General features: G+C 39.3%; 5 protein-coding genes across 13 annotated transcripts; 4 read left to right on the forward strand and 1 right to left on the reverse strand.

The window, feature by feature from the left end:
- Positions 1 to 3,072: 3,072 nt before the first annotated feature.
- On the forward strand, positions 3,073 to 5,005 carry LOC135618165 (NAC domain-containing protein 21/22-like). 2 transcript variants are annotated; one of them, XM_065119021.1, is made up of 4 exons: positions 3,073 to 3,430; positions 3,516 to 3,918; positions 4,097 to 4,362; positions 4,453 to 5,005. In XM_065119021.1, the coding sequence occupies exons 2-4, from the start codon at positions 3,741 to 3,743 to the stop codon at positions 4,840 to 4,842; spliced, it is 834 nt and encodes a 277-aa protein (XP_064975093.1). In that variant the 5' UTR covers positions 3,073 to 3,430; positions 3,516 to 3,740; the 3' UTR covers positions 4,843 to 5,005. The 2 variants fall into 2 exon arrangements, with proteins under 2 accessions (XP_064975093.1, XP_064975094.1); XM_065119022.1 differs by having other exon boundaries at positions 3,588 to 3,918.
- Positions 5,006 to 12,052: 7,047 nt separating this feature from the next.
- On the forward strand, positions 12,053 to 14,483 carry LOC103994975 (uncharacterized). Its single transcript, XM_009415451.3, has 2 exons — positions 12,053 to 12,325; positions 13,926 to 14,483. The coding sequence occupies exons 1-2, from the start codon at positions 12,165 to 12,167 to the stop codon at positions 14,251 to 14,253; spliced, it is 489 nt and encodes a 162-aa protein (XP_009413726.2). The 5' UTR covers positions 12,053 to 12,164; the 3' UTR covers positions 14,254 to 14,483.
- A 17,728-nt stretch (positions 14,484 to 32,211) lies between these two features.
- On the reverse strand, positions 32,212 to 34,661 carry LOC135619233 (phenylalanine ammonia-lyase-like). Its single transcript, XM_065121046.1, has 2 exons — positions 34,282 to 34,661; positions 32,212 to 33,961 (listed from the first exon to the last, which is right to left on the reverse strand). The coding sequence occupies exons 1-2, from the start codon at positions 34,659 to 34,661 to the stop codon at positions 32,212 to 32,214; spliced, it is 2,130 nt and encodes a 709-aa protein (XP_064977118.1).
- Positions 34,662 to 36,500: 1,839 nt separating this feature from the next.
- LOC135584294 (uncharacterized) lies at positions 36,501 to 45,376 on the forward strand. Of its 2 annotated transcripts, none has more exons than XM_065121047.1 (15): positions 36,501 to 36,658; positions 36,798 to 37,237; positions 37,422 to 37,499; positions 37,598 to 37,653; positions 39,457 to 39,576; positions 39,684 to 39,754; positions 39,993 to 40,086; positions 40,297 to 40,509; positions 41,562 to 41,816; positions 43,725 to 43,833; positions 44,235 to 44,302; positions 44,586 to 44,655; positions 44,750 to 44,824; positions 44,928 to 45,019; positions 45,102 to 45,376. In XM_065121047.1, the coding sequence occupies exons 2-15, from the start codon at positions 36,938 to 36,940 to the stop codon at positions 45,181 to 45,183; spliced, it is 1,683 nt and encodes a 560-aa protein (XP_064977119.1). In that variant the 5' UTR covers positions 36,501 to 36,658; positions 36,798 to 36,937; the 3' UTR covers positions 45,184 to 45,376. The 2 variants fall into 2 exon arrangements, with proteins under 2 accessions (XP_064977119.1, XP_009413723.2); XM_009415448.3 differs by having other exon boundaries at positions 36,510 to 36,658; positions 36,739 to 37,237.
- A 4,161-nt stretch (positions 45,377 to 49,537) lies between these two features.
- LOC103994970 (auxin response factor 18) lies at positions 49,538 to 58,458 on the forward strand. Of its 7 annotated transcripts, none has more exons than XM_065121053.1 (6): positions 49,538 to 49,859; positions 49,970 to 50,388; positions 50,470 to 51,630; positions 52,550 to 52,706; positions 52,794 to 53,445; positions 53,877 to 54,490. In XM_065121053.1, the coding sequence occupies exons 3-6, from the start codon at positions 50,524 to 50,526 to the stop codon at positions 53,932 to 53,934; spliced, it is 1,974 nt and encodes a 657-aa protein (XP_064977125.1). In that variant the 5' UTR covers positions 49,538 to 49,859; positions 49,970 to 50,388; positions 50,470 to 50,523; the 3' UTR covers positions 53,935 to 54,490. The 7 variants fall into 7 exon arrangements, 5 of the variants coding, with proteins under 5 accessions (XP_064977125.1, XP_064977124.1, XP_064977120.1 ...); XR_010489348.1 differs by adding an exon at positions 54,549 to 58,054 and having other exon boundaries at positions 49,541 to 49,859; positions 52,550 to 53,445; positions 53,877 to 54,039; XR_010489347.1 differs by having other exon boundaries at positions 49,541 to 49,859; positions 52,550 to 53,445; positions 53,877 to 54,133; positions 54,294 to 54,490.
- The last annotated feature ends 7,565 nt before the right edge of the window (positions 58,459 to 66,023 follow it).

The raw sequence follows: 66,023 nt of genomic DNA on the forward strand, positions 1-66,023 counted from the left end.
GTTCTTGATAAAATAAACCCTAATCCAAATCAAAGTAATTCGGATTACTCTCAGCCGAAAGACGAACTAAATCTTTCTTATGTTGGGTACCTCTTCAAATTAGTTTCTATTCCAAATATCTGCCAAAATGCTGACACCTGGAAATTGCTACCACCGCGTTCATTACTAACAATATGAACGATCGTCCACTCTGTACCCAGAAATTTCAGCTGGGAACAACACTAGGCATCAACATCATGCTCCTTCGTTATTAATCTCAAAACAAGAAACTCTTCTTGCGTACAAAGGAAAGAGAACAAACAAAGAAGGAAAGATTCAAAAGATCCTTTAAATTTAATGGAAAGAGGGCGAGCCTTGATATCTCTTAGGCTTATAAACCATGAATGATAAACGAAACTATACGAAATTTCTTTAGATTCACGCATCCTAGCAAACAACATCAAACCATCCAGCAACAACGAAATGCATCTCGGATTCCATCGGGAGATCAATATTTTATCAAATAAAACCAACAAGGAACGGGTCTTTCAAGAAGAAGATATCATTATACTCGCGGCTACCCAACGAGAAACGGAAACAAAGAGAGGATCGGGCGAGACAACCTGCTGATACTAGGGGAGGGAGTAGGCGGCGGGGTACACAGGACCGATGTCGTCGTCACCTGAGGTCTTCTTGAGGGCGTAGGAGAACCGACAGAGACAGGGGAAAGGTCGTCAGAGCGTCGCGGACGAGACGAGGGATTACTACTACCTCCTTTATTTACTGTTGGGGGAAGGGGCATTCCAGAGCCATCGGGAGTTCTCAATCGCCGAGGTCTTCTTGAGGCGGAGAAGAACCAACTGAGACGTAACGAACGAGACGGGGGATTACCGTTACCTCCTTTATTTACTGTTGGAGGAGGGGGGCATTCCAGAACCATCGGGAGTGGCCTGGAGACCTCGACGCGTGGCAGCCTTCTTGTGGCTATTCCTTTTGGGACCCAACGAAGTGGCGCTTTTACATATACATCCTTTACAGCGACGTTAAAAAAGCGTATTCTACCCCCGTCAACATCTTCATATAACACGGACGTCCCTCATTTTTTGCGTATGTCTCGTAATCTACCCCGAACAATTCTGATATATCATTAAAGGCCCTCTCAGTGCCCCCTCTCAGCTACTATTCTTCTTTAAAACAATCAGGTCAACTACCATGTCAAAATTAAATAGTTTGAGTTTACACACAAAATACAATAATACATAAAAATATATATCCTTAATATTAACATCATATAACGATATATATATATATATATATATATATATATATATATATATATATATATATATATATATATATATATATATATATATATATATATATATCCTTGTCAGGCCCTTGAGGTTAACTAACTAAATGGGCCTGCTCAATGTAGAACTGTGATCTCCCTTCATGTTCTTGTTCTGTTTATGATTTTTCTAATGATCGACTCCGAAATTGGAGTGTGCCAACCAGGGAGTAAGCACAAACAGTTCGATGTCGAGTCAGAGAAACAATTCAGTAGCGCCGGCAGTCTCTTAGTCTCTTCACCGTTTGGCTTTCGTGCAGCATTCGACGGAATAAATCCTGTGAGCACCAGAAAATCCACTCGCTTGTCATTCTATTAACATCTTAATCACTAGTTTTAATTCTCGTCTTTGTAGTTTGTGTGATCTTTGGATTCTTAAATGTGCTTCAAATCTAGTCCGTGATCTCTCGGTAAGCACATATGCGTTCGGCTTTCGGCCCGGTCAGCATCAACGATGCTTGCGGACAACCCCTTGCCGCCCTCCCCAAGCCATCAAGGCAATCTTTTGCCGAACCCAAATCCTCACTAGCTGTCTCGAGCATGTAGTTTAGTCCTGCGGCGGTATCCAACAACATGCAACCATCCAAGAAACGATCGATGACAACATCGAATTCTGAGGATTTGCCGAACCCAAATCCTCTCTCTCTCTCTCTCTCTCTCTCTCTCTCTCTCTCTCTCTCATCAATTTCAGAGTTGTCATTTTCCTATTCCTTTTGTAGCCCAATAGCTGACAGCGTTTCTCCGCTGGAAGGAACAGTAGAGCCGACGACGACTGAGCAAGCTCACTCATTATATGCTTTGTTCCTTCCAAGGAAAAGAAAAAATAGGAAAAACTAATCGGACGATGGTAACATACAGTTCCTTGGGAACGGTGGTGTATAAATAAAAGCAGCCATCTCGCATGACTCGATCCATTGATGAATCGATCACACTAACACACCGCACGAAAGAACCTCTGACAAAAAAAAGGCTGCATCAACTCGTCCATCGGATGGATAAAAGAGCAGTCGAGCTTCCCACGCACACAAAACCTTTCGAGATATTGACATCCATCTAACGAATGATCTCAGAGAGAGAATTGTTTGTGGAACACAAGAGTCTCATCTCCTACTCGTGAATTCATGCATACGGATGTGGCCAGCGATGAGTCCGTGAGCTCGTCGCCAGCTTTAACTGTGAACAGAGATCTTCTCCCTGCCAACACAATGCTTAGACCTGTGCTTAGTAAACTAATCAAAAAAAAGAAATTCTGATAAGAATATTTTTGTTCTTATCTACGTGATCAAATCAGACTCTCGAGCCTGATGGGATTGTTTCGCTCACATTAATCGATGCGAATTGTTTGCTCTACCGACGGAGACAAAAAAGGACAAGGATAAGTCCGTCGTTTTGTGACGATGAGGAGCGAAGAGCACAAGGGAATTGGTTCATCGGGAATCCGTCGTCATCACCGCCGATCGTACGATACCGATGGAACGGCGATGGGGCGATATCCTGCCTTGTCGAATCGGTTGCTCGTGGTGCTATCACAGAATGATTGAGCTGATCATGATTGGGAAGCAGGGTGACAGCAGGAACAAGGTTGGCCGGTGAGCTACTCATGCCCGATGCATTCGATCCATGGAGCCGTCACTCCTTGTACGAAGCCAAGTCCTGTTAGCTATCCGAATGCAGAAAAAACCATCAAGTTGCCAATCATAGAGCTTAATAATTGCATCTCGATTCCTTGCCCTGAGCTCTGCGCTCCTCCATCCACACACCCACCCAAGCTTGTGGAGATCCATGCCACAACTCATCATCGATGGTGCCTAACAAGGACAAGATCTCCTTGTGATCAGTGATGCGATTGCTTAGTCTAATTAATGGCTGGCGTCAACCATTGGCAAAACCTACAAGATCTTATTTATGGATTCCATGGAGATATGAACATCAATTAGCGGACTTTTTCTCCTGTCGTTCTTCTACATTTGTGACGATGGTGTTTCTCATGCAAGTTGAGAACAGCTCGTGACTTGTATGGATCAGACAGAACAAGAAACGAGGCCCGCTTGGCAAATTAACACCCACATACCATCTTGTCATGATCAGAATTGTTTCTCGTAGGTAACAACCATAAATGCCTTCACTCTGTATTCATTCAAGCATCATTTCCTCCTTGGGGATTTCTTGTTACTGTGTTCTTCTCTAGTTCTTTTGCACAAGCATCAGTCCCTTGACATCTTATCGGAGATTGCGACGGCGGCACACGCTTCTACTGCAGATATGATTGGAGGGGGCAACTTCCATCGCTGGTTCATCCACACTCTAGTGCACCATCTTCTTCTCTATATAACTCACCCAAATCGCCTACTCCCTACAATTCCAGCTCCGGTGGATTGCCCGCACCCACAAAGCTCCTGTAGCACTCAGGTATATGGATAAGATGGGACTAAGAGACATAGAGTCCACACTGCCGCCAGGGTTCAGATTCTACCCGAGTGATGAGGAGCTGGTCTGCCACTATCTCCACAAGAAGGTGAGCAACGAGAGAACCTGCGAGGGGACGATGGTGGAGGTGGATTTGCACACTCGAGAGCCATGGGAGCTTCCAGGTAACTCGATCTTCTTGTTGTTCCTTGTAGATCCAATACCATAACCTACTTCGAGACACATTTGAAGTTTTGTTGGAAGCGATCCATTGCTTCACATATGCAGATTTGGACAAATGATTAGATCATAGACTATTGCGCCTCTCTCTTACACTAAACTGTGTTCTTGAATGTGTCGTAGATGTGGCTAAATTGAGTGCCAACGAGTGGTACTTCTTCAGCTTCCGCGACCGCAAGTACGCCACCGGATCTCGCGCGAACCGAGCAACCAGATCTGGTTACTGGAAAGCAACGGGGAAGGATAGAACGATCAGTGATCCGACGACACATGCGACGGTGGGGATGAGGAAGACATTGGTGTTCTACAGAGGTAGAGCTCCCAGTGGAGCGAAGACCGACTGGGTCATGCACGAGTTCAGACTGGAGACCCCTCATTCACCCCCCAAGGTATCATAGCCTCCGTTTGGATCCGAGCATCGTGCATGATGTCCTTCACAAGCAAACATTATCTCATTTTGTTGGTCTCTTTTGTGACAGGAGGACTGGGTTCTGTGTCGGGTTTTCCACAAGAAGAAAGGGGAGACGGAGAATGAGAACACTGCTTCTTCTTCTCCCGCTCTGAGGTCATCTCCTTCTTCTCTAGTGGACCAGCCCATGCCAGATTTCCGGCATGAACGGTTGAGTTCATCATCTTTCTCCATTCTCCCACAGCAAGAACCGGAGAGCAGCTCAGACCCCTTCCTGAACATGGCGCTGATGCAGGGCAGCTTTCTTGGGTTCTCACCGGAGATGGGAAGCACGGCAATGATGGGGACGAGCTTAATGTGTGAGGATGAGCTTGGATGTCCGCTGGATTTGGGATTTGAGAATGGCTTTGGTGGGGAGGGCGAGATGGCAAGATATGAGCTGCCAAAGTGGCAAGCTTAGATGCTATAAGAGCAGCATGCTTCCAACAGGACAACATATATAAATGTAGACTTGGATTCGAAGAGGGTGAACGAACATGTATAGATGCTACAAGATTGGATGATGACTATAGTACAATGTATTTATTACCTAGTAATTATAAATATGCATTATATATATATATATATATACCATTTTTTTTACTCTGTAAAAGCTTGAAGAAAATTGGGAGTTTCATTTTTTATCCTCATGTCGATGATTATAAGGATTGGATTTTTGTTCTCTCTCTTATTGAAATGTTAAGTTCTCTCGATGAACATGGATTCAATTATGAGATCTTTGTGGTCATAACAGCATTTTTAGTTTAGTGAAGAAAGAGATATATGTAATCATCTACCTTTGTTGGGAAAAATATGTTAAAGCGGAATAATTATTTTTCCTTTTTGTATATCAAAATGAGTTTCTCATCAATTCGAGAAAAACCACGAGACCGTAGTCCACCTTAAACTTCCACTATCAATAGTAATGATAATAGGTTTACAGTAAATCTTCTCTAGAATAACCAGATGATCATAATAACATCAAGAACATAGATCTTGGCTCAAGAATAGCATATCATCATCACATATGATGGATCACATTAAAAAGAAATTCTATGTCTCACAAAATGAGTATAGCAGGAAAGTACCTTAGAGAGGATAAACTATAGTTCAACATCATTAGGATTGTAGAGCTTGCTGCAAAGATTCTTCATATAGAATTTGGGCTAACCACATATCGTCAGAAAACTCAATATGCTAATTGTTTTCTCTTCTTTTCTCTATCTATCTTTTCTCTCACTATGCGCCACTACAATTCACTGCTGCACACATGCTAACTCTTCGTTGCCCTCATCTCTTTCTCTTTCTCCTTTTTTCTCTCTCTTTGTTATTTCTTCTCGTTGTGCGTTGTTGTTCTCTCACTACACACACGTCGCTACATGCGCTCGCTGCCCTCACGCTACTGCACAAACACTCGCACGTTGTTCTCTTGTTTTTCTACCCTATCTCACATCTTTCTCTTTTAATTAGTGATTTGGGCTTCAAAGGCCCAATTGTCCAAGCCCACATATGGGCTGGACCCAACAATTCTCCCCCTCTAGCTCATATAATAGGTTGTACCAAGCCCGCTCTTCGCCTACATATTTCAAGCTTCTTGTTAGGCAAAGACTTTGTCAACATATTTGAGTCATTCTCATTGGTATATACTTTTTCTAACTGTAATTCTTTTATCTCAAGCACATCACGAATCCAGTAATATCTCACATCAATATGTTTGGATCTAGAATGGTATGTTGAATTCTTGAAGAGGAAAATAACGCTCTGACTATCACAGTAAATAGTATATCCTTCCTGTTTCAATCCCAATTCATGTAGAAACTTTTTCATCCATAAAGCTTCCTTGCATGCTTTAGTAATTACGATGTATTATGTTTCTGTGATTGATAAAGCAACACAATTATCTAACTTTAATTGCCAAGAGGTTGCTCCCCTTGCAAATGTTATCAAGAATTGCAAAGTGGACTTCTTGGAATCAGTATCACCTACCATGTCTGCATTTGTATAGCCTTCTAACACAGGTTTATCATTGCTAAAATATAAACATAACCTAGAAGTATCTCTTAGATATCTTAATATCAATTTCACTACTGTCCAATGTTTCTTTCCAGGATTAGAGAGAAATCGGTTGACAACTCCAACTGCATTAGCTATATCTGGCTTAGTACAAATCATAGCATATATCAAACTACCTACTGTAGACGAGTAAGGTACTCTGGACATTTCTTCTTTTTCTTTCTCACTTGTAGGATATTGTTTCGAACTAAGCTTGAAATGACCTACAAGTGGAGAACAAACTGCTTTGGCTTTACTCATGTTGAATCTTTCAAGAACTTTTTCAATATAGGTCTCCTGAGATAGCCAAATCTTTTTTTTCTTCCTATCACGAAAAATCTTCATACCAAGTATTTGTTTCACCGATCTCAAGTCTTTCATGGCAAAAGACTTACTTAGCTCTCTTTTAAGCTTTTCAATTTTACCAGCATCATGGCCAACAATCAGCATATCATCAATATATGGCAGGAGAATAATGAAATCATCATCTGAAATTTTCTTCATAAACACACAATGATCAAATATAGTTCTATCATAACTTTGGCTCATCATAAAGGAATCAAACTTCTTGTACCACTGTCTAGGTACCTATTTGAGTCTATATCTAGGTGCCTATTTAAGTCTATATAAGATTTTTCTAAGCTTACATACCATATTTTCTTTTCCCTTGACTTTGAAACCTTTTGGTTGCTCCATGTAAATTTTTTTCTTTTAAGTCATCATAAAGAAATATTGTTTTCACATCAAGTTGCTCAACTTCTAAATTCAAGTAGGCAACCAAACCAAGAATAACTCAAATAGAGGACATTTTTACCGTAGGAGAAAATATTTCTTCTAACTGAATCCTTTCACAACTAGACGTGTCTTATATCTTTGTTGTGAGTTATTATTTTCAGACTTAAATTTGTAAACCTATTTATTCTTGAGAGCTTTCTTCTCTTTAGGCAACTTTACCAAGTCATAGGTGTGGTTCTTAAGCAAGGATCTCATCTCTTCTTGCATGGCTTTAACTCACTCATTCTTATGCTCATGTAGAATAGCTTTTTAGTAAGTTTCTAGTTCTCCCCCATCGGTAAGCATAATATACTCATGTGGAGGATATAGGTAGATGGTTATTGCTCTCTAGCATCAGTAAACATAACATACTCATGTGGAGGATATCTAGTAGATGGTTGTCGCTCTCTAGTGGATCTTCTTAATGGAATCTCAACTGGTGGTGGAGGTGTTTGTTCGGTTGGTTCAGCATCATCAACTGTAGGAGTATCATCACTTGCATTCTCACCATAATCTTCTTGTTCATCTCCTCCAAGATCATCATGAACTACAGGTGAAGGAACTGGACCCAAACTCCAAGGAATATAAACAGAGGTTTTTGGCTTCTCAACATTATCACTATCATCAAACAATTGGTCTTCCATAAATACAACATCTCTGCTTCTAATAATCTTCTTATTCATTGGATCTCATAGTTTGTACCCAAACTCTTCATGACCATATCCCAAGAAGATACATATTTTTGCCTTATTATCAAGCTTGGACCTCTCATCTTTGGGAATATGAACAAATGTTTTACACCCAAAGACTCTCAAATGATTATGAGATATATCTTTTCCTTTCCATACTTTATCTGGAACATCACCTTTCAGAGGAACCGATAGAGAAAGATTTATGAGGTCAACTGTAGTTCTCATAACCTCCCCTCAAAATGACTTCGGTAACTTGGCGTGAGAAAGCATACACATAATCCTTTCTTCAATGGTTCTATTCATCCTTTCTGCCACACCGTTCTGCTGAGGAGTTTTTGGAACTATTTTCTCAAGCAAGCATACCATGGAACCTGTAATAATTCTCAAAAGGACCCTTGTACTCGCCATCATTATATGATTGAACACACTTTAGTTTTCTGTCAATTTCTCTTTCAACAGTGACATGAAACCCCTTGAAAACATCGAGTACCTGGTCTTTAGATTTCAAAGCAAAAACCCATACTTTTCTAGAATGGTTATCAATAAAAGTAACAAAATAAATAGCACCTCCAAGAGTTCAAGTTTGCATAGTACAAATATCAGTATGAACTAAATCAATAACATCTGATCTTCTAGATGATGGATATGTATGAAATGCAACTCTATGTGTTTTTTCAGCTAAGCAATGATCATAAGATTTAAGAGATGTACCTTGCAACTCTAATAAGAACTGCTTTCTAGCAAGAGTTTGAAGTCCCTTCTCGGTGATATGACTAAGCCTCTTGTGCCAAAAATCTATACTTTCACCTTTTTGAATTGAATTAATCTCTCATTTGTGTAGCTTAGCTTTTATGACATAAAAAAAAGTTAAGCTTCTTTCCTCTTGCCATAATTAGAGAACCTTTAGTGAGTTACCATTTGCTTTCACCAAAATAATATGCAAAGCCCTCATCATCAAGTCTACCTATAAATATCAAGTTAAGACGAATATATGGAACATGCCTTACATCTTTGAGTATCAATTTGCTCCCAATACTGATCTCTAAGTAAATATCTCCAATACCCACAATCTTAGATGTACCACTGTTTTCCATTCTGATATTACCAAAATCACTAACAGTATAAGACCTGAAGAAATCACCATGAGAAGTAACATGAAATGAAGCACCAGAGTTAATTATCTAATTACTGTCTTGAGCTACAAGACTGACACAACCGTCATCACAAACAATAGTTATATCACCTTCAGCAGCAACTATATTGGTCTCTTTCCCATTTTTCTTCCTTTCATTCTGTTCTCGCTTCCAAAACATACACTCTTTCTTCATGTGACCTGATCTATTACAGTGGAAATATTTGATATCTCTTCTAGACTTGAATCTTCCTCTATAACCAAGTGGATTTCTACTATGACTTCTTCCATGTCTTTCTTGTTTTTCAATAACAAATACACTAGAAGAAGATTCACCCTATTCTTTCCTTCTAGCATCTTCATTTATCAAACTGTCTTTAATCATATCTATAGTTAGAGTCCCCTTTGGTGTGGAGTTATAAATTGTCACCACATATGTTTCCCAATTTTCTAGTAAAGAGCTGAGAAGTAATAATCCTTGCATCTCATCATCTATATTCATTTTCATAGCAACCAACTTGTTTGTAAGATTCTGAAATAGGTGTATGTGCTCAACAATATTACCATCATCTTTATACTTCAAATTTACAAGCCTTCTAAGGAGAGAAATTCTATTTTTCACTATCTTTTTCGCAAAGAGGTTTTCTAACCTTTGTCAAATAATATCAACTCTAGTTTCATCAGAAATATGCTCATGCAAATTTATATCCATCCATCTTCTAATATAAGCAATATATTTTCTATGTTGAACTTCTCATTCTTAATCGTCCATAGTAGAAGGTTTATATTTAACCTTAATAGGCTTATACAAATCTTTGCAATAATGTAAATCTTCCATCATACGCCTCCAAGTGGAATAATTTGATGAGTTCAATTTAATCATACCATCTGACTGTTCTATTTCAATCATACAAGAAAAAACTAGCACCAAAAAACCTATTGCTCTAATACCACTTGTCGAGAAAAATATGTTAAAGCGAAATAATTCTTTTCGCTCTTTATGTATCAAAATGAGTTCCTCATCAAAATATCAACTTGATATCAAAATACAAATATTAACCATAACAGCATAAACAGTAGAGCAATAAATTAATCACACAGTGAGACCAAATTTTTAACGTGAAAAACTTAATGCAGGAAAAACCACAAGACTATAGTCTATCTTAAATTTCCACTATCAATAGTAATGATAACATGTTTATAGTAAATCTTCTTTAGAATAACCAAATGATCATAATAACATGAAGAACATAGATCTTATCTCAAGAATAACATATCATCATCACATAGGATGGATCACATCAAAAAGAAATTCTAGGTCTTACAAAGTGGGTATAATGGAAAAGTACCTCAGAGAGGATAAACTGTACATCAACACCATTAAGATCGTAAAGCTTACTGTAAAGATTCTTCGTATAGAATTTGTGATGATGTTTGGTCACTGATTGTAATTATTTTCTCTTCTTTTCTCTCTCTGCTTTTCGATCAAGATCTTAATTATTTTCTCTTCTTTTCTCTCTCTCCTTTTTCGCTCACCGTGCGCCGCTACAGTTCCTGCACGCATGCTAACTCTTTCGCTGCCCTCACCTCTTTCTATTCTCGTTTTTCTCTCTCTTTGCCTGCACACACATCTCCATTCAATAAATTTGATACATTAGAGGAAAAAATATTATTAGTAGCAAAATAATTATTTTTATCCAATAATGATTATTTTTTAAAAAATATATTAGCATCATAACTACAAAAATATAAAAGTTAAACTTCCATATATATATCGACTACATCAAAGATAAAGATGCTGCTGTAGCTGTGCTTCAAATCATGTTTATGTTTGTGTCTTTATCTTATGACTAATATTGTATCATACTGATGTTTCAAGGTTGATTCGGTATAGTACGGTACCGACGTACCGAGCGGTACATTAGGATGTACCGAACGATACACCAAGATTTATCGAACGATTTTCTCTTACTATAGCATTGTAGCACTACTACAATGTAACACTGTAATAGTATAGCACTACTACAGTATATTATTGTAGTATTGTAGCACGATCCATCCAATAATAGGTGATTCACGTACTGATATATCGAATGATAGCATTCAAAATTATATATCATACTTTCTAGCATGGGATTCCCATTTGAAGACAAGTGAGTTGGCACCGGACAGAAGTGGGGTGTTGGCAGATGAATTGTGTCCTTTATTATTATCATTTTTTTTCCCTTACTTCAAGGGATGGGTGTATGTGTAGAATAATGACTCGGTAACAGTAAGCCAGAAAGCATTTGACAAACTGGGAGTTAACATGAATTGGTCTTCAAAATGTAACAAGTTTTGGAGATGAATGCTTAGGAAATAAGCTTTACATACCCAAGTTTGTGCTAAAGATTTTATCATGGTAATTATTATCATCATCACTTAATTTATTCATGCAAGCATTATTCATTATATATAATTAATCCATGTTGACCTTTAATTTTTTTGCCATTCAAGTCAGCTTGCATGAGGTACTCACATCTCGAGCATGAGCTCATCGAATGCGTCACTGAAGTGGTCGCGTTCAGGTCCACCATGGTGTGTCCTTGCCCTGACAAAAATGTCAGGAATATTTACTACCATCACAAGATATCTAAAAGTATCATAAGAGCCTCTGTTGATCTGTCAATCTGTTCTGTGACTCGTAATCAATTCATATACATTAATCACTAATCCTTTTGAAGACCAATGATCATGTGGATTGGCTTCACACACTGACACTGAAAAGAGAGAGTCACAGATCTGCTGTTGGAATGGTTAGCGATAATATTTTTCTTGCCATCTTCTCATAGATCCAATCATGTCCATCATCCGCCCAACATCAGATCCAGCAGGAGATTTGAAATGGGCAGATGAAGCCAATCGGGCTTCTGCATGGGGGCATTCTCGTCAATCTAACTACAAGATATATTTACGTTGAAAGAATAGAGCATATTTCAAACGAGGAGAGAGAGAGAGAGAGAGAGAGAGAGCGTGTGTGTGTGTGTATGTGTGCTGCTGCACTTGAGGTTTGGAAGCAGTGAGGGAGAGAGCGAGTGAGAGAGAGAGCAGGAGATGGGGATGCTGGTTCTGTGTTTGGTGGCCTGCTCTCTTCTCGTGGATGGAGGCTCGGGCGCTGCGGCCGCCTCTGGTGGAAAAGAAGTTCACGGTCGGACACCCGACATGAGAATGCCTGGTTATCTGTACATCAGAACCACCGGAAGATGTACTCCCCAGTAAGACCAAATATTTACTTCTCTAGCTATTTGATTATTTCCAGAAACAAAAAAGAGTACTCTGTGATTAGCTTTGTTCTTGAGGTCATTGACATGTACTATTTTATTTGTTCGTTGCCCCTCTTTTCTTTCTTTCGAAGCTTGATGTTGTGGTTGTACCGGAATAATCAAAGATTGTGAAGTGGACTAAGGGGCAAGTTGCTTGGGGATCAAAAGTTTCTCCCGGGGACTTGCCACAGAGGTAGAATGAGAAGAATGGCATGAATGTGAGGGAAAAATCACCAAAGCCAAAGATGGAGATGAAGGGTTGTATTTGTCACTATGTTTGGCGATTGACATTATGGAAGAAAAGAAGTGTGATAAGAGAAGAGAAAATTTGAGGAGAAAGAATATAAGGCCATTCTCAATTCACTTTTTGTACAAAAGGGGATGGGTTAAAGGACCAGCTAAAAGAGTGGTTCATTAGGTCACTTTGGCTTCTGCTTCTCTAGTTTCTCTTATCCTCTCAAAACTGTTATATTTAAACTTGAGGAAACCCAGTTGATAGTCTTTGTACTTCTCATTTCATCTGCATGTTTTATGTTCTGCTTCGTCAAAGAAAAGATCATGGATTCAATCTATATTTTGTGGGGACTTGCTGTCTGTATAGTGATAATCGACACATTTACCGGCGGTAATCCATCTGTTTTTCCTCAAAGATGCTGACCCACATCGAAAGCTGCAAACTCATGTTGGCAACATTCCATTAAATTGCTACACCAGACACTAGATTTCTTCCAGGAATGTATTCGGCCAACACCCATGGTATACTGTGTGCCATCTTTTAGTTTCTCGATACATTCTAGAATGTATACTGGCTGTGAACTTGATCTCTGTTATAGACCGGTGAAGGATTAACATAAAATTGCAGCTCTTTGTCCATCAGTTTCTGCTAAATGACCCAAGGGTAAGGGTAACCAGCTTTAGTTCCACAATATATACTATTGCCATTTATTTCGCAGTCAGACATGTCGAGTATGGTTGAGCTGGAGAACTTGCTGTTTTGTGGGAAATGAATGTGCACATTTACTTAGTAAAACAACAGCAGTATGAAACATGAATCCTAAGAAGGGCATCTTTACTGCTGAGTGGAAATTTCATACGTAATCATATAGGGTATGACACTATATCTTATTCCCGTTCAAATTAGAAATTGGTTTAAGGCTTTACAAATCTCTATAAAGTACATAGGTCATCAAATATCTGTGTAGTATTTCTGTCCGTGGAGGAAACAAGTGTTGCAGCTCGGACATCAAAGGTTATACTATTCATGATCAAGTTTCCGATTTTTCTGATTTTGTCTCTTGTAAGAGATTTGGTTGACGATGCTGTGAAAGCTACGATATATCGAGGATCGATCACAAGCTGATACCAGCCTTGGAAAATACTCCAACAAAATAATAGGGAACCGTATAACCATAGGTCGTATTTCTTGTTTTCAGATTTTATTTTTGAGAAAATGACTGGAGAAATCTTTGATAATCTATCGTTGACACAATCATTCTTGGCATTCACACTGGTTCATGCTGTCAAGATCAACTACTTTTGTGGCTATTTGTAGGTTCTGGAGCAGTGGAAGGGAGCCATGGCCTAACACGGTTCCTCATGATTCATCTGTTTCAAAGGTATTTGGATCGAGGTTGCTGGAGCGGTATGAGCCAGGCTTAACTCTGTTGGAGGCTACACAGAAGAATGATGACATTGGTGGCAGCGCCTTCTCCAACTTAGTAAAGCAGTCAAGCGCTGCACTCCTCAATGCCTACTCTAGACCTGGTTTCCCTTACAGTGCTTGGGAGATCAAGAGTTTGGTCTTAGAGGCGCTTGTATCGGAGTCTTCTGCTGCTTCGCAGGCAGAGCAGTTCAAGCAAGCTAATGAAGCATGCAATTAGCTACTAGATACTTCCTAACTCATGTTAGCTGTTGTGGAGGAGCATTCATCAATATGTTTATTGCTCCAATTTCTCTTTTATGTATGTAGTGCAAAATTTAGGGTTCCAGGTCTTATCCAATGTTGTTGTCGCGGTTAAGTGTGCCAAGTCAAGACTCCTAAAGAAAGCATGTTCCTCTCTGGATCTTTTTTGCAATGTAAGCTTTTCTGCTCTATGTATCTGCTCCATCATATCGGTGTTCTATGTCAATAATCTTACTTGGTCCTTCTGCCATTCAACTTCTATTGATCTTAAGAAGATTGTTATTCATTTGGTCTTGGTGTTGCTAATCAAGGAGATATGCTGATCTTTTGGATTCTTGATGACAATCAAACCAGCATATGCTGGAGGATGAAGATTATAGGGATAAGGAACAGCAGGCTGCTGTAAAGTGTGTTGGCACCAACCAATAGTTCCAGACTGGAGAGAGAGAGAATGAATCAAAGCATGTATGTCTTGAATGGTTAGTCCAAGGAAGAACCAATGCTTATTCTCTTACTGGTTTAACTTTCAAGCCACATTTGAATCTTTGCTTCTGCAAGTTGGGAGATTGGTTGGTTTGCCTTGCTGCCCACGTAGAGGGGAGGAAGAGGAATAGACATGATTTGCCTGCAACAAATCTGTGGAAGATACCTTCTCTTGTTTGAAGATACAAATGCCCATCAGAATTGCCAAATCTTAACCCAACTGAAGTGTTAATGATTCAAACAAAAACTGCACATTACAACACATGATTTCAGTAGCCAGTTTGCTCCATGCCAACAACTACAATTGTTAGTTTTCAGATAGTATTGCTTGATCAGTAATAAAAAAATCCCCCCCACACCAACACAACCACCACCACCACCACCACCATTACCACCACCTCCTCCTCCTCCTCCTCCTCCAACCTCATCTTCACAAACAACACACCATCCTAAAGGCCACACCAATTTCCATCCTCCCACACAAACAAAAGCAGCAGCATCGATTGTACTGACCAGACATTTTCTCCCAGTTCCATAAATAAAATTATATTAATTGATGTGTTACTTTTATTTGATTTTTTTTGTGCAATATGGTTTAAAAAATAATTAAAATTGATTTCATTAGTGATGCAAACAAGTTAAAAATTTAGTCAATCAATTAAATAATTTAATAATTCAAAAATAATTAATTAATTTTATAATGATTAATGTGACTTTTAGGAAGTAAATATTTTGATTTTATTTTTGTTTGTAAAAATAAAATAAAAATAAATTAAAAATGATAATTAGATTATTCTTACTGATCAGCTTATCTTCTACTATACAAATGGGCTCGTTCTCCCTTAAATTGGTAGAGAGAGGATTGAGGAAAGGATACCAATAATAATTGTATTTAGAGGAGAGATAGAATCTTCTATATTTTCTTCTAGAATTTTTATTTATATTTTGAAATATTTGATGTTAAAAATTTATGATGCATAATAATGTTTTAATTTTAAAAATTTATGACTAATAAATAATGATCGTTGAATTTTGATGCTAAAATAACTATTTATTTAAGTTAGATGAATTTTACAAAAACTCTACTAAAATAATAATTCTAATTTATTTGATTAGGTATATTATTATTTCAAATAATTATATATGAATTTCTACAATTTGATTAGCTATCAATTTGGGATCATGAATTTATTGGATTATTAATTCATAAAAAAATAGTTTTTAAATTTAATTATTTAAAAGTATATTTTAATGAATTAATATTATAATTTTGAAAGTTTTAACAAATTTTTATTTTGATAATTCATTCAAGTTTAATTCTTATTCTATAAATATTTTAAAGTATTTCTAAAAGAATGGATATCTAATTTCATATGAGTGGTCAAGTCTAACATGAGTTTAGTTGATATGCGCGATCGGTCCATCTTGTCTTGTAAGATATGGGTTAATCTATATGATTAGACATAATATAACTCATATAATCAAGCATGAGTTAACTCATATAGTCAACCATGGCTTAGCTCAGGAACCAAGTGTGACCTATCTCAACGGCTAAACCCAACTAATCCTTAAGGTAAAATTTAATCCAACTCACAACTCAAACACAAGCTCAAATTATCGTCTCTCTGCCAATTCAGCTTAGCCTGTTCCTTAGGAAAGACATGTGCGACATATATGATAAGTTCAGGGCTCACGTGAGTTAGTCTAGTCTTGACTAGCACTGTACAACTTAGTCTAGTTCCCTCTCCCTTCATTGATTTGAGCTTACTAGTTGATTGAGGATATTCTAAATTGTTTTGATCGATTTAAACCTTTTGACTTAATTTAAAGTGATTAAATTCAAATTAATTACTATAAGAAGTTTGGTTTGGTTAGTTTAAGTCCTATCTAAATTAAGTCAATTAGATTGGGGCCCAATGCACATTTTAAATATAAATTGATGTTTGTTAATTTTTATTCAAACCATTGGAAATGCTCAAATGCTTATGCTGCCTTGGAGTAACATTACTAATTCAACATTCGTAGGATGTTAATATAATTTTTTAAATTTTAAAAGTACTCTTTATAAGATTTTTAAAATATTTAGTGATAAACCAATATAATTATTTAGTGATAAAGATTAATTTATATTTATTTATATGATTATATTTTTATTTATTATATATTTATGTCATATGAATTTTTTTATAAGATTACATGCATTTGTTTATTTTATTTACATATTAATTTAAATAAAAAATATTTTTGGAATAAATATTAAAATATTAGAAAGGTAAATTTATCATAAATAATTTAATATATTTTTAAAATATAATTTTACTAAATAATTCTTATGTTAATACATATTTAAAATATAGTTTTCATCTAATGCTTATCAAACACTCTAAGCATTCTATAAATACACATTCACTCAAATTATTTTTTTAACTGTATATTAAAATTATAAATATGTTCTTAAATACAGTCATAGTCGTGCAAGTTAAATACCTAACATGATTTGTCATGATATTTTATCATAATATTTTTTTTGAATATATGAATGAATGATTATGTATGATTATGTATCTTACCAAAGATAGAGATGATGATTCCATTCAGATGTGATGACTAAATAATTTTTTCATTCATTGTTGAGAGTATGATATAGATTCTCTCTGTCAAAGGGAGAATATAAAATCGATCTTATATAGTATATTTTTCATTCATTATTGAGAGAGTATATTGAATATGATTTACATCTTTGTTACTTGACTATTATGTAAGTTATTGGGATACATTAAACATAATTGATACATTATTTTTATATACTATATAAGAATTATCATTATAAATAAGTTTTATAATGAATTGATATATTATTATTTTATATAAAATCATTAATATATGAATATATTTTATGAGTATTAAATATTATTTTTATGATATTACAAAGGTTTTATTAAGGTTACCGAAATATTTTTATCTTATATCTATTTTCAAAGTAAACTATTAATTTATAATAAATTTGAAGCTTGATGGAGGAGATTTTTCTTCACCGTTGACATGCTAAGATTTTTTAATTAAAAATAATTAGTACGGTAAAGATAAAAATATTATATTTAAAAAAAATTATATAAATTATAGAATTCGAAACGATGATTTATTTTGAATACTAATCAAGAAGGCTCGGAAAAAATTCACTTTCAAAGTTCGAACGAGGCTCTCCGAGCGACCAAGATCTGTGAAACTTTTGGCTGGCGACGTTGGGCTTCACAAAAGTCAAGCAAGGATGCCGCACAGCCACCGGAGTTCTACATGGTGGGGATGGAGGAGCAAGGAAAAAATAGAAGACTACAATGCAAGTAAAAGAATTTAGTATTTAAAAATAGAAGGATTGACAAGAACATTTATAAGATACCAAATGCACATACTGTTAGGATCGAGAGCACTAAGAGGGGGGGGTGAATTAGTGCAGCGGAAATCTTTCAGCGATTAAAAAACGAAAGCTGCGTTCGTTTGATAAAACTATTTTGGTGCAAAAGCCGATTCTAAGAATACTTATGATTAGGTGTAGTTTACGTCTAAACATAGTTTGCGTCTAAGCGCAATTTACACAGTTTGCGTCTAAATGTAGTTTGCGTCTAAATGCAGATTGCGTCTAAGCGCAGTTTGCATCTAAGCGCAGTTTGCGTCTAAGATCAGATTGCGTCTAAGCGCAGTGCAGTTTGCGTCTAAACGTAGTTTTACGTCTAAACACAGTTTTACGTCTAAACGTAGTTTTACGTCTAAACGCAGTTTGCGTTTAAACGCAGTTTTACGTCAAAACGTAGTTTTACGTTTAAAAGTAGTTTACGTCTAAAACACAGTTTTATGTCTAAACACAGTTTGCACAGTTTACGTCTAAACGCAGTTTTAAAGGGATCTGAACTTAGAAACTTCGTTCGTAAAAGCGCAGAAGACAGTTTTGCAGAATCAAAACGTAAACGTAAACTGTAATGTATGAAAACACCGATTTACGTCTGAATACAGATTCGGAAAGATCAGCACTTAGAAACTTGTTCGTAAAAGCGCAGAAGACAGTTTTGCAGAATCAAAACGTAAACGTAAACTGTAATGTATGAAAACACCGATTTACGTCTGAATGCAGATTCGGAAAGATCAGCACTTAGAAACTTGTTCGTAAAGGCACAGAGAGCAGTAGCTATGTAGGAGGTTTGCAGTAATGATAAAGTGCTCAAACTAAACGCAAACCAGAGATTTAGAGTGGTTCGGTCAGTCTTGACCTACTCCACTTTTGGCTTCCTCCACCGACGAGGTCACCGACATCAACTAGAGGCCTTCCTTCAATAGGCGAAGGCCAACTGCCCTTTTACAGATTCACTCCTTTTGATGGGCTCAGGAGACAACCCTTACAGGACCTTTCTCTCCTCTCTTTACAACTCAAGACTTGAAGAACAGAAAGAGGAGAACTTTAGGACTTTACACAAATTTGAGCTCTTAGAATCACAGAAAAGATCAAGAATTCAGTGTAGGTCTGTATCTTTTCAGTGCTAAATGGGTGGGGTATTTATAGGCCCCAACCCAATTCAAATTTGGAGCTCAAAACGATCAAATCCCGGAATTCCGGGACCAGGCGGTTGCACCTCCTGACTGGAGAGGTTGCACCGCCTGGCAGAGCTCGAAGACTGAGCCCCAGGCGGTGCCACCTCTTGACTGAGGCGGTTGCACCTCTCTGCCAGAGCTCGAAGACCGAGCTCAGGCGGTGCCACCTCTCTGTCAGGGAGGTTGCACCGCCCAATCTAGCTCGAAGACTGAGCTCAGGCGGTGCCACCTCCTGGCTGGGGCGGTTGCACCGCCCAGTCTCGCTGGGAGACTTAGCCCAGGCGGTGCCACCTCCTGGCCTAGGCGGTTGCACCTCCTGATGCAATCATGGTCCGAATGGTTAGCTCCATTCGGCCCAATTTCAGTCTTTCAGGGGCCCAATTGCCCCAAGATTAAGATAATGGGATCACCTCCCATTTTCCAGCTTAATCAACGTGCTAACTACGATTAGATCTAAGATAATTTCTGCAGCTTTGCTTCGGTGCGTCAATCGCTTCTTCCGGCGAGTTTCCGGCGAACTTCCGTCGATCATCCGATGAACCCTCGGTGATGCTCCTGCGGACATCCGGCAAACTCCTGGACTTTGCGACGATCCACTTGGCGAGTTCTGACGAGCTTCGCTTGGCAAGCTCCTGGACTTCTCGGATCTGTTATCGTAGAACCTCCGACGACCGTCCGAACTTCCGTCGAACTCTCGAACTCCCAACGTGATCATGAACTTGACTCCGGCGCAACTCCTGCTGCTTGTCTAACTTTTATCGTAGTTAATCCTGCACACTTATCTCAACACATAGATTAGACAACAAATGACAATTGACTTCATCATCAAAATCCGAGATTCAACAATCTCCCCCTTTTTGATGATGACAATCAATTGATAATGGAGTTATCCTTAACTCCCCCTGTCTATATGCCATAGTTGAGATAAGTCAACCTTGAATTCAAGACCTAAGAATTCAAGTGACGTATTGATAAGTTAGATCAGTTAAACTTATCAATACTCCCATCATGATACTCATCATGATGTATCTCTTCAAAGATGATGTCAAGGCTTGACATACATCATCAAGTTTGTATGATTGTGTTTGTAACTATTCATCATGTAGTTTGAACATTATCATATAAAGCTGTGAAGCACTATTACATGATGCACACATTTGAAATATTCTAGCAAGTTTTGCATTTTCTTCACATGATAAGATATCAACTCAGGGCATAATGCAAACTTTAGCACATGTTCATATATCTCTTGGTGATGCAAGGATGGCATAATCATAGCAGTGTTTATAGCATCACTCATAGTATTTCTAATCATGGCATTGTTTATCAATTCATATATCTCCCCCTTTGTCATCAACAAAAAGCATAGTAATTATGATACCAGGAAAATAATAATAGCAAGCTTATAGAGGAATTTTACATAGATTGCTTTAAATACGTCTTCCCCTTTTTGTTATAATCTATTGTCTATGTAAAGATTTTGTAGGATGGAATACATACACATGAATCACTTCATCAAATCTATTTCAGAAACTTATTTTTCATGAAAGTGTACGAGAAAATCTGTTTTATAGCATTCGAATAAATTCGGACAAGATTTTGTTACAGATTTTCACATATAATCATAGAAACATGACAATCAAGTGATTTGATCATTCAATATAGTCCGAAAAATAATTTTAACAAATTTATCTATTCGGACACATCAACATTCCTAATTCTCTTCGAATGAAATCAAATTGTTCTTCACTTTGAGGTTTTGTAAAAATGTCAGCTAGTTGATGTTTAGTATCAATGAACTATATGGTTACGTCATGATTAGTGACATGATCTCATATAAAGTGATGTCTAATATCAATATGTTTTGTTCTTAAGTGTTGTATAGGATTCTTAGTTAAGCATATTGCACTCGTGTTATCACATTTAATGGGAATATATTTAAGATTAACTTTGTAATCTTCTAAAGTGTTTTTCATCCATACAACTTGTGCACAGCATGCACTTGCTGTAATATATTCAGCTTCGGTTGTTGATAAAGCAACCGAGCTTTGTTTCTTAGATGACCAGGAAATAAGGGCATGTCCTAAAAATTGACATGATCCTGATGTGCTTTTTCTATCTAGTCTACAGCTAGCGAAGTCCGCATCAGCATAAGCTGTTAACTCAAAATTTTCTGATTTTGGGTACCATAATCCTAGATTTGTGATTCCATTAAGATATCTAAGTATTCTTTTAACTGCTTTGAGATGAGATATCTTAGGGTTTGATTGAAATCTAGCACAAAGTCCTACACTGAACATGATGTTTGGTCTGGTGGCAGTGAGGTAAAGTAAACTTCTTATCATACCCCTATAAGTTTTTTGATCAAAGCTTTCTCCACTTTCATCAATTTCTAACTTAGTGGAGGTGCTCATAGGAGTGTTACTAGCCTTTGAGTTGTTCATATTAAACATTTTTAATAAATTCATGGCATATTTAGTTTGACAAATAAAGATGTCATTGCTTAGTTGTTTGATTTGTAAACCTAAGAAGAATGTTAATTCTCCCATTAAGCTCATTTCGAATTCAAGACTCATAGTTTTAGCAAAAGATTCACAAAGAGATTCATTTGTAGAGCAAAAGATAATATCATCAACATAAATCTGAACAATGAGAAAATTATTTTCAAAATTCTTGATAAACAATGTAGTATCAACCTTGCCTTTTGTAAAGTTATTTTTGATAAGAAAAGAACTAAGTCTCTCATACCAAGCCCTTGGGGCTTGTTTTAAACCATAGAGAGCTTTAGTTAATCTAAACACATGATTAGGGAGGCTATTATTTTCAAATCCAGGAGGTTGTTCAACATAAACTTCTTCGGAAATAAAGCCATTTAGAAAAGCGCTTTTAACATCCATTTGAAATAACTTAAAATTATTACTACTAGCGTAGGCAAGGAGCATCCTTATGGCTTCCAATCGAGCCACAAGTGCGAAGGTTTCTTCGTAATCGATACCTTCTTCTTGGTTGAAACCTTTGGCCACTAATCTAGCCTTGTTTCTAACCACGATACCATTTCCATCTTGCTTGTTTCTGAAAACTCATTTAGTACCAATAACTAAATGGTCATTTGGCCTAGGAACAAGCTTCTATACCTCATTTCTCTCAAATTGATTCAATTCATCTTGCATTGCGATAATCCATGAATCATCTTTCATGACTTCGTCAACGCATTTGGGTTCAATTTGGGAGAGAAAGGCGGCGTTTGCACAAAAAGTTTTAAGAGAATATCGTGTTTGAACCCCATTTGACGTGTCTCCTAAGATTAGCTCCTTGGGATGAGCATCTACATACTTCCAATCCTTGGGTAAGGATATTTCGGGAATGGATGCATCCAAGTTGTTAGTTAGAGAAGGGGTTTCATTTAAATTCAAGGAATCAAAATTAACATCTTCGTCAAGATCATTTTTCGTGATTTCGGAAATCTCATTGAAAACAACATGAATGGATTCTTCGATAATTAAAGTTCTTTTATTGAAGATATGAAAGGCTTTAGAAACAGTAGAATAACCAAGAAAGATTCCTTCATCGGATTTAGCATCAAATTTTCCTAAGTTGTCCTTTTCATTTAAGATAAAACACTTACACCCAAAGACTTTAAAATATGAAACATTGGGTTTTTTATTGTTCCATGACTCATAGGAAGTTTTGGTTAGTAGAGGCCTTACTAGAACTCTATTCAAAATGTAGTATGCAGTATTTACGGCTTCGGCCCAAAAATATTTGGGTAGGTTGTGTTCATTCAACATGGTTCTTGCCATTTCTTGTAAATTTTGATTTTTTCTTTCTACAACTCCATTTTATTGAGGATTTCTAGGAGTAGAGAAATTATGGTTGTATCCATTGAGTTCACAAAATTCCTGGAAATCATGGTTTTGAAATTCACCACCATGATCACTTCTAATTGATGAAATCATAGACCCTTTCTCATTCTGAACAAGTTTGCAAAACTTGGTAAAAGATCTAAGGCACTCACTTTTCTGTTTTAAGAAGTAAGTCCATGTGTATCTGCTATAGTCATCCACGATGACGAAGGCGTATTTGCTACCTCCTAGGCTTGATGTGGAGATTGGTCCGAACAAGTCCATATGGATCAATTGTAAGGGCCTAGAGGTGCTTATTTGATTTTTAGATTTGAAGCTACTCTTAATTTGTTTACCTAATTGGCAAGCATCACATACATTATCTTTGATGAACTTGATATGAGGAATTCCTCTTACAAGTTCTTTGGATGATATTTGAGTGATTAGTTTCATGCTAGTATGACCTAATCTTCTATGTCATATCCAAGCATCCTCATTCAAAGCAGAAAAACACATTTCATTACACAAATCATTAATGTCAATATTGTATACGTTATTTTGTTTCAATGCAATCATAGATATATTTTTGTGTGGTTTTTCAGTGATGCAAGCATTAGATTCAAATCTTATAATATATCCTTTATCACATAATTGACTAATGCTCAAGAGGTTATATTTTAAACCATCAACAAGCAAAACATCTTCAATAGAGAAGTTGGATTTGTTACCTATGGTTCCTTTGCCAATGATTTTACCCTTGTTGTTGTCTCCGAAGGTGACATATCCTTCGTCTATGCTAGTGAGCTTAGAGAATTGAGATGGATCTCCGGTCATATGCCTTGAGCATCCACTATCAAGGTACTATCTCTTGCTCCTAGCTTGCGAAGGTTTAGTTTTCTACAAGAAAGGATGATGTTTAGGTACCCATTTGCTTTTGGTGCCTCATAAATAGATCTACATTTCTTATCATGTTGCATAGAATTTGTCATGGTTCCTTTAGGAACCCAAATCAATTTGTTTGGACTTATTTTCTTGAATGGACAACAATGTGTCTTGTGTCCAAATTTACAACATAAGTTACATTTGTCTTGATGTCGAATATGTAAGATGGAGCCTTTTATGAAGGTGGTTGGATTTTGGTGAGGACTTCTCACGAATCCAATTCCACTTCTTTTGGGAACGTGACCCTTGTTTGTAAGGATCATGTTCAATGACTTGCTACCAACCTCGAATTTCTTCAAGGTGTCCTTAAGTAGCAAGTTTTCTTTTTGGAGAGTTTCTAGATCATGGCATTTTATGCATGGGCTTAAACTATCATGATGTTCAACATTTAACTTATCGAAATTACAAATAAGATTATCATGCTCCTTTTTTAGCAATTTGTATTTACTACTGATAGTCTTACACTCATCAAACAATTTATGGAAAGCATTTAATAATTCATCGAATGATAAATCTGCATCTATTGAATTTGTTACCTCATCTTCGATGGCCATTAAGGCGTAATGAGCAACTTGCTCGGTGTTGGACTCCTCTTCTTCGGATGCGCTCGAGTCATCCCATGTTGCTTGAAGCACCTTCTTCTTTGATGTTCTCCTTTTGACTTGGGGACAATCACTCTTGTAGTGTCCCGGCTTTTTGCATTCATAGTAGATTACTTGGTCCTTCTTGGGTTCAAGTTTATTTTTTGCATCATTCTTAAACTTGTTTCTTTTAAAGAACTTTTTAAACTTTCTTGTTAGAAGTGTCAAGTCATCATCACAGTCCTCATCACTTGAGTTTTCTCTCAAGTGGCATTCAGAAGTTTTGAGTGTCATATCCTTCCTGTTCTTTGGAAGGATGTCTTCTTGCTCTTCATGAGCTTTACAAGTCATTTCGTAGGTCATTAATGACCCGATTAGTTCTTCAAGAGGGAAATTTCGCAGATCTTTTGCCTCTTGAATAGTAGTGACTTTAGGATCCCAACTCTTAGGAAGGGATCTTAGTATCTTATTAACAAGCTCAAAATCAGAAAAGCTCTTTCCGAGTCCTTTTAGACCATTGACGACATCCGTGAAACGGGTAAACATGTCGCCAATGGTTTCACTCGGTTTCATCCAGAAAAGTTCGAAAGAATGTAACAACAAATTGATTTTTGACTCTTTTACTCTACTTGTGCCTTCATGGGTCACTTCGAGTGTGTGCCAAATATCAAATGCAGTTTCACAAGTTGAAACATGGTTAAACTCGTTTTTATCAAGTGCACAAAATAAGGCATTCATAGCCTTTGCATTAAGAGCGAAAGCCTTCTTCTCTAAATCATTCCAATCGATCATTAGAAGAGAAGACTTCGAAAATCCGTTTTCGACAAGATTCCACAGTTCAAAATCCATAGAAATAAGAAAGATCCTCATTCAGGTCTTCCAGTAGGTGTAGTCCGTCCCACTGAACATGAGTGGACGCGTAATATAATGCCCCTCTTGGTTTCCGGCGTATGCCATTTCTCTTGGGTTTTAATCCATTAAAGAGTTAACCTTGCTCTGATACCAATTGTTAGGATCGAGAGCACTAAGAGGGGGTGAATTAGTGCAGCGGAAATCTTTCAGCGATTAAAAAACGAAAGCTGCGTTCGTTTGATAAAACTATTTTGGTGCAAAAGTCGATTCTAAGAATACTTATGATTAGGTGCAGTTTACGTCTAAACACAGTTTGCGTCTAAGCGCAGTTTACACAGTTTGCGTCTAAATGTAGTTTGCGTCTAAATGCAGATTGCGTCTAAGCGCAGTTTGCGTCTAAGCGCAGTTTGTGTCTAAGATCAGATTGCGTCTAAGCGCAGTGCAGTTTGCGTCTAAACGTAGTTTTACGTCTAAACACAGTTTTACGTCTAAACGTAGTTTTACGTCTAAACGCAGTTCGCGTCTAAACGTAGTTTTACGTCTAAACGTAGTTTTACGTTTAAAAGTCGTTTACGTCTAAAACACAGTTTTACGTCTAAACACAGTTTGCACAGTTTACGTCTAAACGCAGTTTTAAAGGGATCTGAACTTAGAAACTTCGTTCGTAAAAGCGCAGAAGACAGTTTTGCAGAATCAAAACGTAAACGTAAACTGTAATGTATGAAAACACCGATTTACGTCTGAATACAGATTCGGAAAGAACAGCACTTAGAAACTTGTTCGTAAAAGCGCAGAAGACAGTTTTGCAGAATCAAAACGTAAACGTAAACTGTAATGTATGAAAACACCGATTTACGTCTGAATGCAGATTCGGAAAGATCAGCACTTAGAAACTTGTTCATAAAGGCACAGAGAGCAGTAGCTATGTAGGAGGTTTGCAGTAATGATAAAGTGCTCAAACTAAACGCAAACCAGAGATTTAGAGTGGTTCGGTCAGTCTTGACCTACTCCACTTTTGGCTTCCTCCACCGACGAGGTCACCGACGTCAACTAGAGGCCTTCCTTCAATAGGCGAAGGCCAACTGCCCTTTTATAGATTCACTCCTTTTGATAGGCTCAGGAGACAACCCTTACAGGACCTTTCTCTCCTCTCTTTACAACTCAAGACTTGAAGAACATAAAGAGGAGAACTTTAGGACTTTACACAAATTTGAGCTCTTAGAATCACAGAAAAGATCAAGAATTCAGTGTAGGTCTGTATCTTTTCAGTGCTGAATGGGTGGGGTATTTATAGGCCCCAACCCAATTCAAATTTGGAGCTCAAAACGATCAAATTCCGGAATTCCGGGACCAGGCGGTTGCACCTCCTGACTGGAGAGGTTGCACCACCTGGCAGAGCTCGAAGACTGAGCCCAGGCGGTTGCATCTCTGTGTCAGGGGCGGTTGCACCGCCTGAGTCTGGCTCGGAGACTGAGCCCCAGGCGGTGCCACCTCTTGACTGAGGCGGTTGCACCTCTCTGCTAGAGCTCGAAGACCGAGCTCAAGCGATGCCACCTCTCTGTCATGGAGGTTGCACCGCCCAGTCTAGCTCGAAGACTGAGCTCAGGCGGTGCCACCTCCTGGCTGGGGCGGTTGCACCGCCCAGTCTCGCTGGGAGACTTAGCCCAGGCGGTGCCACCTCCTGGCCTAGGCGGTTGCACCTCCTGATGCAATCAGGGTCCGAATGGTTAGCTCCATTCGGCCCAATTTCAGTCTTTCAGGGGCCCAATTGCCCCAAGATTAAGCTAATGGGATCACCTCCCATTTTCCAGCTTAATCAACATGCTAACTATGATTAGATCTAAGACAATTTCTGCAGCTTTGCTTCGGTGCGTCAATCGCTTCTTCCGGCGAGTTTTCGGCGAACTTCCGTCGATCATCCGATGAACCCTCGGTGATGCTCCTACGGACTTCCGGCAAACTCCTGGACTTTGCGACGATCCACTTGGCGAGTTCCGACGAGCTTCGCTTGGCAAGCTTCTGGACTTCTCGGATATGTTCTCGCAGAACCTCCGACGACCGTCTGAACTTCCGTCGAACTCTCGAACTCCCAACGTGATCATGAACTTGACTCCGGCGCAACTCCTGCTGCTTGTCTAACTTTTATCGTAGTTAATCCTGCACACTTATCTCAACACATAGATTAGACAACAAATGACAATTGACTTCATCATCAAAATCCGAGATTCAACACACACTCTCTATATCCTTACTTCATGAACTATGGTCCTATTTATAGGACCTAGTTGTAACCACCTATAACTACTAAATCTGATAATTATTGAAATCATCTTATAACTTTTAGATCATGATTGAGGTGGTTGTTGAAATCATCCTATAACCACTAAATCATGATAACTATCTAGATAGATAACTATGAATCAAATCTCAACACTCCCCCTTGATTCATACTTGCATACATCGATTTACGACATAAAATAAACATGCTTTTGAACTGGAAGCGACTTGGTGAAGATATCTGTAACTTGTTCATCTGTTCCACAATACTTCATTGTTATGGCTCCACTTGCTATAAGATCTCGGATGAAATAATAGCGAATCTCTATATGCTTCATTCTTTTATGAAACGTTGGATTCTTCGGCATTGCAATTGTGGCTTTATTGTCACAAAATATTTCCGTTGCTTCTTTTTATTCTTGATGAAGATCTTCAAGAAGTCTTCTAAGCCATATTGCTTTACAAGTTGCTGATGTTGCGGCTACAAATTCTGCTTCCGATGTCGATAACCCAGTTGTTGCTTGCTTTTCAGAACTCCAAGATATAGCTCTCGATTCGAGGCTAAAAATATTGCTTGAAGTACTCTTTCGATCATCTAAATCTCATGCCCAATCACTATCAGTGAAACCAAATAATTTGTATTTAAACTTTGTTTTGAATACTCATTTTAATCCAATAGGTTTCTTTTCTTTCGGTAGATCCATTAGCTTACAAGTTTCATTCTTCTCAATTGAGTTGATTTCCTCCTTCATTGCTTTTCTCCATTCCTTCTTTTCAACTGCTTCCTCAAAAGTTGTTGGATCTGAAATAAACAAAGCAAATGTTGAGTTATAAATTTATGTCAGTGATCTAAAATTTCTTGGAGGGGTTTCATATGAGGAATCAGAATTTGAACTACTATTGGATGAGGTTGATGGTGAACTTGTTAGAGCAGGATCTATCATTTGATTCTATGGAGTGTCTAGTTCTATTGGAATCTACATTTGTGTTCCACCTTTATTGGTCTCTCAATTCCAACTTGCCCTTTCATCTTACATAACATTTTTGTTAATAATAACTTTGCCACTAACAGGGTTATATAATCGATATATTTTCGATTGTAAAAAATAACCAATTAAAATATATTTTTCAGATTTTTCATCAAGCTTGTGATGATTTTGTAAATTCACCAAAACATAAGCAATACAACAAAAATTTCTTCAATGTCTAACACTTGGTTTCATACCATACCAAGCCTCAAAAGGAGTTCGATTCATAACAACATTTGTTGGTGAAATATTCAACAAATAAACTATTGTTGCAACTACTTCCGCCCAAAACTGATTTGGAAGATGTTTTTCTTTAAGCAAACTTCTTGCCATTTCAACAACAGTCCGATTCTTACGCTCAACTACACCATTTTGCTCTAGTGTATATGGTGCTATCAATTCTCTGTGAATACCATTTTCTTCACAAAAAGAATTAAACTCATTAGATAAAAATTCACCATCTCTATCTGTCCGAAATGTCTTTATATATCTATCACTTTACCTTTCTACAAGTGCCTTAAACTTTCGAAAATTATCAAATGTTTCAGATTTCAATTTCAGAAAATATACCCAACTCATGCGACTATAATCATCCATAAACAATAAAAAAATATTGACTTCCACTAAATAATTTTGTATTCATAGATCCACATGAGTAAGCATGAATTAATTCAAGACAATTAAATGCTCTCCATGCTTTTCTAATAGAAAATGATTTTTTATTTTATTTGCCATAAATGGATCTTTCACATACATCAAGTGTATTAATCTTGAGTAATCCGAAAACCATTCCTTTTTTACTTAACAACCTTAAACCCTTAATGTTAAGGTGTCCATATCTTAAATGTCATAAACTAGAGTCATTCTTTTGAATTGTTATAAGCGCATGTCTTTCAATATTTGACACATTAAGTAGAAACATCTTGTTTTATGTCATGCAAACATTTACTATAATCAAATCAGATTTTTTATCTCTAATAGTGCATGAACCATCATCAAATATTACTGAATATCTATCATCTATCAATTGTCCAACACTCAACAAGTTACGTGATAAAGTATAAACAAAGAAAACATTATCAAAGTATTTTACCTTCCCTTGATTTGTTTTCACCTTAATTGTTCATTTCCCTTCCACTTGGATTTACTTGCTATCTACAGTTTCATCAATATCTCTAAATATTGATTTTATGCATGATATATAATTAAAACATCCACTATCCAAAAACCAAATATCATTTGAGATATCATGAACTTATGAATGAGTCATAAACAACTTACTATTTTCTTCATTTTCCTCCACATAACTTGCTTGCTTTTCTCTTTTCCAACAATATATCTTCATATGATCAAATAGTGACATTGAATTCCACTCTTGTAATATTTTTTATTTCTCTTGATTTTTTGTCTTCTTTTGAAGTAGAAGACTCCTAAAATGTTTTTTCTTTACCTTTTTCAAGTGACCTATTCAACCTTACTTACAAGGAACCCATTAGTTCATCAAATGAATAAGTAGATAAATCTTTTGACTCCTCAATTGCGATAAAAATATGATCAAATTTCGGAGTTAAACTTCTTAAAACCTTTGCAACAATTATATGATCAGGAAGATGTTCACCATAAGATTTTATTTGACTAACAATTTCAGTCACTCGAGAAAAAAAATCTTACATCGATTCATTGCTTTTCATGAATAAAATTTCAAACTCACGATAGAAGGTTTGAAGTTTTATCGTAATCACCCTTGATGAACTTTGAAATTCATTTTGAAGTATCAACCAAGCTTGCTTTGAGGTTGTCGCTACTATAATTCTTGAGAAGATCGTCTCATGTACAGCTTATTAAATGAAAAATAATGCCTTTGAGTCCTTTCTATTCTCCCTCAACCTGATTTCATCATTTGGATCTGCATATCCATTCTCTATTAAGTCTCAAAGATCTTGAGACTTGAATAGAGTCTTCATTTTGATACTCCAAAATTCATAGCATTTGTCCGAGAATATGGGGATAAGGGGTTGAGACATGGAATTATCATTGAAAGCCATAATACCCGGTTCAGATTGAAACTAGGCTCTGATACCATAAATGTTGAGGATGGAGGAGCAAGGAAAAAATAGAATACTACGATGCAAGTAAAAGAATCCTTTCGATTCAAAAAGAATCCTTTCGATTCAAAAAAATTAATGTAGTATTTAAAAACAGAAGGATTGACAAGAATACTTACAAGATACCAAATGCACATACTCTCTATATCCTTACTTCATGAACTATGGTCCTATTTATAGGACCTAGTTGTAACTACCCTATAACCACTAAATCATGATTATGGTATTGAAATCATCCCACTAAATCATGATAACTATCTAGATAACTATGAATCAAATCATTTTAGTGGGTATGTGTGGAATCATAAACTCTTCTTCATTCTTCATGCTTCTACTTCCTTTAATTCTGCTTTTGCGTCCTCTTCATGCTTCTACTTCCTTTAATTCTGCTTTTGCGGACGCAAGTTATGTATATTCCACTTGGAAGTCTGTAAAAGATCACCAAGGTTAGAATCTGAGACATGCTAAATTGCAGTAGTTCTTTTTATTTTAGCATACTAAATCGAGGCGTTTCTATGTGCTTAGAATCAAGAAATGGTCATCGAAAGTTTTGTTGAGGCTGAGATCTTTGGATGGTCATGCCCAATGTTCCCTTCCTTATGAGAAATAATGGAGGCATGCATGGCTAAGGGGTGCGCCAATAGGTGCGAACGGTGAAAGAAACTGTGGCGGAACATATAAGAGAGAGAGAGAGAGAAGAGCAAAGAGAACGTTAAGGTTTGGAGATTTTGATAGATGATGAAGCAGTTAAACTTTGTTGGTATTGACTCAAATTTTATATAAGAATTATTACAGTAAATATTACGATCTTAATGATACCGATTTATAGTTTATTTTTTCTGTTATAATTACTCGATGAGATTTAAAGACTTTTTTTTTATGAAATCCATGTTATTAATAAGTCAACATCTATATTCTTAATGTTATCATGATCTTCTGGTTATTCTAGAAAAGATTTATTATAAATCTATTATCATTATTAATGATAATGAAAGTTTAAAGTAGATTAGGTTTTTCACGTATAAATTCGATCTGATTAATATTTAATTTTTAATAATAAATTAATATTTTGATGAAAAATTTGTCCCCCGCCTCCACCTTCCCCAGCATTTCAAAGCAGGAATGCTTGCTCAAATTATTTAAACAGCAGTATAGATTAGAAGAAGCACAAATCGCCAATTATTGCAGCGCTTTGGGTCACTGGAAACACAAAAGCACTCGCCCTGCCGAAACCTGCTTCCCTTTCAGCAAATGGGAAGTGGAGCGCCATTCCATTCCTTCAAGCACTCGAGAAGAGGATCGATCAGCTGCCCTCTGTTGATGGCCGCAAACACCTTGTCGAACTCCTCGCCCGGCGACCGCACCTTCTCGCCCGTCAGGTATGCAGTCCCGAGCTCCTCCCTCACAAACCGATACAACGGGTAGGACCTGCACTCCCTGATCCTGTTGGCGATGGCCGCGCTACCGTTCTCGACCGCGGCCCTCGCTGCCTCCACCTCCTTCGGCAGGACGGCCTTCAGCTCCGCCTCGAACTCGGCGATCTTTTGGAAAATGGAGGTACCTGCGTCCTTCCCCTTCTCGCCGTTGTTCAAAGCATGCTCCACGAGGACCATCCTCAGCTTGGGCATCAGACTGTAGGTCGAGCTGCAGGGGTCGTCGATGTAGCTGAAGACGTGCTCTCGGTCGACGACCGTCATGAGTTCTTTCTCGCAGAACCTCGAGGGATGGAGCTCGCCGTCGGCGCCGGTGGTCAGGACCCTCTTGGCGACTTGGCCCACCGTGTTCGTGACGGCCTTCTTGAGGTTCTCCTCCAAGTGCCTCAGATCGATGGCTTGGCAGAGGGCGACCAAGTAGGTGGCGGACATGAGCTTCAGGATGTCGACCGCCTCCGCCGTCTTCCTCGAAGAGATCAACCCCAAGGAGTTGACGTCCTGGTTGTGCTGCTCCGCGCTCTGGACGTGGTTGGTCACCGGGTTGGCGAGGAACTGGAGCTCGGAGCAGTAGGCAGCCATGGCGATCTCGGCGCCCTTGAAGCCGTAGTCCAAGCTCGGGTTTCGCCCGCCGGAGAGGTTCGACGGCAGGCCGTTGTTGTACAAGTCATTGTCGAGCTCGGAGAACTGCGCGAACAGGAGCTTCCCGATAGTGGCGAGGGCCAAGCGGGCGTTGTCCATGGAGACACCGATGGGCGTGCCCTGGAAGTTGCCGCCATGGAGGGCCTTGTTCCTGGAGACGTCGATCAGGGGGTTGTCGTTGACGGAGTTGATTTCCCTCTCGATGGACTTGGTGGCCGAGCGGATGACTTCGATCTGAGGCCCGAGCCACTGCGGGGAGGTGCGGAGGGCGTAGCGGTCCTGCTTCGGCTTCTGCAGGGGGTCTTGCTCGTGGAGGTTCTTGGCCATCTTCATGTAGGAGCTGCCGTCGAGGATGTGCTCCATGATGGCGGCGGCCTCGATCTGGCCCGGGTGGTGCCTCAGCTTGTGGGTGAGGTGGTCAGTGAACTCCGGCTTACCCTGCATCACCTCGCAAAAGATGGCCGACAAGACCTCGGCCAGGACGGCGAGGACGTTGGCCTCGTACAGGACGACCGAGGCGAGGCCGGAGCCGACGGCGGTGCCATTGACGAGCGCGAGGCCTTCTTTGGGCTGCAGCTCGAAGAACCCCCGGGGGATGCCGGCGCGGCGGAAGGCCTCCGCGGCGTCGACGATCTCCCCGCCGGGGCAGAAGGCCTTGGCGTTGGGGCGGCCGGTGAGCAAGGCGGCGATGTAAGACAAGGGAAGGAGGTCGCCGGAGGCGGTGATGGTGCCGCGGAGGGGAATGCAGGGGGTGATGCCGGAGTTGAGGAGGCTGGCCATGGCCTCGAGGATCTCGAACCGGATGCCGGAGTAGCCCTGGAGGAGGGTGTTGATGCGGACGAGCATGGCCGCCCTGGCTGCGGAGGGCGGCAGCGTGTGGCCGGACTCCCACCCGGAGCCGAATATTCCGGCATTGAGGAACCTGCATCACGAAGAATCGGACGACCATAAAAAAATTCTCGAACCAATCACATGCGGAGAATCTTAAGCATCGCGCGAAGCACCGAACTCGACCGATGCATGGATGCAAGTTCACAACTAGCTCGTTAATGTAGCCGCTCCATGAATGCATTCACGTTCACAAGTGCCTGAATGCAAGTTCACAACTAGCGTGAAGAACCAAACACATGTAGCCAAATTCGATCGATGTAGCGGCAAAGTATCCTTATTCAACCTTTTTTGTCCTTCCTTATTTAGGTACCTAAGCCGACGAGGTAGATATAGAGAGAAGAGGTAAATCACCTGATGAGCTCCCTTTGGAGGGCTCCTCCTTCCCTGGTCCTCCTGTGGCAGGTGGCACCGAACCCGGTGGTGACTCCATAGCTATCGGTGCCCTTGGTCATGCTGTCCATCACCCACTCGCTGCTGGCGCTCACCCTGTCCCTCGCAGACTCCGACAGCTCCACCCTCACCGCACTCGAGTGCGCCGCCATCGCGACAGCCGCCACCTGGGAGATGTTGAGCGTCGCGCCCTCGAGTCTCACCAGCGGCTGCCTGAACTCTTCCACCATCCTCTTGACGTCATCGAGATGGCTCCGGGTCATCGCCTCGGCCGCGGCTCCCCAGTTCAGGGGGTCCGCCTTGATGCACGGGCCGTTGCCGACGCCATTCTCAACCTCCATTGTCAGAAGCACAAAGAGCAGAGAGCGAGAGAGAGAGAGAGAGAAGTGCTATTTCTCTTGAGGAGAGAGGTGGCAAGGGAAGGCTTAAAAGAGAGAGGAGTGGTGGGAAGGTTGTAATCGGCATAAGCTCTGGACCGTTGGATGGATCAAGAGCAGATGATCCTGGTGGTCTGGAGGAAGTTCCACAGACCAAGTTTAGATACGCTAGTAAGGGGCGAGAAAATGGAAATGCATGCACTCCTAATTCGGGCAGCTTCTCCCAGCCGTTTGGGAGTTCCACTAAATTAAATTAGATACACTGCTCAGGGGTGAGAAGTTGACCACAGCTGCAATTCCTAGGCAAAGCACTTTCAGACTGCAACTAAAGATTGCTGGCTAAATCTCTTGATGAGAGAGAGAGAGAGAGAGAGAGAGAGCAGAAGCAAAGTCCAAATTCTACCAAACTATATTCTGCTCTGGAGTTCATTAAAATTCTCGAGACCATTCAATCAATATTATTACAGATGTGGTGCATAAGTACAAAAGGATATCAAAATCTACATTGATCATACACGACACATCAATTAGGATGTTATGCTGCCTCCAACAGGAAAGCCTCCACCAGCCAAGGATTTAAACTTGAGATGACTGCGAAGAAGAAGAAGAAGGACATTGGTGAGATACACTTCAAAGATCTAAAGCTGTCACTAACTTACTGACGATAATTTCCTCGAGTAAACAAGGAATCAATGGTACTACATTAGACAGGTTGTGGAATATAGACTCATCTGATAATTTCTTTTTCTGAAATAAGAAAACGATATATTTCAAGTGGTTATCCTCCGTGAAATCTCCATGCACACGATCAGCAGATACAACACTAGATGAAGGTAACACCATCAAACTACACATAGTGTAGCAAGTAAGAATATGAGATTTACAACTATTTGACTATCTAATTTAATCGTCTTATTTCTCATGAAATAAGAGACTTAAAATGGACTATTGATCTATATCAAGTAATATTGTAATATTCTGATTTGTTCTCCCATCGAAATTAAATTAAATTTATTTATAATAGTATCATGAATGCTCTTTGTCAAATTAGATTTAAACATTTTGAATCCATGATTCATTAATGTAATGTTAACAGACCAGAGACTAAAAGACACTTAAAAATAGGCTTGAATTTTTTTTCTTTTTATTTTTCCTCAGTAAACGATAAACGATAAAAATAAACATAAAGAAAGAGCATGAAAACTAAAGAGGATGTAAAGCTTTCTTTACCTAGAACATGACTCCGGACTCCTTCATGCGATCTCGGCAATATACGGGAGTGATGAGGTAAAGGTGAAAACTAAAGATAATCATCTTTTAGAAAAAAAAAAAAAAATATTATGCAGGAATAAACTAAAAATAGTAATATTTATTTATTATGATTAATAACAAGTAAATAATCTATTTATGCCCCAAAACACAAAGAGTTTTATAATAATTTAATTTCTAACAACATATAACGTGCAAATATATGACGTATTGTTCACCGATCCACCTATTCATGCGACCGTGGGTTCATAAAATTATTAGCGATCAATGATTAAGATGACCCACTCTCCAGGGTCCCACATCTTTTTGCCACGCTGTACAAGTCGACTCACATTAGCTCGGAAACAGTACCAGCTGCGACCCATTCCCATACCTTCGCAGTGAATGGAGGCGACAACGAAGCTCACGTGGAGCTAACGTGGTGCGCCACCGTTCGCTGCAAGCGGTAAGCAGGTATACTTTGGTGTACCGAATAAACGAGTAGGCGAAAGTATCGATCACACAGCCCTGCGAAGCCGCGCCATCTATCGCTCCGGGCCACCCGGTTCCGCCTCTAACATCTCTTCCCCCAGCCAAAGACTATTTACGCTGGTCTCCGTTTCGATCCCTCGCGTAGTTGCAGCTCCGATCTGGTGTCATCACGCGAACTCTCCGGATTCTCGTGCATATCGGAGATACGATCGACTCCCAAGGTAGCGCCTTGGAGTTTCCTGGGATTTTTCTTGTCATCTGATTCTTTCATGCTTTTCTATTCCTTTTCTTTTCAATTTAGGGTTTCGGCGAGAGGCGTGTCAATGGTTTGAGATTGATGCGTTTTCGTGATCTTTTTAGAAAATCTGGAGTTAACCCTTGGATTCCTTGCGTTGGGACTCGAAACGGCTACCAAATCCGATCTTTTAAGGGTTTTCTTGCCTAAATCTGAGGGAATTCGTTGAGGCAAGGCACAAACATTGAGTTTTGAGGCGTGGGAGATGTACCGGAGCGTGGCCACGAGCGCCACGCGCGGCGGGATGGCGTCGGATAGCGGAGATGTGGTGGTGACGCTCGATCAGGTGCCGAGGTGGAGCGATGCGGACCAAAGGTATTATGGCGGCGGGGATTCTTCGTCGCCGTTCTCCTACTTCTCGGATCCTCTGACGTCGCCTTCTGGAGCTGACTCCGGGGTGACATCGAGGTTCCCTGTGGATCACGAAATCAATTCGAAGATTTATCTTTGGCGTGGCAACCCATGGAATTTGGAGGTTGATGCAGTCGTGAATTCCACTAATGAGGTGAGAGTAGAATTTGGTGTTGCTTTCCGTGTTAGAAATATTTCTCTAGCTTTAGATGATGATCCTTCTTTCTATCTTTGTGTTTTCTTCTTCATGGACCGGGTTTGGACTATATGACATTCATGAATAGCTAATGAACTTTTCTGGAGGATGTAGGGTTGACGTTGTTTAAATTACCTTGTAGAGCTTGGATGAAGCACATAGCAGCCCTGGTTTGCATGTTGCTGCTGGCCCAGGTCTTGCAGAGGAATGTGCGTCATTGGTATGTGGTAAAATCATGAGTCATCCTACTGGCTGCATTTAAATTGAGTTCCTTTATTCCTTGAATTTATAGTCATTAGCTTGGTATGATTTTTACAGGGCGGTTGCCGAACTGGGATGGCTAAAATTACCAATGCATATGATCTCCCTGCTAGGTTGGTGTTATCATTGTCTAGCATGAGAATGCATGCTTCTGAAATAAAAGCTCATCATTAACTATGTTATTCCAATTATATTATCTTGTCTAGTCAATATTATGTTATACCTTAATCTGCAGATTTAAGATCACAAGATAAGTAGAATCAATTCTTGGTTCATAAATTCCTTTTTGAAGATAGTGCTGCCAAAATATTGTCCATGCATCAACATGGCTACTTCTGTTATCTATTGATTGTTGTAATTTTCTTTGTGTAAAAGTTGCTCATGTTGAGTGATTTTGTGTTACGATGTATACATTGACAAAGCCATTCCAATGTCATAATTATATCATCACAATTCACAACAACAAATTCTGATAGAATTGGTTGGGTATTTTCATCGAACTTATTTCCTTATCTAGTGATTAAGAAAATGCTCACTGTGATTAACACACTGTCAGTAAAGAAAGAACATGTTATATAAGTTATGCACCTCTTCCTCTATGTACTGATGCTTGTGGATGCTGGATTTAACACGTAAGGAATCAATTATTGAACCTAGCATGCCTGGACCCACATCTGAAATTGATGAGATGGTGCCATATGTGTTTCTATGAAGTGCTAAGCCTTTATATTTCATGTCTAATAGCAACAATGCTTTTTCGTTTACCTATAGTTGTATTTTATGGTTTGTAAATAAGCACTCTGGGTCTGAGAAATTCTGGAGAAAAGAAGAGAGCATTTTTGCATAGTTGTAGTGACAATGCCCCAATTGGAGGCCTGCTATGCACACAAAGACAAGCATACACGCAAGCACACTTGTGCATACGCAGACAGCATTCTTTCGTATACATGTCCTTGGTTATTGTTTGACAAATTGACATAAAGGACACATCTAATTGACTAGCATTCCAGTTAATTGAGTCACTCTTCTACATGACTACCACTGTTGCTTCACTCTTACATCTGCTTCAATTTAATTATTTGTAATTATTTTTATCCAGTCTAGTTACATCATGTCCACTGTCTTCTGGCGTGAACCTGGATAAATGAGAACCCAAAAAAAAGCAGGATGTGGAGAAACATATCAACAAGGAACATTAGGTGTGATAAGTCTATTGAAGGGTTAATGTTTAAATTGTTATAGTTGCTGTTTTTTCAAATAACGTATTGTTCTAAGCTTGGAAAGTGGTATGTAATTTTTCCCAAAAATTCTCTATGCTTTTGTGTACTCATGTCATCGTTCTACTATCAGAAAACACACTCCCATGCATGCTAAACAGTCCATGTCTTGCTATAAAGGGTGCTTCTCTGCTCATTATCAGTGACATGGGTTAAAACACGCACATGATTCCCATGCTGCTCCTACAATGGCATGTTATTCACCAGCCAGTCCATTAATGTGCACTATGCTTGGCTTCTTTCATCTTTGTATTTGTGCCCTTATGGGATGCAACTTGTTGGTGACTTGTACTCATTTCATAATGAAATTTGGTGTGGCATCTGATTGAGCTGCGGCAGATTACCCTTGAGGTAATGAGATAAGAGTTCACTATACTATAAGGTAATTGTGTCAGAGAGAACACTCAGGCAATTTCTGTGCTTTATGAGTCAGATTTTTGGAGTAAATACAAAGTTATAAAGGTTTTTTGTAATAGCTTTTGTCGAACATTTGATTATCTCTTAATCTAAGCTTTGGTGAATATATATATTATGAAGCAACTCATGATGCTTGTATGCATTTTCAGTTCTAAATTTTCCTATGTACAACGGACTTGTGATTGTGTTGACCTGGAAAGCATATTTGCTGTGATGTTGCAGGAAGGTTATTCATACAGTTGGCCCTAAGTATGCTGTCAAGTACCATACAGCTGCAGAAAATGCTCTTAGTCACTGCTATCGTTCTTGTTTGGAGCTCCTAATTGAGAATGGATTGCAAAGGTAGGTTTTGTAGATTGCAAGTATTAAAGTGGAATGTTGTAGATATTCTTCAGTGTTCGCCTACATTTAATATGTCAAACTAAACATCCTTTAACATCCTCATGCAGCATTGCCACTGGTTGTATATATACAGAGGCCAAAAACTATCCTCGTGAACCGGCCGCACATGTTGCAATAAGTGCGTAATGCACACTCCTTGACAGTGGGATATCCTATTTAGCAATTAACATAAACAAGTCCTTGTGGTGAAATCAGTTCATGACATTTATATTCATATTTTTTTCTTTTACATTCATATTCTTATATGTGATGAGGCATGCACATGGGGTAATGATTGCTCTATGTTGCTTCAGTTATGGTGCTTTCTTTGTAAACAATTTGTTCATGCTAATTATTTATCTTTGTGAGTTGTATAGGGACTGTTAGGCGGTTTTTGGAGAAGCAGAAAGACAAAATCACTGCAGTTGTTTTCTGTACCACCACATCATCAGACACGGAAATATACAAAAGGTACCTACTTCTAAAAGCTACAAGCTTGTTATAAACATATCGATCTGGGAACTTGGATAATATGTATGATAACATCAGATGACATATCCATACTCTTTCATTTAACTTTCATGGCAGACATAGTAAAGGGCAGTCAAGGTTCCTCCTTACATGTTGTAACATTAATTGATCTTTCTGTGTTCCTTTCTTTGACTTCAATGCACTATGAAGGTTGCTTCCACTTTACTTTCCGAGAGACAAGCTTGAAGAAGAGATTGCAGTTTCAAAACTTCCAGCTGATGTCGGAGATGAGAATGGTGAGACAATTATTGATGAAAGGAAAATCAGAATAAAACCTTTGCCTGCAGTATCTGCATCTACTCCAAAACCTTCAACAGCCTCGTTGGATCTTCCAGTCTCCGATGTTGGACTGACATTGAGACGGTTAGTTAAAGCTAAAAACCATCTATTCATATGTTTTGTGACTTTATTAGTGTACCTCACATCTGTGATAACAGATGCAAAGATCACTGAAGTTCCTTATAGACCTAGAAACCAAATCAGAACATTATAGTTGAACCTAGAGTGACATATACATGCATGCATGGACAAGGGGGCCTTTGTACCTTTGTCAGCAATGGAGGGCCCAGATAATGAGGAAAAACACAACTGGCTTCTGTTATACATTGTATGTGTCTAATGCTTTATGTTTCACAGTTCATGCATTAAGTCAGTTCTGCTAATGGTAAAGTCTGCATACATCCTTCATCTGCTACATGCTTCCTTGATCCGCTTCCATCCTTTTGTTGTGTATAAAGAAAAGAGTATATGCGTTTGGCTGCCTCCTATGGCACTATTTTTGTAAATGGTAGCAACACACACAGGTTGTCGACTAATAACTTTTAAAGGCTTTTTTTCATTCTACTCTTTGCAGTAGAATATTTTAACAAGCTAGAGATTTAGCAAGTATGGAATCTTATTCTTCTACTGAACATCCTCAATTGACATGGTTAACTTGCATGGTAATGGAACTTTAAAAACATCAGATGGTTGTGATACATACAGGATTATGGATTACCTCAATAAAATGCTCACTAGTTGTTGCTTCACACTTTGTTTCTTCCTTTTCTTAGTGTACTTATGTGACAAAGGAATAAGTTTGCTTCACTAGTTTTTAGCCTTTTTTTGCTTTAAGATGGTGGAAGCAGCTGGAGATAAAAGGAGGCCTCTTCTTGTAGCATTTTTTAATCTTCTTTTCTGTAGTTTTCTCTTTTTTACTTTTGGTTTTTCTTTAGCAATTTTTTGGAGCCTCTTCTGCATCTGTGTGGTCCTTTTCTTTTTCATGTTTGGGACCTGGAGGATTGAGGTGGTTGGGCTTCATTTTCTGAAAGTTCCAGGACACTGCTGTTTGCTGGAATAAAAAAAAGGGAGGAATATTTTACTATACACATTATGAGGGTGATTTTGCTTGTTTTTACTAAGCTGTATTCTTTCAGCAAGAATTCTTTCAGCTTGGAGTCATACCTGGATCCTGCATTTATGTCATTGATTAAAGATCCTGACCAAAGAAGGAAAGAGCAACAGGAAAAGTCTGCCCAAACACAAAGTGGTTTCAATTGTGCTAAGCTTCTTGGATTTGGTGATCTTGGTGGCCCTCCATTATCCGCTGCTGAAGAATACTCACTCCATTCCAGATATCTTGCAAAAGCTAATTCTCTTAATCTTTCAGATATTGCAGAAATGAAGATAGTGTAAGTATTTTTTTATACATATAGAACCCACTTGTTATGCAAGTAAAAGGGCCTTCTCATTATTAGTTCAACTCTTGCTAATAATAGGTTTGTCTCATTATTAGTTTCTTTGGACTATGCCATGTAGAACTTAATGGGTATATAGCAATATATAACTTGTTTTTTCATTCAGAAAAAGGTGTAAAGCTGAGATCTGTTAGATTGTTCTTATGTTAATTGCTGATGCATTTATGACTTTGCACCAACTTCAAGTGTTGGCATGTTTTATGCAAGAACCAAATAGATTCTGTGGATCTTCTGCCTCATGTTCTAGTTGCTCTTTTACTTAGTATTTTCATATGGATAGAAATATTGTTTATCAGTGTTTGAATTATTTCTTGTCAAGCCACTCTGTTACTAAACATAACAGCATTAGAAAAAAAAATCTCAAGAGTGGCTTTATGCAAGTTGATTATCTAAGAGTCCTTTATTGACTTTCCATTCTAAACCCTATTTTCAGAAGCCCATGATGGGTCCAATGCATTTTGTCTTGTTCAATGATTGGCGTGTTCTTTGTATTTGTTGGTCATGTTGCAAATGATCTTTTTTCTTACATATGTCCATGTTGCTTGCTTACGGCTTTGGATGATGTCATTGCACCAATGATAAACTCCGAGTAGTGATCAGTGACTAGTGAGAAGATAATACATATTGTCTACCAAGAGTAACAAGAAATCTACTGAGCTTTTTCTTGAGATTCTTATAATTGTGTTCACTTGGTTCCCTAGCCATTGTTATTCTGGCAACTAGACGAATTGTAGTTCTGCTGACCAAGGAAATTTTTGCTATCGAGTGTGTCTAAGGGAATATGTATCTGCTCTGTAAATTTACATCATATCCTTGCTCAGAAGACCGAGGAATCCTTTTTTTAGTTCCAGAAAGATGTTGATGATGTTATGAACTTTGACTAGAAATGAGATTGAACTACTCGATATGTACCACAATGATTATCCATTTGACGAATATGAATCTCCGCATGATGATAGAATATAAATTTATATTTGGCTCCCTTTAAAATGTGTTTCATAGCAGTTGCTCTTAATAATTGGCCTATTAATCATTATAGATGCTGGTAGCCACTGCTGTATCTTAAGAGTGTCTGGTTATAAAGTCACCTTTGTAGCAGTTATTTATTATTGTTTTTGTATGACTATCATATTTTTCTGTTGCAAATCATGCATGAGATGGAACAGAAATTATTTAAGATTTAGATCATAATTCAAAAATCTGAGAAGGCTCAACAAAAGTTTACCCAGTTATCAACTAGATGCGAATCATCTCAAGTAGGTCCAAGTTTAATTCCAAGGTAAATTTATTCGAGACAGGTAACATCAGAACATATCAGAACAAACTAGCCTAGGATTTATGTCAGAGATTAAATCCAGGTGCTACCTTCTTGGAAAATTTAATGAAAGCCACTTCTATTTGTTAATTTCACTTTTTTTATCCATTGACTTTTTGTAAGGTTTTGTTTAGATACTACTTTTTGGACATCTAATAACATTTGACACAACTGATCATACTTGGGATGCCATCTATCCATCAGATTGCATCTCTTTTTCAACTCCTCTATAAGAGACACAAGTATTAGCGTTTTTGGAAAAGAAAAGTTAAACTGGGAAAACATGGCCAAGGACCTATAGAGGAGATAACTTGAAGTGAGTAATTGACACTAATGATAACAGAAGAAATAGTTGTACAGATCTAAAAGTCACAGACTATAGCATACTTCATTTGTTGTTTATGTTCACTTCTCTAGACATTTTTAATGAATATTTATGAACTTAATCTGGTGATTGAATGTGATTTTTTTTTCATTATGTACGCCTTCTCCATATTGTTGATCTTACTTTTATGTATGAATTTCAGTTACCGTGGTGGTGTCGACAGTGAGGGGCGGCCTGTGATGGTTGTTATAGGAGCTCACTTCCTTTTGCGATGCCTTGATCTGGAACGCTTTGTCCTGTATGTTATAAAGGTATTGAGTTATAAAGAAGTTGCTTTTCAGGGTTTGTTTTCATGTATATAATATGACCATATGAATTTAAGAATGTGCAAATTATTTTCTGGGTGATTATTAGTAATTAAAATAAGTCCTTTATCATCATAATCATCTTATGTGACTGATATGTTACATTTTTCATATAATTATTCCAATAATTTGGTAATTTTGGGTAAATAATTTAGTATTAGAAAAAGTATGATCACCATAGAGAGCTCATGGTAGATTGTTCAGCCATCTGCCGAGATATCATATTTAGTCTTCTTGTAGTTTTTCAGTCTCATGGTTAAACACAGTCTGTGCTTACATGGAGTTCTTTGCAAGATTTTCTTTGCTGTGATTATGCCTTTCGGAATAAAGCAATATTCTTCTTGCAGGAGTTTGAACCCTTGATTCAGAAGCCTTATAGCATTGTCTACATTCACTCTGCTGCCTCCTTACAAGTGTAAGTATGGTATCACTTGAGGATGTTTGAATCCCAAGAGATTATACTCACATGCTCCATAAAGAAACTGATGACAGTAATGCCTCTGAAAATATCAACTGTTGTGTCTTACTAGTTGTATGAACAACAAGAGCTCCTGGTTGATTTCCTACACCCATGCTAGTTCACAATATGCTCAGCTCACTTAGTGCCTACATCAAGCTTGCAGATAGTTGAATCATTGGCTATTTGCCTAGTTTCACCTCTTCTTCTCAACGGTCTCATGTGTGATGCTACTACACAGGCAACCGGATTTAGGTTGGATGAAGCGCTTACAACAGATACTCGGTCGGAAGCACAAGCGTAACTTACATGTATCTATTTTTAGCTCGAGTACTCAAATTTTCAGCTGACTGGAGTTGTTACCATGTTCAGGCTTCTTATAATGCTATTTCCATAATGTTGCAGGCTATATATGTTTTGCATCCAACACTGGGGTTGAGGACAGCGGTCTTTGCTTTGCAGCTCTTTGTAGATGGAGAGGTATTTCTTGGCATGCATAGCTCCTCTCTTTATTAGTAAAATATGATAGCTTATTGTGTTCACGTTATACTTAGTATCTTTTCAATAATCGTGTGCTTCTTAGGTATGGAAGAAAGTTGTTTATGTAGATCGACTCTTGCAACTGTTTAGATATGTTCCTCGTGAGCAGCTGACCATCCCTGATTTCGTCTTCCAGTGAGTGCCCGAAGACTCCCTTGGTTTCCAGTTTTCAGTTCATAAATGAAAATTGTGTCAGTTGATGAATTGATCTGTGCAGGCATGACCTCGAGGTGAATGGGGGTAAGGGCTTCATCGTGGACCCAAGAACAAAGTACATATATCAACGAACCCCTGCATGATCAGACTCATTCCATGGGCTTTTCTGCTTTGGCATTGTCGTGTACACAACTCGGTCTTTTCTTTTTCTTTTTGTAATTTAGTTTGTTCAAAGGTATTTTTAAACGTCCCGAGTCACCTCCCATGATGTTTTGAAGGCTATAATTCTTGTTATGAACCATCTGAAATGACAAATAAAGGGTATTGGTTATGATATACTAGTGTTTGCAGAAGTGCTGCATGTTTTTGGTCCTAGCAATCTCTGCTTTGTTGACCTGAATCAGAAATTTGATCGCAATGACTATTACTTTTCCAGAAAGATGGCATCTCTGAGATGATATCATCATAACAGCAATTCTACAGACTTGGTCACAATTTCTTGAGCATTCAGGAAGAAAGGAGCCATAACTTTTGGCCAACATTATCCTTGTGTTTGTCAAAGGAACATGTTCTGCGGCCACTTCTCATTTATTCTTCCTACAATGTTCTCCGTTTCAATGTTCATCAAGTGCTACTGGTATGCATCAAGGCCTAGTTGTAAACCTGTCAGTGGTGTCTCCGAAATACTAGGGGATATCTTTAAGCAGGTAAACTTTGCTTGCCATGTAGAATTTACTGTGTCCGTCCTCTGTTTCTTGTAAGCTTTTCTATCCTGCATATTACACAGTATTATGGCTAACAAAAACTGTTAATAATTTATCTCACCAACATCCAAAATTGTGTTCCCTCCCCACCCAAGCTTGTATGTGGTCAGCTCCAAAGCCTATGCGACCGTTTACCTGCACCTAAAGTTTGTCTCATGTCTCGAGTAATTAATCACACACAAACAAATGGTTCCAATTCATTGGGCTTGTCGAGCTAAACTCGGCAAACCCAAGATCAAATCGTCTTCAATCCCAAGTGATGGCTTTGGGACCATGTCTTCTCTACTCTACTTATTCTCGTTGCGCCCCCCTCTTGCACACTGGCCATCTTAAAGATCACAATTAATAAGCTAGTTTGGGGCCACTGTTTTCTGGGGATTAACTATGTGTGGTGATCACAAAGTCAAGACTGCATGGAGAAAACCCCAGTCAATGTGGGCTGCTGTGGCCTGCCCTGCCCCCTGTAACCAATATGAGGCTTAGCTGTTGGGATTTCTTGAGCTAATTAAAGATTGAAGTTTAGCACATGGAAGTGTGTTCTTGAAACTGATGAGCTTCTGTGCCAACATATATTTCTCTGTTAGCTACTCAATGTAACACCAAATTCTTACATACATACATACATATTGTTGCCGGTGAGGAAAAAGGCAAAGATGGTGTGGATGGTGGAAAAGAAGGCAACTTGAAGATCATTTGAGCTCCGTTGCATGACATGGTGGTTGCCTCCCCAATCTTGTCAGACAGCCTGAGGCAATGAATGGTGTTGTTGCCTGAAGACAATTAATCATCACAGCATATGACAGATCTGGCATTTACTTCTTGCAAAAGCTTGTATGTGTGTGTGCGTGCCGGCGCTGAATCAGATGAAAGCCACTTGGTGGCAGCTGACCATGATCACCAATGATTCCAGTGCGAGCTTCTTGCAGAAAGTACACACAGCAGCTTAGCTTCTGTTCATGAGATGCACATGAAAAAGCTTGCTTCGGAGTGGAGTGGCGTGGCGCGCTTCCCTTTTCTCCTTTAATGCAATGGGAGTTGATGTCTAACATCAGCTACAGTGATTGATTGTCGATCGACTGATACCAACACCAACCCAAATGTCAGTCGACTCTTTTATGAGATTTATCCTTAGAAAAGCTTAATCGAAAGAGACAATGAGACGAGAAAAATGTATTGACATATATTTAGTTAGCGTTGCCATTATCGTCTTCTAAAAGAGAGAAGAAAAGATGGAAAGAAAGAAGCCATCGGCACATCGATGATCTCAATCCCCAACGAGACAGACTGAGTGGAGAGACAGCCAACGCAATGGACGCTTGACGAGCTTGGCTGCACTCATTCACAGCCACCGAGACGGGGGTATGATGAGTGCGTTCACGTGTGCATGTCCCCGGTGTTGGCGTGCAGGCCGTGGAGTGCATCGAGGCCGGAATCCGTGTTCTTGGGACGACACCCCACCGGCCTCCGCACATGAACAGCTCATCTCCCTCTCCCCACCCCCACCCCCACCCCTAAACAAATCAACCGCTTCATGTACTACGTGTTCGAGTTGCTGATGGAGGAAGTCACTGCCGACATCGATCCCAATGATCAGATCGCCCACGCTTGCGCCGCCGCACCAGGAGATGAGAATGGGTGTTCATATGAGGTGCTGCTGCTGCTGCTGCATGCAGAAAACCTACCACTGGGTTGACCCGACACAGCGTGCATGTACGTTTAAGATTTCCATTTCTGTGTCCACGAGTCGATGTTCCTAAGATTTGCATTTCATATACTGGTCAAAGGCAGGTGAACAGCTTCATCGATCACGGATGGCGAGACAACTGGCCCAGCCATTTGAGCTAGTGAAGGACCACATGATCCTGGTTGACTTTTTTCTCTCCTCGACAAACCATCTTGGATCCAAAGACCATCCTAACTCCTGTTCTTGGGCATGACGGCAGATGACGCTCATGCAAACGCATCCAACCCACCTACCGGTGCGGGGTTCTTTAACACCGAAAAATTATGTGAAAGATAAGATAGACTAAACTCCACTGTGATGTGAAGGAACCCTTTTGTTTTTGACTCCTGACCCGAGGAAGAAAATGCATCATCATTTGTTGGTACACGAATGAATCTTTCCCGATTTATTCTACGCCAACCAATGAATTCATGTGATCTTAATTCGACGCTATGTCCGAAGCACAGCAGCCGAAGTCTTCTTAATTTAAGCGACAAATCCTTTCGGATAAGCATGACCTCAGAAGTCTTGTTCTACTCGAGTCATCGATCGGAAGAGGACAGATTGTTCTGCTGTCGTTGTTTCACGATCGACTTGTTCTCTGTAAATTGACGTGGAGCTCTGATGAATCTCAACTCTATTTGTGTTCTTTTTTCTTTGGATTCGATTGGATTAAATTATCCAGGAAATTATCGGAACTATGGGGTGCCGGCGGAGCAACGCAACTGAGGGACAGAGATTCCCGGGGACGGGCCCGACGGGAACGGGGGATTCCCGCGGGGCTGGGCCTTCTTCCACTCATGGCGCGACGCGCGGGCCGTGGCGCCGACGCATGGCGTCCTTCCCACGTGGCTCGACTGCGCCTGACGCATTCGTCTCGTAGCTGTCAAACCGAACCCACCACGGCAATTTGTGGATAGATAATGACCGGGGTGTGGCCCACCGACGGGCGCAACGTTAGCGGGGACGACCGCGGGGGCGGTGCGCGTTGACGCTAAGGCATCGGAGATGGGCTGTCGTCTTCCGCCCCCGCCGCCCCCGCCGCGGGATCCACCAAATCTGTCTCCTTCGGAATCGATTCGTCGCCGATCCCCTCCTCCATTAATCGCCGCACTTCTCCCACCGGTCCGGTCAGCAAAGCGAGCAGAGGCTCGTCCGCAACAACATCAAACCCTGGAATGAGCTTGAACTCGTTCCGAGGCATTAGGCATCGGTGGAAGACGACAACAGCTCGATAAATGGATGGATTGATTCCATCAGTCGATTTCTTTGATGTCCTCCTGTTTCATCTTGTCCGTTTAGCGCAACACGGCAAGCTGTGGTTGGCCGCCTTCATGATGCATGCAGCTCACGGGATTAGAATCCAGTGCTGCGTTTTGTTGTCATCTTCATCAGCGAGAATCTTGGAGCGAACAGGTCGCATCAGCAGCAGCTTCCCAACATTTCCAAAGCAACAGTCTTCGCCGAAGCCGGAAGAAATCGATTGCATGCTGCTTCTGTCGATTGTTTAGTAATCTCTATTGCATGCATGCTTGATTTTGTCTGACTTATATATATTATTCATGGAAACTCGGAAAAAAATCGTAGGCAAAAGCCACAGTTTTGCACGCTGGGAAGACGTCAGTGGCAGTGTTGTAAAAAGAGATAAACACGGAGGCGGAGTTCGCAGAAGGAAGCGCGGAGTCGCCGAATCGTCCGGATCGGCGAGTAATAGGCGACGCGGTCGCGTCGAGAATTCCGTCATCGGACCAAAAGATCGGGGGTGGAATTAATGACACGCGTCGCCAAAAGATTCCCTCTTGGAAGACGTCAAATCCAACGGTACAGACACCTGATCCTGTGACACGCGTCGCCAAAAGATTCCCTCTTGAAAGACATCAAATCCAACGGTACAGACACCCGATCCTGCCCCTCGGCTCCCGTCTCCCCTCTCCCGCGCTTGCATTCCCCGACTACAGTATCCACAACGGGGACGTCATATGAAATTAAACCCCCTCAATAAAGAATTCCAATTTGATTTCTTTATATAATAGATTGGATTCTTTTCTCTCGCTCTCCGTCTTTCCCCTCTTCGCCCCTTCATTGCGCCGCGACGCAGCGAGAGAGAGAGAGAGAGAGACATATAGAGAGATCCATTTATAATAACAAGGATTCGAGAACGAGGGCGACCCGCGGTGTGCGAAGAGCCTCTCTTTCCATCAATCGCCAACGAATTCGGGTGATTCTTGCTGTAATGGGGAGAATCTAGCAGAGGATAGGGGATAATTGGTGGAAAGATTGCATCTTGCGTTGGATTCGTGGGGGAATAAGTTCCTTAGTCGTTGTTACTTAGGTATGTAGTCTAAACTTGTTCCTTTTATGTGGAGTGGAGAGTTTTGGAGAAGAGAGACGCGAGGATTGAGATTTCATTTTGGTGAATGACATGGATTTTGGATTTTGTAGGGTTTCGGGCCAGTAGGGTTTGAGTTGAGGAAGAAGTCGAGTTGTAATTGTTCTTCTGATCGGATTTTCTTCTTGGAGATCTCAGCGGAGTGGAGACTGGGTTTTTGGAGTCGCTTCGACTTCGAGGAGGCGGTTTTGGGAAGAAGAAGATTTTTTCTTTGCTGCTCCATTCTGTATCTGAAATTTCTGTTCTTTTTCCAGTCGTACCAGTTCTTCTCAGAGCATCGTGAGCGGTCAGACATCAAGTCTGACACCATAGAGCTTGAGGGTTTTTTCCGTCTCATTTCTGTATCAAAAGCCCACCTTGCAGTCTTGTGTGCGCGGTCATGCTGTATCAGTGTCCATTTTCTCTCCTTGTTTCAGGAAGCCTAGTAAAGGAAGGAGTCTTGTGTCGGGAGGAGAATTGGCTTGATTGAAAGGTGAGAATTTTCTTAGGGATTCCTTCTTCTTGGGTGATATCCTTTCCAATTTTACTAGCAGAAAAGTGTCTCTTCTCACAGCATCCTCCGAGGACTAGGTAGAGTTGTTCCCTAGCACTTGCTTTTGGCAAATCCATGAAAGAATCACCTATGAAGGACAACGACAAATGCCTGGACTCCCAGCTCTGGCACGCCTGCGCTGGCGGAATGGTTCAGATGCCTGCCGTGAACTCCAAGGTCTACTACTTCCCCCAGGGTCATGCCGAGCATGCCCAGTCAGCCGTGGACTTTGGGACTTCGCCACGGATACCACCACTCATCCTCTGCAGGGTGACTGCAGTCAAGTTCAGGGCTGATAAAGAGACAGATGAGGTCTTTGCCAAGATCCAGATGGTTCCCATCAGTAACAGCGAGTCGGACTATGGCGAAGGTGATGGTTTGGGTCTTAGTATGAACGGATTTGATGCACAAGAAAAGCCTACATCTTTTGCCAAGACACTGACCCAATCGGATGCCAACAATGGTGGTGGATTCTCTGTCCCTCGCTACTGCGCTGAGACCATCTTCCCCAGGTTGGATTACTCCGCGGACCCCCCTGTGCAGACCGTGATTGCAAAGGATGTACATGGTGAGGTTTGGAAGTTTAGGCATATATACAGGGGCACACCACGGCGGCACCTGCTCACCACTGGCTGGAGTATCTTTGTAAACCAGAAGAAGCTGGTGGCCGGGGATTCAATTGTGTTCCTTAGAGCAGAGAATGGGGATCTCTGCATCGGCATCCGGCGTGCCAAAAGAGGTGGGTTTGGTGATGGTCCTGAGACTCCAGGATGGAATTCACCAAGCGAAAGCGCTATCTCTGGCTATGACAGCTTCTCTGCCTTTCTGAGGGAGGAGGAGAGCAAATTGATGAGAGGTACTGGTGGGAATTTTGCCTCCAGCGGGGGTATGAGAGGAAGGGGGCGAGTGAGGGCAGATGCTGTCATTGGGACAGCATCACTAGCAGCTAGTGGACAGCCTTTTGAGGTTGTGTACTACCCGAGAGCCGGTACACCTGAGTTTTGTGTAAAGGCTGCATCTGTGAGAGCAGCGATGAGGATCCAGTGGTGTCCGGGGATGAGATTTAAGATGGCTTTTGAGACTGAGGACTCATCTAGAATTAGCTGGTTCATGGGGACTATATCTTCAGTTCAGGTTTCAGATCCTGTAAGATGGCCTATTTCACCATGGAGACTTCTTCAGGTAACTTTTTATGCAGCATGCATGCTTGTTATGAATTTGTTTCTTCTTTGTATCTCCATTCAGTTTCACATTCATTTTGTTTTTCTTTGCTTAGTTGTCTAAGAAAGATATAATATAACTGACAAAATACGTATTTTTCGATAAAGATATAGTGAAGAAATTCTTAAGGGATATCTTGGGATATCCTTTTCTTATTAAGATGCAATTGTCCATAACTCTTGAAGTTCTTAATTGTGTTGACTAGAATAAATTTTTATTTTCCTTTGTATTGATTATTGAACCCATTTGTTGTCTATAATTTTGTTGTTCTATATAATCTATGATATAGTGGTGTTCCATTGTTGACAAAAGATTATTATCTTTTGTTTCATTTTCAATTCTACAGTCATGTGGCAAATGATAGGGCTTTTATCCCTGGAAGTTGGAATGTGTGATGTGCATGTAATTTGAATGATTCTCTCTTAAAAACAAATCCATGCTGTGTATATGCTTGCGAACATTGATCACTAACCCGGTCAGTCGTTAGATTAATGACATCATATGTCTCCCACGGCTCTTCCTGATCATCATCCTGATGGTTTTATTAGTTGTATTATAATTTATTGGCGCTAGAGGTTGCATTTATAAATAAAAAAACAGCTCAAATGATGCCATATCTGCTTATTGGAGAAAGAAAAGTAGAGTTCCATTATGGTTATCTTTCGTAACCTGGGGTCCTGCTGATGAGCATGAACAAATCTTTGGTTCATTTGCTATAATAAATATGAACTCATAAAAACCTCAAATTGTGCTTCCGTGATTTCTGTCAAAAGTTTGATGGTTATTTGAAACTGCACTCGACAAGTGGTACTCTCACTTGACGGTGTATGTGTGTTTTTCAATTTGAGTATTCTGATTGTCCCTTGAAATGGATTTACAGGTGCAATGGGATGAGCCAGACTTTCTACAAAATGTGAAGTGTGTGAATCCATGGCTAGTTGAACTGGTCTCACACATGCCAGCCATAAATCTTGCACACTTTTCACCGCCCAGCAAAAAACCACGGATCCCTCAACACCCTGATTTACCCTTTGAAGGTCAATTTCCAACTCCAATGGTCGCTCGAATCCCCCTTCGGTCCGGCGACAGCCCCTTTTGCTGTTATTCTGACAGCGCTCCTGCAGGCATACAGGGAGCCAGGCATGCAAATTTTGGTCTACGAAATCTCCACCTTAGCAAACTGCAGATGGGTCTATTCCATGCTGGGCTTCACCGGGTTGATCAAGCCACTCCAAACTCAAGGATATCCATGGGTGTTATTGTCGGCAATCCCACCGTTGATGATGACTTGTCTTGTTTGCTAACAATTGGTCATCCTTCTCAGAACCTGAAGAAATCATGTAATGGAAAGCCACCACAACTGGTGCTATTTGGGCAGCCAATTCTCACCGAACAACAGGTATCTTTGAGCGAATCTGAGAATGTAGTCTCCCTTGGTGCGACCGGAAAAAGTTCAACAGGTGGGGATCTCAAAAAGACAACATATGCGTCTGGTGGTTCTGGATATGCAATAGATCGGAAGGGGTCTCCTGAAGCATTCCCAAGTTACAGGGATCATCGAGCTTCAGAGCTTGGTCTTGAGTCTGGGCATTGCAAGGTTTTTATGGAATCTGATGATGTCGGTCGCACTCTTGACCTCTCAGTCTTTGGCTCATATGAGGAACTATATGGGAGGCTTTCTGACATGTTTGGAATTGAAAAATCGAAGATGATGAACCATGTGTTTTACAAGGATGTGGCTGGTGCAGTTAAACACACCAGAGATGAACCATTCAGGTGAGGACCTCAATCACAGTTTTTGCAATTTTCAGGAAGACAATCTCTTTTACTTGTAGGATGTTATCCACTAATCCCCGCCTTTTTCTAGTGTAATTTCGCCTCATAATTTCTTTTAGCGAAATCTGGAAGTTTTCAAATGTTTTATTTCATTTTCTTAGCAACCTTGTGTGTCGTCAGCTTCATGAAACAGATTATGTAGATCTTTGCCTGTTTCACGCACATCGTATGTTATTATATCTGAAATTAATGATGATCAATCAATTCCTATGCCTGTTGTAAAACATTTCATGCAGCTGAGCATGTTTCTTCATCATACACCTGCGGTTTGCTAGATGTAAGTTGTGGCATCTAGGTGTTCATGAGAACTTAACATGTGCTATTTCTTATGGGAAATAAGCTAAAAAAAATTATTATTTCATGTGTTGTAGTGACTTCATGAAAACAGCCAGGAGGCTGATGATATTGACAGATTCAGGAAGCCGATGACCTAGCAAGGTAGCAAAGGTCTCTTGCCAATCGTACAGTCGAACTAACAAGCCTCTTATTGAAGTACCAAGATCATAGGCACTTCATTCTTGGATGTTATGTAACGTAAGTCAGTTTTCCGAATCAATTCCCAGCATGATCTTCTTTGCAATTGAAGACTAGATGGGATAATGTGTTGTTCTTGTTAGGAATTGCTACCGTAAGTGCTTGTGCTATTAAAAGCTCCAATATATTTTGTTTTCGATGCATTTGGGAAAAAAACTAATTGCCATGGTGTCACGGACAAAATTCTAAACGGGATGTTTGATATAATACTAATGTATGTCCATGTTTTTTTGGTTTGTTCATGCTTTGCACAGTATGTAGAGGAACGATCGAAGGCTTAACAGATTGAGTTTGGTGGTCTTTTTAGGCTTGTAAATAAATGTTGTGTCATGTAGACACTTGTGAGAGATATTTGGTCTATAGTGGATCATTTTGACTTTTTATTGTGTAATCGTTTAGAGCTTGTAAAGTCTGTTTGTAATTTGCATTGGCTATGAAGTGTTTTCTGAAATGATTGCTTGTGGATCTCGAGTGAGGCGCTTTCTCTAATTCGTTTTTTTTTTTTGTAGGTCCTAAGGGATCATGGGAGGTTTTGGGGAGGTTGACCTTTGCGGATGGACACGCAAGGGTGTCGCACGACTTAGACAAAACCAGCTAAGTCCGTGACAGATGGTATCAGAGAGGGACAAGCACTCAAAGAAACACTTGACATGCCAACGTGGGGGATCTAGTTGGGTTGTGTTGAGGGCAGTCAGCACGCGCGACCATTTGGGGAAAAACGGGCATGGAGATGTAGGGAAAATGAGTCGCTCGGAGGAGCGGGCATTTGAGATTAACATTCAGAGGAATGACCAACCCTTCACCGCAAGAGGCTTGGAAGAATGCGTAGCGCACAAAGGTTGGAATGGCAGAGTTCGAGCTACGGCTCGACATTGACAACTATACTTGATGGTACTCAAGGCAAGCGAGGTGCTTGGTAAAGGATGAGACCATGTAAGGTAGAATGTGTTGTTCAACGTTCGAAAGAGTTGTGTAAAGCTTACAAAGGTAAGGGGAATTGCTAACTCGAAGAATTCGATACTCATGCAAAGGCTTGTATGCGGACGATGGAATGTTCGCGGCCATCCTAAGGCGATCGAAACTCGATGCCATGGATCATTAAAACTTTCTCTTCGGCATGAGAAGGATACGCCCGTAGGAGGCTGAAGTGTGCAGTAAGTTTAGCATGTTGCTAGAACTTGAGTGGTGCAGCGGGGGCTGTATTGACGTGGAGTTGCAATCTAGCAAGTGCGTTTGCAAAAGACAGAACAATGCACAATTTGTTCAGCAAGTCGGAGTAGTCCAAGGGGATGGTGGTCTCCGAAGCTTTCAGAGGGAAGGAAACGAAGAGAGATATTGCTCCAACGGGATAGATACCCAGGAAGGATAAGTCTCGGCTCTTTAGAGGAAGAATCACGTGCAACTCCACGAAGCTCAATGGACCGAGTGAGTGGCGAGGAGTCGTCGCATGATCTCGCTTGAGAGAATGCATTGGTGGATGCATTACGAGATAAAGTGGGGGAGCGACCTAAGGCAACATAAATGAAGGCACACTTGGAGTCGATATAGAGATCATACTTAATGGAAGGCTGACTCGTGGAATGGTGGGCGCGAGAGCCACCATCAACTCAATGCAAAACGAGGAGCGGAGCAACTGGGGTGTAACTTGGCGAAGCACCCAAGTCGCATGAAGGGAGCCAGCATAGAAGATGAAACATGGAGCGGAGGCACAGAGCTTTCCTTGGACAGAGGTCAAGTACATGAACTCTTGTAGAGGCAAGAGAGGGATCATGTCGTTCCATGGGTCCTTCATTCTGATGGAGTAGGCTCATCCTGTATGGTGCTAAAAATAAAGGGAGCTTCGAGGCACATGCACTTTACCTCAGTGAAGCATTTGACGGGGGAACTGAGATGACTCAACTTGCGGAGGCAAAGTTGGGATCATAAGGCCTTGGCACGGGGCAAGAGGATGCGGAGGCGGGTACTCTTGAAGAATATACCGCAGTGTTGCCATTCAAGTTGCCATGAAGGAAGCGGTGCACAACAGAGATTGTGCTAGTGGGGGGACAAAGGCCTAGGATCCAAACAATGGTGCACTATTTTCAGCAAAGTCGGTGGACTTCGGGAGCTACTAGGCGACGAACTATCCTAGAGCTGTGCTTCATCTAGATGTGACCCAAGAGCGGGTGGATGAAGGTCGATTGCCAAAAGAGCGAACACAATCAAATGTGGAAGAGGCCTTACGATACGTTGGCAGAGGCCACACATGGAGGGATCACAATCCGAGTTCATCCCACAATGATCAAAATGTAATGAAGATGTCACCAGGAGGCGACATGGTGTAGCGGATCATGGTGGAATAGTTCGTGGCAATGCAATACACATAGATTGTAGTCTCGTGAGGGACTATATCATACGGAGGTATGATCGGGAGCTACTGGGAGCTCCACTTCGGTGAATAACACGATGACAAGAAGGGCTATGGATTCAAGGAGTGAAGACCATGGTATCGTAGAGGCGGGTCTTCCGTGCGTGCATCGAATTTTGCATCGGATTAAAGTCTTGGTCATCAGCATATGAGGGATGTGTACTACCGAGGGAAAAGTTTGAATGCAAGTACCAGTGAGTCCCAAGGGAGGGACTTGATCATGCAAAGGTATTATCGAAGTAGCTGGTTAGTTGGACTACTCCAAAGCCCATATTCGCTTAAGGGAGCACAATAAGTCAAAGGACAAGGTCGAGTAAGCAAACGTTGCTACTAAAGAAGCTAAGGAGAATAGAATCAGTGTGAACCCTGCAACATGATGGCAAAGACCATGCATGGGAGTTGCAGTCTGTCTTTCCATCGACCAAGGGGAACTGCTTGGAGAGCACAGAGGTGTTGAAGCAAAGGGTCGAAAGGGGCGAGGAAGCGACGACGAGTCCAGAGGGACTTAGCTACCCAAAAATCAAGCATCGGTTAGAATGGAGGTGGACTCGAAAGAGTGCCATAGTGTCATAGAGGCAGATCTACCGATCGTGAAGAAAGGGATGCAGATATGAGACGACGGATAGTAGGGCTATGGGCATGACAATGCCATGGTATCGTAGAGTCGGGACTTCCACGAAGTCATCGATCCCTTGCTCTCATGGAGGGAGAGCGTTTGGCTGTGAAAGGGGCCGAGAAGGTGGAGCATACGGAGGCAAACTCCAAGTACCAAGACAAGGCTGAAGGGCAGAGGCAAAGGAACTTCGTAAGACCGGTGTCAATGAGCTTCTCATCAAAATAACTGAAAGTGAAGGACTTCGAGTCGTGCAATAGTGCACGAGCAAGGAACGAAGCAGGCAGTACGCGATGATATACCTTTGCTACTCAGTGGAGTAGGCAACAGAGTTGATGGAGAAGACGGTACAATCCCAGAGGCGACCAAACTATTAGAGACTTACTCCAAGTTGGGGTGAAAAGTTCTTGCATTCCAGAAGTTCGATGTCATTGAGAAGGTGAATCACAGTAGCTAACTCAACACAAGAAGTGCAAACACTTCAAGTGCTTCAGAAGTGTAAGCAAAGAGCAGGCGAAGGCCAGTAACCAGCTCGATGCATGAAGTACAACCCTCGAGGAGGTGGGCGAAGTCAAGAGGCCAATCCCACACTAGAGTCAGAGTAATTGGCGAGTTGAAGCAGTATAGCGGATCAAAAGTTCGACTACTCAACAACAGCAACATAAAGCAGCTAGGAGCCAAGAGGCGCATTGTAGCTGGAGCAGAAGATTAAAGACTCAGCAAAGGCGAGGAGTTGCAGTGTCGACAAAGGCTTCGATGAGGACGTCGAAGGAATAAGTGGGGGAGAATATCACAGAAAAAATTTTAAACAGGATGTTTGATGTAATGCTTATGTATGTCTGTGTCTTTTGGTTTGTTTATGCTTTACACAGCATGTAGAGGGACGGTCGAAAGCTTAATGACCACATTTTAGCCTCCAATTACCACCACTGCTATATATCCAACTCGAGTTGATGCTTGAAGTTGCTGATTCTGATGGCTTTATCCAACCAATTTTGCTCATCGTTTCAGAGATTTTGCCTGATGCATGCTGATGCAACAGAGAAGTCGTGTTCCACTGAAACAGTGTATGCTCATCTCTCCCGGTAGACAACTTTAATGCAACGGGAAAAAAAAGTATCTGCTGAAAGAAATGGAGCAACAGCCTGTAGAAGAAAACCTTTCTTCTTCCTCGTCCGATGCAAACCGCATCGTAAGTTGTTTGTAAAAATGGGTCCTTTTACTGGAATTTAAGTTTGCATTGAAAATAGAAGCTGCTCCCCTCCCTCCATTTGTATTCAAGCATGGATTTGAGTCAATTTGTGCTGATAGCCGATTTGAGTTGGCTCAGTAACTCTGAAATGTACCGTATCGGCAATCCTTTATGGTGGTGGTGTTGATTTCGGTAGCAAAATATCGTTGCCAAATATGTAGTTTTTGTGTTTGTCTGTTTATTTTGTACTATCATTCTCACCAAGTTTGGTGTTTAACAAGCTGTGAAAAGAAATGTTGCTTCACAAGAAACTTGGGAGCACTTTACTTTTGTTATTTGTTGCCGGAAACAAAATTCATGCACTTTAATTTTCGATCTCGAATCGTGTGGGGAATTCTACTGTATATATTCATATGCCTGAGACTACAAACTTGGATCATAATCATCCAATTATATTTGATGATAAAAGTCAAGATATAATCTGATACCCTGATATTGTATTCTTCTTCATCGTCGTCATTAAAATCCAAGTCGGATCGCGAAGGATCAATCATCTGTCTTTCACATTTAAGTTAATTTAATTTATTTCTCATGTTAATCCTAATTTCACGATTGATTAAATAATCTTTTAAAATAAATAATAAAAAATTAAATAATCTTTTAGTATATTAGATGATAAAAAAGTGTTTTTTATGTAGCTTGATTGGTTCATGCAAGTTATCTAAAAATCAATCGGGTCGATCAATTCAATTCATTCTCTAGCTTTCAAATACATCCAATCAATGGCTATTGATCCGATTCTTTGCCCTCGACTGTCCTATCTCATGTTGGGCACACGTATCGTTTCATGTCACGTAAATCTAAGGAATAATACTATCGGTAACTATAAACATCACGGAGTCATACCCTAATCGACCAACCTTCAATTGCCATGAACCCTGATTGAATCGGTTCGATTGACTTGAACCCGACTCAATTCAACTATGTCCCGATTAAAGCTATAGGAAGAAATCATATCTGATTTGAATCAAATCGGCTTGAACCGGTCAAAATCGGTCCGGAATCATTCTGAACTGAACCGAACAGTCTGGTTCGACCGAAATTAGGGCTCCGTCGGGCTATGTACAGTACTGGGCTGAAGCCACAGTAAATCTGGGGGGGTCAAGAACGTGCACTGCACGTGCAAGTAGTGAGAGTTGAGGACCAGGCTGAACCAGTGGGGAACTGGTCCCGTGCTCCGCACGTGTCCAACCCGAGGACGAGAGTGGCCGGGCCGCGTGATGCCGCAATGCGTATACCGGAGCCGATGGGCCCCTCCTTCTGAGGCCAGTCGAAGTCGGGTCTGGGTCTGGGTCTGGGCGGCGGTGATTTGGTTCGGCCGGTCAGCCTGACTCAGGTCAGACCCGAACCCAATCAATTCCGCAATTAATAGACCTGTGTGTTTTTTAAGGAAAAACCTTTAAAAAAATCCCCAATAATGTTCTTAATTATTCGAAAATATCAGAAAAACATTAAAAAAAATACAAATATACCATAATAAATTAATCAGAATAGATATATAATTAATAAGATTCATTCATGAATTCAAATATCAATAGCTATTTTTTCTGAATTTTAAAAATCGATAATTCATTGATATTTATGGTAAAAACTAATGAAATAATTGCATATTATATCAAATACAAGATTATCAGAATTATAATTTAAAACTATATTTTAAACAAGTAATGAATCATAGATAGATCTCATATATTTCAATCTAAAATTTTAAGATAGTACATCAAAAACTACAGAAAATTTATTATAAAATCTAGACCCAATTATATATTTTTTTATGATAAAAGAGAATCTCAAAATTACTATAAGGATGAAATGGGAAGAGTCAGAGAAGTAAACTCGTGCTTCCTAATTGATATATAATATTTTTCTATTTAAATTCAGAATTTAAATGAATTTAAATTATTTGATGATTACATTCCTCCCTTCATTTTTATATCATAAAATCTTAATATGATACCATAGAAGATGTTATCTTCTTGTACATTTTTTTTCTTTTTCAACAAGTACACAAAACATGATATACTTTCCACATAACATCTCAAGGTAATATATAGTTAATTGATTTTATTTAATTTAAATTTTAAATATATCTTAAATGGCATGGTCTAATAGTTAATGAAATCTAAGCGACTCATGTAATTTATCTTATTAATACTCCTGTTGAATATGAATATCACGATTAGTCTTTCATAATATAATTCAAAATGATTCATGTAATTTATCTTATTAATACATATCATATTTATCCATAATATATAGATACATGAATATAAGCATGATAAAAATAAATAAATAATTTTAATTATATAAAATAAATCCAATTATAATATCTATTCAAGCATACATCAATCTTTTATAGGTTGCTCATAAATCCATACGTAAGAACATGTTTTGTCAAATATCTTAGGCTCTAAAGTCATTCTTTTTATTGATAAAAGGAATAGAAGATAAGAATAATTATTGAAGAAGCTTTGTTAAAGAAGTGAAAAAGTTTAAATACATTAACATATCCTCTCCTACGTTGATGAGGAAGATAGATTGGCCGTGGAGTCTCTTAAGAATTTGGCTGTAGCGGCGTTGGTTGCTGGCCGAAGGAAGGATTTCTCAACGGAGGATTTTCCTCAATAAAATAGAGAAATTTTCTCGTATAGTTGTAGAAATCTTATCTTCTATCATTTATAACCATTAAATACTTTATATCAATATATTTAAACTTACTATTGGAATAAAAAAGAGAGTGACGTGATGATAAGAGTGAAGTTATGATAAATCAAGCTTATAGTCAAAAAGCCCGAGCTTAGTGTTCAAAAAGTTTCTCTGTAATTATGTGAATAAATTTTTTTTTTTTCAAGAAGCAATCTAGATCTTTCTTCTTCTCTCTAAGTCCTCTTTTATTCAGTGTCTCTATCAATCATTATGCAAAGAGTGAATCTACTAGGAGAACGATAAGATCATTAAATTCTTTACCCAAATATATCATAAAGTGTTATTAACTTGACCTAATCCTTTTTACTACGATAAGATCAAATTTGGAGACCAAATTTTTTTTAAGAGAGAAGGAATGTAATCAGCAAATAATTTACATTTAGAATGAATCTGAATTTAAATATAAAAGGTATATTTTATATTAATTAGGGTATGTATGATTCTTTTTTAAGTTGATTTTGATGATAATATATCTTTTAAAAAAAGTTGGAATCTTTATGAGACTCCTAACCCAAATTATGAAACAGGAAATAATTAGTTTTATATGTTTCCTAATTCATAAAAGTTGGAAACAAATTTTACGAATTAGGAAACACATAAAATTAATTATTGAATTATTCTAGACTCCTAACCCAAATAGGAACCTCTCCCTCTCCTATTCAAGGAGAGGTAGAGTCGCCTCCCTATTCATCAATAAGGAGCATGAGCTAGAGAGAGATAAATTCTCCGACTCTTTTAGATTTTTAATTATTATGTTAGTTTCACATTTTTAGCATTTAGAAGTTATATAATATGATTTAGATTAATTATAAATTTTTTAAAAATTTTGACTTACTATTTGATATTTTTAGTTCAGAATATATGAAATCCATGATTTAGAAGGGGTTAGAAATCTTATTTTGGATTAATATCTAATCTTAGTTTACTCTTTATCCATCTCATAAAAAGTTATATAATTTTTATTTATAAATTCTTAAAGTGGACTAAGTCTTATATTATTTATAAGAGATTGACAAGTTTATTATTTTTAACTCGTGTCTAAATATTTTGAGCCCGTGGTTCATGCTCAATGAAATTAATATATCAATAATGTATAATCACAACAAACTATTCACTTAGTGATACCATATATTATCTTACTCTTGATTAAATCAAACTCACATATATATTTGTTTCCTTTTTTTGTTCTTAAAAGAATTCTACAAATCATAAAACGATAATTTTAATTATGTAAAAAAACTCAAAATAAACATGTAAAATCCTAAATTTCATGATTGATTTAACCAGAATAAATATGTGATTAATAAGATTCGAAAACTTTTTTCTATGAATTAAGTCGTCAAAAAACTTGTATTTTAAATTTAAAAATAAATAAATATCGAATAATTCAGGAAAAAAGAATCGTATGAGAACAAAATCTTAATTTAAATAATTAACAAAAGATTGATTCCATATATTTGAATCTTAGAAGTACTAAATGCAGTGGAAGTTGCACTTCCTGTTGCGCTTAAACATGTATGTTCGAAGCAGTTCGTTTGTCTTCATGGATTTCTCTTGGTCGGAGGGATCTGTCTTCTCTGCCATCTTCTCATCATCAGCTAATTTCTGCTGCTACTCTTTCCTTATCCTTCTCTCATCCTCCTCATCCTCCTCGTCCTTCGTTAGACGTCGGTATCTAAATGAAATATGCTGGTGTGAGGGACAGTTCGACACCCCGAAGACATGTAAGTGCATGTACCAAAATATAATTGTCAATATTGATTCTTAGTCATCAACTAACCTCAATAATCATCATTTCTTCTGCTTCTTCCTTTCCATCTTCCACTCTTTAGTCACTCCCTCTCAGGGTTGTTGCGATATGCAAAAAAAAAAAGAAGAATACCGGAAGAAGAGGGAGTCGCAGATGGAAGTCGTGGCTTGAGGACTGCGATCCTTCCTTCACTTTGAGGTGGTGGAGTGGGGGAATCATTCCTTCGTTTCGATGTTCTATCACAGACCATCGTCTAAAAAATGCCATATATTAAGAATGTGAAGAAGGACGCGACTCGCTCGAACCGAGTCAAATCTCGATCTCGACCACCGAAGAAGGATGCAACTCATTGAAACCAAGTCAAAAATCTCAGTCGTCGAAGCAAATGACGACTTGAAAGAAACCTGATTGCCATCGGATTCCTCCCCTCCACTGCCTCAAAACGAAGGAAGGATGGCAGCCCCCGATCCTATGGGGCACAGCACCTTTCAGTCATCCCAAAACCAGCCTTCCTCAAGTTGAGACTCCCTTTTCTTCTCGCATATATTTTTTTTTTGTCTATCGCAGCAATCCTGCTCCTCCTGTTTCCTGGAGAGGGAGAGATTAAGGAGTGGAAGAAGAAGTGATGATGATTATTGAGGTTAGCTGATGACTAAATGTTAATATCGACAATTATTTTCGGTGCATGTCCTCACTAAAATTCATGTCTTTGAGGTATGAAACTATCCCTCACGTCAGCATGTCCACCGAGAATCTCTACAATCGATTATGATGCACTCTCTCGTTTGGAGGATAGAAAGATCGGAGCCGAACGTAATAGATGATTGTATCATCTACCAAGTCGGCCTCTAGATTTTTATGAACATCGTTTATAATAGTCTACTCATCGATTCAGATGCGTCAACACGATTAGAATTAAAATTCTTCGGATGCATTTATTTGGAGTTTTTTTATATTTTATATGACAATTTGATGGGTAACATAGTAATAAGTTTATAAATCCCAAATACTTATCTATTTACTGGAACTTTATGAATTAATTTATTTGATTTACACACAGTTTTGATAGAATAAAAAAGAAAACTTTGTATATAAACTAATATAAGCAGATCGTAACATAACGATATTAAACAAAAATCACGGTCAAATATGATACCAAGATTTATGTGAAAGACCCCTTCAATATGAATGGTAAAAACTATGAGACAAACTAGAGAAAATCTATTATAAGAATAATGAATATACAATTATCAAAGTATTTTGCCCAAAACCCAAGCAACAATAACAAAAGAATAACTCGAATACAATGATTACATCACTATGCATAATATCTAAAAATTTTTCAAAGTAATCATAGCAATAATTTACTATAAATTTGATCCATTGTCTTTGTCTTCTTCCCTTTCTTTATTCTTTTATTTTTCTACTCTCAATTGCTCTTGTTACTTATCTCTTTTTCACAGTCATAGCTACCCCTTTTTTTTGTCTTAGTTGTCACACTTCTTAGTTAAAAGAGTTACTACTTAGGTTAAATGAGATGAAAAAAAATTAAAATAAATTATGAAATATTAAAGCCCACTATAGGTTGAATAATGGGTCTAACTAATAAGCTTGGGATGTTCAATTAAGATATATAGCCGATCGTATAAGCTTATTGAAACTAAAATAAGCACCCATTGTTATATGTAAAAGAAAAAGGATTAATTTCAGTGCAACTATCCACACGCTCGATATATAAAATGCAAAACAAAAACACTTTTTTTTCTTTCGGCATACAATTCAGAATTTGCTGATTTGGTCAAAAATACATGCATGCAACTTTGACTTACCAAACATGTCATTTGGACCAGATCCATATATATATATATATATATATATATATATATATATATATATATATATATATATATATATATATATATATCTTTGTTTTTAAATCATGTGTTGTTTGAAATTGCTAAAAAAATATCTGTATTCCATTTATTTATGGACAATTATATCCAAGCAAATCCTTATAACAAATAAATTATATTCATTTGCAGTAGACTCTCTCTCTCTCTCTCTCTCTCTATTGCCTTTGGAAAGATACAGCAGCAGTGTGCAACCTCAAATAGTGAAAGTTTCTTGTTTTCGTCTTCTAAATCTGCAGTTCTTCTCAACCAGGATCTGCCTGAGTTGCAACGGATCGAAACAAGACATGATCAAAGCCTGCATCTGCTGAGATGCAACGAACGGAAACAAAAACAAAGTCAGATGGCCCTTCTTATTCATTGTTGTCTGTGCAAAGTAGAGCAGCTTGCAGCCTCAAACAGTGTCTTGTAATCTTTGTTCTAAGCTGCAATGCTTCCGCATCAGGATCCGGCCATGAAGCAAGCAAATCAACTACGTCAACTAGTGAAGCATCTCACGTTCTGCTCTTACTCAACAGGTGCCAATCTTTTCCGGAGGAAGCTCTTTGTCTGCATTTTGGTTCTCTCTCTTGCCAACTCTGATTGGCTCTGCCTGCAGTGGACACGTTAACAGCAAGCTAAAAAGGCCGGTGATCTAATCCATCTACTATGAGTGAAGAGAAAAGGAGATGCAGATGAGGTCTTATGCATATCAATCATTTCCCTGTCTCATGAAGAGGAAAAAATGGTACGGATTGCAGGTGGAGTCTCAGAGATTTTGTGTGGGTGCACCGGCCGGTAGACTAGCTAACTATGGACAAGAAAATTGGCCATCTTCTTCGTATATGTTTAGGAGAAAAGCATGGAACAGTGAAACCAATACAATTCAACTCGAAAGCTGCATTTTTTATCCTTCTAGATATTTGATTAGATCGATTTGATCTTATAGATTTTTTTGCCAAGATCTAACTGATATTTATTTTTTGGCAAATTATGTGATACAGAATCACCAAATCATTCTTGCAAGCAAAAAAGAAAAAAAAAAAATCATTGTTGAGATGCCTCAACCAGTCACTATCACCTATCCTTATCTTTAAGAAATAGATAAGACATGAATACCATGCTGAGGTGGTTTAAAAATGGAAGACACAACCATATCTTCAACCACAATAATAAATCGCTTGTCTTATTTTATTAATTTGTTGAAATACCCAATGTTGTCATCCTATCAACAATGCAAGACATTGGCATATCTGAAGGAATAAAAAAAGAATAAGAATGGCTTCTTCCCATCTTTACCTACCATTATTAATTCAACATAAAGACCTATGTGGGGCTTTGGCTTTGTTGTGGCTGTGGATTCCCTC

This window comes from Musa acuminata, chromosome BXJ2-8 (genome assembly GCF_036884655.1).
Source record: "Musa acuminata AAA Group cultivar baxijiao chromosome BXJ2-8, Cavendish_Baxijiao_AAA, whole genome shotgun sequence".
NCBI classification, from domain to species: Eukaryota; Viridiplantae; Streptophyta; class Magnoliopsida; order Zingiberales; family Musaceae; genus Musa; species Musa acuminata.

What these genes read in the sequence shown, in the direction of transcription:
- LOC135618165 (XM_065119021.1), top strand. Translation starts at nt 3,741, where the DNA reads ATGGATAAGATGGGACTAAGAGACATAGAGTCCACACTGCCGCCAGGG. An exon ending in AGAGCCATGGGAGCTTCCAG is followed by an intron (nt 3,919 to 4,096) that starts GTAACTCGATCT and finishes AATGTGTCGTAG; the next exon opens with ATGTGGCTAAATTGAGTGCC. An exon ending in CCCCTCATTCACCCCCCAAG is followed by an intron (nt 4,363 to 4,452) that starts GTATCATAGCCT and finishes CTTTTGTGACAG; the next exon opens with GAGGACTGGGTTCTGTGTCG.
- LOC103994975 (XM_009415451.3), top strand. Translation starts at nt 12,165, where the DNA reads ATGGGGATGCTGGTTCTGTGTTTGGTGGCCTGCTCTCTTCTCGTGGAT. An exon ending in ACCGGAAGATGTACTCCCCA is followed by an intron (nt 12,326 to 13,925) that starts GTAAGACCAAAT and finishes GGCTATTTGTAG; the next exon opens with GTTCTGGAGCAGTGGAAGGG.
- LOC135619233 (XM_065121046.1), bottom strand. Translation starts at nt 34,661, where the DNA reads ATGGAGGTTGAGAATGGCGTCGGCAACGGCCCGTGCATCAAGGCGGAC. An exon ending in CTCCAAAGGGAGCTCATCAG is followed by an intron (nt 33,962 to 34,281) that starts GTGATTTACCTC and finishes TTCGTGATGCAG; the next exon opens with GTTCCTCAATGCCGGAATAT.
- LOC135584294 (XM_065121047.1), top strand. Translation starts at nt 36,938, where the DNA reads ATGTACCGGAGCGTGGCCACGAGCGCCACGCGCGGCGGGATGGCGTCG. An exon ending in GGCCGCACATGTTGCAATAA is followed by an intron (nt 39,755 to 39,992) that starts GTGCGTAATGCA and finishes TGAGTTGTATAG; the next exon opens with GGACTGTTAGGCGGTTTTTG. An exon ending in TTGTCCTGTATGTTATAAAG is followed by an intron (nt 43,834 to 44,234) that starts GTATTGAGTTAT and finishes TTCTTCTTGCAG; the next exon opens with GAGTTTGAACCCTTGATTCA.
- LOC103994970 (XM_065121049.1), top strand. Translation starts at nt 50,524, where the DNA reads ATGAAAGAATCACCTATGAAGGACAACGACAAATGCCTGGACTCCCAG. An exon ending in CACCATGGAGACTTCTTCAG is followed by an intron (nt 51,631 to 52,549) that starts GTAACTTTTTAT and finishes ATGGATTTACAG; the next exon opens with GTGCAATGGGATGAGCCAGA. An exon ending in ACCAGAGATGAACCATTCAG is followed by an intron (nt 53,446 to 53,876) that starts GTGAGGACCTCA and finishes CATGTGTTGTAG; the next exon opens with TGACTTCATGAAAACAGCCA.